This window comes from Bubalus kerabau, chromosome X, assembly GCF_029407905.1.
Source record: "Bubalus kerabau isolate K-KA32 ecotype Philippines breed swamp buffalo chromosome X, PCC_UOA_SB_1v2, whole genome shotgun sequence".
Taxonomy (NCBI): Eukaryota; Metazoa; Chordata; class Mammalia; order Artiodactyla; family Bovidae; genus Bubalus; species Bubalus kerabau.
This window is the reverse complement of record NC_073647.1, coordinates 101,013,610-101,085,698: the sequence shown is the minus strand read 5'-3', so window position 1 is coordinate 101,085,698 and position 72,089 is coordinate 101,013,610. Positions and strand designations below refer to the sequence as shown.

At 38.6% G+C, this 72,089-nt stretch overlaps 4 long non-coding RNA genes across 5 annotated transcripts in view; 2 read left to right on the top strand and 2 right to left on the bottom strand.

The window, feature by feature from the left end:
• Positions 1–5,713: 5,713 nt before the first annotated feature.
• Positions 5,714–6,696, top strand: LOC129639887 (uncharacterized). Its single transcript, XR_008708646.1, has 3 exons — positions 5,714–5,763; positions 6,120–6,186; positions 6,462–6,696. It is a non-coding gene; the product is annotated as an uncharacterized LOC129639887 (long non-coding RNA).
• Positions 6,697–22,127: 15,431 nt separating this feature from the next.
• LOC129639381 (uncharacterized) lies at positions 22,128–42,568 on the top strand. Of its 2 annotated transcripts, XR_008708370.1 has the most exons (5): positions 22,128–24,973; positions 25,082–25,226; positions 26,797–26,896; positions 38,895–39,040; positions 41,846–42,567. It is a non-coding gene; the product is annotated as an uncharacterized LOC129639381 (long non-coding RNA). The 2 variants fall into 2 exon arrangements; XR_008708369.1 differs by having other exon boundaries at positions 22,131–25,226; positions 41,846–42,568.
• A 7,168-nt stretch (positions 42,569–49,736) lies between these two features.
• Positions 49,737–51,764, bottom strand: LOC129639062 (uncharacterized). Its single transcript, XR_008708148.1, has 3 exons — positions 51,241–51,764; positions 50,965–51,071; positions 49,737–50,455 (listed from the first exon to the last, which is right to left on the bottom strand). It is a non-coding gene; the product is annotated as an uncharacterized LOC129639062 (long non-coding RNA).
• A 15,632-nt stretch (positions 51,765–67,396) lies between these two features.
• Positions 67,397–72,089, bottom strand: part of LOC129639565 (uncharacterized) — a 7,820-nt gene continuing 3,127 nt past the window's right edge. The window contains exon 2 of the long non-coding RNA XR_008708476.1: positions 67,397–72,089. This exon is cut by the window's right edge and continues 1,448 nt beyond it. This is a non-coding gene — a long non-coding RNA (uncharacterized LOC129639565).

Sequence of the window (72,089 nt, the reverse complement as noted above, 5' to 3'; positions counted from 1 at the left end):
CTGTGAATTCTAGAAATCAAAGTGGTCTTCCCTGACCCCTGGCCTCCCCACGAGCTCCCCGACAGGCCTGGGAAGTGAGGATCACTTTTTTTTTTTTTTTTAAACAAAACAAGTGCTTGGGGAGTTATTTTTTTTAATAAAACAAGTTAGTCCAACAATTCCAAGGTACGGACTTAGCCAGTTTTGAACTGATGGATGACAAGGGCCCAGAGGTCAGTCTTTCCACAGAGGAATGGTCTCCCTGATGCCCTCCTTGGTCACGGTGAAGATTCTGAGTGCGTCCCCAGGGCACGCATCTCTCTCAGCAGCAGAAACACAGACGTCTAGCGGGAGCATCTCAGCTGCTCTTCACACCCGCTGCTTCGACCAATCAGAGGGCAGCCTCCAGGGTCCGTCACCCTTTCCCTCCCCCCTTCAACCTGGAACAGTCTCCTGGGGTGACCCGAAGCCTGGGGGCCAATTCAACCCCAGGCAGCCCCTTAGCTACTTCTCAGTGCTCCCCCTGACTGGAGAAGCTCAGCTCAGGGCTGCACAGGGCGCTCTTCTCACACACAAGGATGGCCGTTCAGGTCGTGGTCCCCGGGGTCCCGTCTCACCCACGGTGTTCATTCATTGGCTCGGCCGGATGTCTGCTGAGCAATTACTACAGGCCGAGCACTGGTCAGGGTGGAGGACAGCAAACCCACTCATCCTCAGGCAGCTCCCCGCCTGGGGAACAGACAAGGAGCAGGGCTGGGTGGAGATGACCATCGTGTGGGAGGCACTGCGGGGAGTTAGTTCCACGGCGTTTGCCTTCAAGAAGCTTAGAGTCAGGTGGCCAGGCTGACTCAGTGCCATAAGGCTGGAAGCAGGTCAGAGGGAGGCAAGAGCGAGCAGCTAAGAAGGGACATCCAAGAAGTGCTTAAGATAGGGGGATGAGACACAAGGCAGAGGCGTGGCAGACCCACAACAGGGATGGATCTGGGAGCTGGAGCTCAGGCGGGAGAGCAGAGGCCCTCCACTCTAGGCAGAGCCCTGGAACAACCACGTTTATGCTCTTTTTTAATTTTTTTAAGATTTTTAAAATTTTTTTGATGTGGACCACTTTCAAAGTCTTTTTTGAACTTGTTACATATAATATTGCCTCTGTTTTAGGTTTTGGGTTTTTTTGGCCCTGAGGCATGTGGGATCTTAGTTGCCTGACCCGGGATCAAACCTGCATCCCCTGCAGTGGAAGGCCAAGTCTTAACCGTGGGACCCCCAGGAAGTCCCCCCAGGTTTACATTTTAGAAAGTAACTGGCCAGAGCTGGGAGGACACTACCCTGGGGGAGTCTACCTTTGTTTAGTGAGCGATGCCTGACAACTGAACTCAAGCAACAGAGGTGAGGCAGGGCAAAGGGGCAAAGTGAATGGATTTAAGGAGGGTGAGGGGACAGGATGTGGTGACTAATGGATGCAGGCTGTGGGCCAGAAGGAAAACGACACCTGGCTTCTGGCTTGATCGGCCAGGAGGACAGCTGAGCAACTAAAGAAGGCAGGGAACATGGACAAGGGGCAGGATGCTGCGAATGATAAAGGGTTCCGTTTCGAACTTGTTGACACTGAGGCGTTTGTGGGACAAATAAGAGATGCTGGAAAGCTGACAGATGGTGTAATGGATTTGGAAGACATGGCAAACTGAAGGCATACAAGGACCTGAGATCATCCAGTTTGTAAATGATAGCAAAGTTAAACCCTGAGGAACACCATCAAGTAATCCAAAGGAAAAAGAGAGGAACCTGGGAAAAGTTGAACAGAATGATCAGAAATAGAAGAAAAATCAGGGGAGAAGGAGAGGACGTGCATTTTCCACATGTAACCAGAAAAGTCAATTCAAACTGATATAAGTAATAAAAATTATTTAAAGGTGCATGTAATTGGAAATCCAGGGCCAACAGTGGCTTCAGGTTCAGCTTGATCCAGCTGCTCAACAACATCAAGGATTCAGTTTCTTTGTGTCTCTTGGTTTTGCCTTAGGTAAGATGAGCTTTCTTCTAATGCCAGTTGCCAAAATGCAGGTTTCTTATCATCCCCTCAAAGTCAGGGGAAAGAAACCCAAACAGCAAGATATCTCCCAGAGAATCAAGGAACTTTTTTACCTGGAAAACTGCCAAAATTTTTCCCCAAGCTCATTGGCTTGAATTTGGTCATATCCCCACCCCTGAACCAATTTCTGTGGTTCTGACTAGCTTATACCCAAAAAGCACTTTCCCCAGGCTTAGAGCATAAGACAGACTTGGTTTTCCACAAAGCACTTAGAGGAGTAGATTCTTTAAATTTTTTTAAAAAAATTACTAAAAAATAGAAAGAATGCATGTTATGGGTAAGCATCACAGATGAGATCCTTTCAAGGAGGAAGTAATCAACAGCATCAAAAACAAAGAGATGGGGACTTCCCTGGCAGTCCAGTGGTTAAGACACCACATTTCCACTGCAGCAGCTACGGATTCGATCCTTGGTCAGGGAACTAAGATCCTGCACATGTGTGATATAGCCAGAAAATAGAAGGAGAAGAAAAAAAGAACAAAAAACAGACAGACTAAGTGTCATCTTTTTGTATGAGCTGGAATGGAAATAGCTGTGAGGGTAGGAGTCCATCTAGAAGTTTCCCTAGAAATTGTGGTCCCCAAAGGGAGTCAAGCCTAGGCATTGGACATTATGTGTGAGCACGAGTGTACATGTGTTGGGTGTGTGGGTGTACAGCGGATGGCATGGCCACAGTGGACCTTTGGGAAACTCACTCTGGCCTGAGGGAGGGGATACAGTGAAGGGGCAAGGAGCTGGCTCCAAGAGCAGGGGATGCTCTCTTAGGTACCTGGGAATGATCAGCCAGGTGGTGGTGACCGGGGATGGAGAAAAAGATAGAATGAGTGATGTTAAAGGACTGGGGAGTGTTTGAAAGTGAAGGGTGAGAAGGGGTGGTACTCTGGGTGTGAGGACAGGGCTGGACAGCCCCCACCGGCCACCATCGAGGATGAAGGCCCTGCCAGAACTCTCCTCCCCTCCCCAGCTGGTCCATCCACCGCTGAGATGCCAGTGAGGTCACACATGCTGCCACGGTCAGGATGACTAACTAGTCACTGCGGAAAGGAAATCGCGTATACACATGTGGGAAATGCCCCAGGCTCCAGCTGGCCCCACAGGTGGGGGCGGGAGGGCGAGCTCCAAGAGGAAGGGACCAAAGGGAAGAGATGCTCCCCCATCAAATTTTTCTACAAAAGTGCAAGTGGAAGAGGATTTTGCCCCAAGGAGCAGCTAAAGCAGAAGAACAGGATCTTCGGTCTCCATTTTGGAGGCAGCTCCCTCAGTGGCTGGTAATTTTTCTTCTGGAAGGTGAAGTGTTTGCAGTTCTTGTTCCAAGAACTTGAACCCCATGTCTTTGTTTTTTTGTTTGTTTGTTTGTTTTGCAGACTTTGGCTTTGGTTGAATGGGAGATGCTGGAAATCTTTCTGCAGGAGACTGGACCAAGTTGCACTCTTGGCCACACTTCCTTGGGCTGGGCTCCATTTGCGAGGGGAAGAGGAGAGGGCTGGGGGGGGGGTGGCGCTGACAGAGCGGAGAACACACAGGGGGATGACAAAGCAGGGATGGACGGCTCTTCGCAACAGCCCTGGGAAGGAAAGACAGGAAGGAGAGTCCTGGCAAAACAGCTAATCCTCCATCTCTGCTTCCTCGCTCAGCATCCACAGGCCTGGACTTCTCACCCTCTCACTCCAGGTGAGAAGGAGGCGGAGGAGCTTCATATTTCTCACTCTCCTCTTTCACTTTCATCAAGAGGCTCTTTAGTTCTTCTTCATTTTCTGCCATAAGGGTGGTGTCATCTGCATATCTGAGGTTATTGATATTTCTCTCAGCAATTTTAATTCCAGTTTGTGCTTGATCCAGCCCAGTGTTTCTGATAATGTACTCTGCATATAAGTTAAATAAGCAGGGTGACAATATACAGCCTTGACGTACTCCTTTTCCTATTTGAAACCAGTCTGTTGCTCCATGTCCAGTGCTAACTGTTGCTTCCTGACCTGCATATGGGTTTCTCAAGAGGCAGGTCAGGTGGTCTGCTATCCCCATCTCTTGAAGAATTTTCCACAGTTTATTGTGATCCACACAGTCAAAGGTTTTGGCATAGTCAATAAAGCAGAAATAGATGTTTTTCTGGAACTCTTTTGCTTTTTTGATGATCCAGTGGATGTTGGCAATTTGATCTCTGGTTCCTCTGCCTTTTCTAAAACCAGCTTGAACATCTGGAAGTTCATGGTTCACGTATTGCTGAAGCCTGGCTTGGAGATTTTTGAGCATTACTTTACTAGCGTGTGAGATGAGTGCAATTGTGTGGTAGTTTGAGCATTCTTTGGCATTGCCTTTCTTTGGGATTGGAATGAAAACTGATCTTTTCCAGTCCTGTGGCCACTGCTGAGTTTTCCAGATATGCTGGCATATTGAGTGTGGCACTTTCACAGCATCATCTTTCAGGATTTGGAATAGCTCAGCTGGAATTCCATCACCTCCACTAGCTTTGGTCATAGTGATGCTTTCTAAGGCCCACTTGACTTCACATTCCAGGATGTCTGGCTCTAGGTCAGTGATCACACCATCATGATTATCTGGGTCGTGAAGATCTTTTTTGTACAGTTCTTCTGTGTATTCTTGCCACCTCTTCTTAATATCTTCTGCTTCTGTTAGGTCCATACCATTTCTGTCCTTTATCAAGTCCATCTTTGCATGAAATGTTCCCTTGGTATCTCTAATTTTCTTGAAGAGATCTCTAGTCTTTCCCATTCTGTTGTTTTCCTCTGTTTCTTTGCATTGATCACTGAGGAAGCCTTTTCTATCTCTTCTTGCTATTCTTTGGAACTCTGCATTCAGATGCTTATATCTTTCTTTTTCTCCTTTGCTTTTCGCTTCTCTTCTTTTCACAGCTATTTATGAAATAGGAAAAGGAGTACATCAAGGCTGTATATTGTCACCCTGCTTATTTAACTTATATGCAGAGTATATCATGAGAAACGCTGGACTGGAAGAAACACAAGCTGGAATCAAGATTGCCAGAAGAAATATCAATGACCTCAGATATGCAGATGACACCACCCTTATGGCAGAAAGTGAAGAGGAACTAAAAAGCCTCTTGATGAAAGTGAAAGTGGAGAGTGAAAAAGTTGGCTTAAAGCTCAACATTCAGAAAACGAAGATCATGGCATCTGGTCCCATCACTTCATGGGAAATAGATGGGGAAACAGTGGAAACAGTGTCAGACTTTATTTTTCTGGTCTCCAAAATCACTGCAGATGGTGACTGCAGCCATGAAATTAAAAGATGCTTACCCCTTGGAAGGGAAGTTATGACCAACCTAGATAGCATATTCAAAAGCAGAGACATTACTTTGCCAACAAAGGTTCATCTAGTCAAGGCTGTGGTTTTTCCTGTGGTCATTTATGGATGTGAGAGTTGGACTGTGAAGAAGGCTGAGTGCGGAAGAATTGATGCTTTTGAACTGTGATGTTGAAGACTCTTGAGAGTCCCTTGGACTGCAAGGAGATCCAACCAGTCCATTCTGAAGATCAGCCCTGGGATTTCTTTGGAAGGAATGATGCTAAAGCTGAAACTCCAGTCCTTTGGCCACCTCATGTGAAGAGCTGACTCACTGGAAAAGACTCTGATGCTGGGAGGCACTGGGGGCAGGTGGAGAAGGGGACGACAGAGGTTGAGATGGCTGGATGGCATCACTGACTCGATGGACGTGAGTCTAGGTGAACTCCGGGAGTTGGTGATGGACAGGGGGGCCTGGTGTGCTGCGATTCATGGGGTCGCAGAGTCAGACACGACTGAGCGACCGAACTGAACTGAACTGAATTGATGCATATAATGCATATGACCTATATGAAACAATGTAATGAAAATCCACATATGAATTCATCTGGCTTAGGAAAGTTTATTACCAATGCTCTTGAAACTGACTGTGTATTTCCTCCTGGTCCTTTCAGTTTTCCCAGGAAACTTCTAGCTTTAATTTTAGGTTTTTCGTTCTGTTGTATAATTCTGTAGGCTTTCTGATTATCTATGTGTCCCTTAACAATATATTCTTATGTGTGTTTTGACTTTGAAGGCTATTGCATACAGTGCAGCTGTGAACATTCTTGAGTCTTCTAGTGCTCATATGCAAGTTTCTATAGGTAAGGTATGCACCTGATTATAATATATGTTCATCTTGGTTGTACTAGATAGTGCTAAACTGTTTTCAAAATAATTATACCAATTCACATCCCATATCAGCTCTCTATGAAAGTTCTTGTTTTTGTATCTTTGCCATGCTGGATAGGTTGTATTTCATGGTGACCGTAATTTGCATTGCTGTAGTTACTAATGAGATCAATTGTATTTTTGTTCCCTGTTTTTATTTTTTCTTCCTCTGTAAAATGTCTGTTTATGTCTTTCTCTCTGATTTAAGGGATTCTTTGTATACTGCCTGAAGAAGGAAAATGGCAACCCACTCCAGTATTCTTGCCTGGAGAATTCCATGGACCGAGGACCCTGGCTGCAATCCGTGTGGTCGCAAAGAGTCAGACACGATTGAGCTACTGACACTTTTGTATACTATGGATATATATGTTACAAATATCTAATTAAAGAATGAGAAAGAAGAGCCTATCTGATAAAGTGGTTATGGTTGTTGTTTAGTCACTAAGTCGTGTCTGACTCTTTGCAACCCCATGGACTGTAGTGCTCCAGGCTCCTCTGTCCATGAGATTTCCCAGCCAAGAAAACTAGAGTGGGTTGCCATTTGCTTCTCCAGGGCCTCTTCTGAGCCCAGTATCGAACCTGCATCTCTTTTTTTTTTTTTTTTTTTTTTTTGAACCTGCATCTCTTGCATTGGCAAATGGATTCTTTACCACTGAGCTACCAAGGAATTTTGGCCAAGTGGTCATTGGGCATAAATCGAAATGAAATGAGAAGTGAATCTTGTACATATTTAGGTGAAAGACCATTTTAGGTAAGGGAAACAGAATAAAGGCCTGAGGCAGGAACAGAAGCAAGTTCCTCAGAACTCAGCGAGTTCCAAGAACATGGGCATCAGGTGGATGGAGCTGGGGACACTGTAAGAGTCTTTGCAGAATGATATTGGGCTTTGTCGAGTTTGATAAAGAATTTGGATTTCATTCTAAGTAGGATGAGTAGTCACTGAGTGTATTGAGCAAGGAGTGAAATAATCCAAATGAAGTTCCCCCACCCCATGGGAAAGCATTCTATTTTAATTATAGCAGTGTGTACATGATTGAAGTTGTGAAAGGCCCATTCAGCTGAGTAGAGAATAGGCTGTGGAGGTACAAGGATGAAAGCTGGGAAATCAGCCAGCACATGTTGCAGTAGTACAGCTCTGATGACGGTGGCTTAAACGATGGAAGAAGTGGAAATGGGGAGAAATGATTGGATTTGAATTATTATTTCATAGTAATGCACCAGGATCTGCTGATGAATTAGATATGAAGTGAGAGAAGAAGTGAGGTAGCAAGGATGACACCAGAGTTTTTCCAGAGCAATAATGTAAATGGAGTTGAAAAATGGAAGCTTCAATTTGGGGACAGGTGTATCAAAGTTTGCTTTAAAAACATTAAGTCTTGGGGAGGGTGTTATTAGTTATACAAGCAAAAATGCTGAATAGTAAGTAAGATAGTTGAGTCTCGAATTCCCTGAGAAAGTTGAAGCAGGAGTTATACATTTGCAACTGTTCCATAAATACATGGCATAAAGATATGAGTAGATGCAGACACGTATAAAGAGAGTATAGCTGTGTAGGAGAAGTCTGCGGACTGAGTTTGGAACGCCACGATTTAGAAGTTAGGAAGATGTAAAGAACAAGCCAGAGAGACTAAAGGAGTGGCCACAAGAGGTATGTGGAAGCCAAGAGACTAGAGTGTTACAAGTAGAAGGAAATGATCAACTGTGTCGAGCACCACTGATGGTTTGATTAAGATAAGTAGTGAGCAGTGACCATCGTTTTTTGACTGGTGGAAATCACTGGTGTGCTTGCCAAGAGCAGTTCTATTGGAGTAGGGAGAAAAATCTGACTGGAATGGGTTCCAGGGAGGATGGGAGGAGAGAGAGTAATCTCACTTCAGTGGATGGATTGTGCATGAGAGGATTAGAGGATGCAGGCACAAGGGCAGACAGTTGCAGAGAAAAGTCCTTGAGTAGATGAAGAAAAATAAGATTTAGTGCTGAAGTGATAGGGGCACAGGCAGTCCATGCATTGCAACAGGAAGGAGGCAGAGTATCAGGCTACCACTAGTACGTGTTGATTACAAAGAAAACACTCTCTAGATGGATCTCCTCTTTCCCTAAGCCTCAAAAAATTAGCTTCTCTGCTTCTGTTTCCATCCTCAAAACGATGTCCATTAGGTGGAATGAGGGACAGCTATCAAGTCTTTCTCTCCACATTATTTCTAACACCTCCATGCCCATCCCTTAGCATCTGAGCCCATCTTCCCTCCTTCCAGCAAAACATTGAAAACTCCTGAAGATAGATGCCGGGGGGTGAGTTGAGGGTGGCTACTGGGCTCACACACCTAGTCTCTACTTAGGTTACCAAACCACCAGGTACTGTTGTTTTTCAGTGTACATAATGTTACATATTATACAGTTATTATGTATTTTTACTGAATTCTGGGTATTTTTACCATTATCTTTTTTCTCAGTCAACAGTCATATGAAATTATATAGATTTGTTCATTATATTAACAGCGATTTTTGTACATGAAGGTTAGGAATCACTTCTTTGAAAGACCACCTTATATGAAATTCAGCAAATCAGGAAAAAAATCACATTGCTGTTCCCATTCTCTTCTTTGTATTCTTCCTGGGATATTCCTTTTACAAGCTCTATGTTAAGCCAAAATAATAACTTCAGTAGCTCAAGAAACATTCCCTGGTGGCCCACTGTGCGGTAGGCGGTTTGGAAGACTTCAGGTCTGCGTTAACTGCAGGAGACCTGGCCCTTGTCCTCATGGGGCCTGGTGGAGGCGGTGGTTGTGTACTCGGAAGGAAGCAGATACAGCAATGGAGAAGAACTACAGAAAGACATAACCATATATTCTTTCATCCATTCAGCAGAGGTTTATTGAGGCAGTACCAGACACTGAGTGAATATACAAAGCTGACAAAGAGGCGATCTCTTCTTTGAAGATCACTGTAAAGAACAAGGGGACTTTCTCTTTAACCCTTTTCTTCTCTTAACATGATCTTCCCTTGGGGACTCTGATTTGTATCTACAACACTGTATGTGGTTACAATAATTGTATATCTAAATTTAAATATCTATCCAAATTTTAATCTAATGTTGTCCTCTGTGGAGCTCTGGACCTTAACTTAAAATTGCCATTTGTGGCAGAAATAAAGAACACCACTCCCTTCTATATTTTGCTCTATGATGAAACAAAGGCAATTTAAAAGTTTGGTGCAGATGTACCTGTGTTTTTACAGTTCACATGTTATATAATGTCAAAAGGACTTAAGGTTAACTGTATTTTTAATAACAGCTGATTGTTTTATTTAACTTGCTAAGAGAAAAGTCAGAGACCGGATGCTGGACAATGGAACTAATGAGGTCCAACTCATAGTGAAAAAGTAAAAGTGTTAGTCACTCAGTCATATCTGACTCTTAGTGACTCTATGGACTGTAGCACACCAGGCTCCTCCGTCCATGGGATTCTCCAGGCAAGAATACTGGAGTGGGTAGCCATTCCCTTCTCCAGAGGATCTTCCCAATCCAGGGATTGAGCCCAGGTCTCCCGCATTGCAAGCTGATTCTTTACCGTATGAACTATAGGCTTGATTTCGAGTGCAAACCTCATCGAGAAAAATATTCTGAAGTAGTGTTTTCCAAACTGTTAATTCCCTGAGATACTAACAGATCTTTCATCAAGTAAAAAGGCCAGATAGACTTGGAAAGCACGGTATATTAACATTTTTCTCTTAGAGATCCATAATCCAAACAATGTATTGAAGGTTCTCAGATACAGGACTAAGTAAGGTAAGGATATCACTTTAACTTTATTAACACAGCATTGCTTAAACATATATGCCCATAGAAGCCTGTGTTGTTTGTTTGTTTCCTTGGGTTTTGGAGGAAGAGGAATATACGTGATTAAGAACATGTTTTAATATCAGAAAATTCAAACAAACAAAGTTATAGTTTTCACTTCCTCTCTCAATTATTTCTAATCATGTTTCAAAAGTCAGAGCTAATGTTAGTGAGTGTCTGCTATACCAGGCACTTGACCACATACCTTACACATTATCCTATCTAGACTGATGACAGTATTGAGAGGTAAATTCCCTATTTAAAAGCTGAATAAACTGATACTTGGATAAATAAAATAATCTACCCCCCATATAATGTTTTTAAATGATAGGATTCATACACAGATACGGCCAACCCAAGGTCCATTTTTCCCACATGCCACACGTTCATGAACTGTAGATAGATGAATTATTACATCTCTTAAGATGTGTTTTGGGAAGAACAAACATGTCTTGTAGGGGGTGGAGTATAGAGTGGCAAGATTGTAACAATTTAGAGCTTCAGGAAGAGTGCTTCAAGAAAAGCCAGAGGAATCAGAGATCAAATTGCCAACATCTGTTGGATCAACAAAAATGCAAGAGAGTTCCAGAAAAACATCTACTTTTACTTTATTGACTACGCCAAAGCCTTTGACTGTATGGATCACAACAAACTGTGGAAAAGTCTTAAAGAGATGGGAATACCAGGCTAACTGACCTGCCTCCTGAGAAATCTGTATGCAGGTCAAGAAGCAGCAGTTAGAGCTGGACATGGAACAGCAGACTGGTTCCAGATTGGGAAAGGAGTACGTCAAGGCTGTATATTGTCACCCTGCTTATTTAACTTATATCCAGAGTACATCATGAGAAATGCTGGACTGGAAGAAACACAAGCTGGAATCAAGATTGCCGGGAGAAATACCAATAACCTCAGATACGCAGATGACACCACCCTTATGGCAGAAAACGAAGAAGAACTAAAGGAGCCTCTTAATGAAAGTGAAAGAGGAGAGTGGAAAAGTGGGCTTAAAACTCAACAGTAAGAAAACTAAAATCATGTCATCTGGTCCCATCACTTCATGGCAAATAGATGGGGGAGACAAGGGAAACAGTGACAGACTTTATATTTTTAGGCTCCAAAATCACTGCAGATGATGACCGCAGCCATGAAATTAAAAGGCACTTGCTCCTTGAAAGAAAAGCTATGACCAACCTAGACAGCATATTAAAAAGCATAAACATTACTTTACCAACAAAGGTCCGTCTAGTCAAATCTATGGTTTTTCTACTAGTCATGTATGGATGTGAGAGTTGGACTTTAAAGAAAGCTAAGTGCCAAAGAATTGATGCTTTTGAACTGTGGTGTTGGAGAAGACTCTTGAGAGTCCCTTGGACTGCAAGGAGATACAACCAGTCAATCCCAAAGGAAATCAGTCGTGAATAGTCATTGGAAGCACTGATGATAAAGCTGAAGCTCCAGTACTTTGGCCAGCTGATGCGAAGAACTGACTCATTGGGAAAGACCCTGATGCTGGGAAAGATTGAAGGCAGGAGCAGAAGGGGATGACAGAGGATGAAATGGTTGGATGGCATCACTGACTTGATGGACATGAGTTTGAGCAAGCTCCAGGCGTTGGTGATGGACAAGGAGGCCTAGTGTGCTGCAGTCCATGGGGTTGCAAAGAGTCAGACATGACTGAGCAACTGAGCTGAACTGAACTGAACTGAGTGCTTCAGGAAAGCATCTTTTAATAATACTGTACATTTTTTCAATTCTTGTTAATTCTCCTGGTGTGCAAAGTTCTCCTTTAACATATACTGTTTGATCTGCTCTGAGTCATTAGCCTACAGATTTAGAGAAATAAAGGCTATATGAAGGGGCAGCAGTGTGGTCTGGTGGAAAGACCGTAGTCTTTCCCTGACCATTTTTAATTCTGTCCTGTTCCATCAGGTTACTTTCTATTACTGTTATCCATTTCACTCATAGTGCACACTATTGTTTGGTATTATCTTGCTCTTTATTTGTTTACAGGTCCTCTCCATCTTCCCCTCAGAATACAAGCCCCACGAAAACAGATACTTTGTCTGATTATTCAGTGCTGCAGTTTCAGAACCTTAAATGATGCCTAGCACATAAAACCACTCAATAAATGTTTTATGAGTAAGTAAAAGAAAGACTAAAAGAAATTAACCCTTGATTAATATCTCTGCTCTGGCATTTATTATCTCTATAAACTTAGCCAATTACTTAGCCTCTGTAAACCTATTCCTCATCTTAAAAAATGGAAATGCTAGTGTTTATTTCAAATGGTTGAGCATCAAGTTAAATTATATAAGATAGATATGTAAATAATCTAGTTTAATGTTAGTTCACCTTTCAATTTTGCTTTTATTGCATGTCCCCCATTCTTTTTCACTGGGATTCATGAAAAGACTGGATCACAAACAGAAATGTGAACATTTCTATATTAATTCAAATTGCACTTCGTATAATCAACATGTTAGGAAATTGTCTTGGAATTTATTTTGTGTATAAGACTTGTTACACTAATCAAAGTGTAAAATATTTGCTTTGGTTTTCAGTAAAATTACATAGTTTCATAGTGTAATCAAATCCTGATAACACCAGAATTGAACTCAGCTATGGAAAGGAATGCATTTGAGTCAGTTCTAATGAGGTGGATGAAACTGGAGCCTGTTATACAGAGTGAAGTAAGTTATAAAGTGCAACACCAATACAGTGTATTAACACATATATATGGAATTTATAAAGACGGTAATGATGATCCTATATGCAAGGCAGCAAAGAGACACAGATATAAAGAACAGACTTTTGGACTATGTGGGAGAAGGTGAGGGTGGGATGATTTGAGAGAATAGCACTGAAGCGTGTATATTACCATGTGTAAAACAGATGACCAGTGCAAGTTTGATGCATGAAGCAGGGCACTCAAAGCTGGTGCTCTGGGACAACCCAGAGGGATGGGGTGGGGAAGGAGGTAGGAGGGGGTTCAGGATGGGGGACACATGTGCACCCGTGGCTGTTTCATGTCAATGTATGTCAAAAACCATCACAATATTGTAAAGTAATTATCCTCCAATTAAAATTAATTAATTTTTTTAAATGAAAAAAAGAGAAAGGCGGTTAATGCAAATTAAAAAGAAAACCATGCTGGAGTTGTTGGGGAGAGAAGAGGCTGGTAAGGGTGTTAAGTCTTATTTTCTGTTAATCACAATATTTTAGGATTGGAAGGAATCAAACCTTTGTGCTTTTTTCCAGCATCTCTCATGTGCTTTTTTCCAGCATCTCTCATCTAAACTTCTTTTTCAGAATCCCCCCAGATGACCATGAAGTCCTTGCCTGAAAACCCAGGGAGATTGTGTGAGAAAGAGTTTGAACTCAGAGTCCACATCATCCAAGTTCTATCACTCTAATATTGGGCATGCCATCTTCTCTACTCTTCTTCTTCCTAATTTATAAATGGAATTAATAATTCCCACTTACTGTGAGGCAACATGATACATATATAAAGCAGATACCCCACAAACGTTAATTCCTTCCCCTCAAAGAACTCATTCCTTCGCAAAGAAACCTTCATCTCCTTAAACACTTCTGGATCCTTTCTGTGTTTTGACTGGCATTTGCTTATCTGTCCCCTGCAGGATCTAGCACAGTATGGGGGGACTCCATAGAATAAATAGAATCCTTTTTCTTAATAACAATACCTGAGCTGAGAAATCACCAGGGCAAGTGCTTGCCGAGTCCAGGCAGGTCATTTAAGTGGGCAGAGTGATCTGATTTAAGAAAACTGACCAAAGGCCTACCACCAGTTTGCGGGCTATCTGTGCCCCGTCCAAAGCAACAGCTGCAGCGTGGCTTTAACAGATTGTTGCCACCCAGCTAATTCAGAAATGTTTTCATAACTCTGGGAAGAATCGTGTGAGCCAAAGAAAACACGTCTGTGAGCCAGAACAGGCGTTTGAAGACAGCCGACTGCAACCTCTGCTTAGATGATTGCAAAGCGTTATCAAGCCTCCCTTAGCCTTTTTTTTTTTTTTTTTTTTTTCCAGGCGGAACAGCACAGACACTTGATACCATTAAGCAGCCCATGCCTGGCATAGAGTCGGCAGGGGCTGGAGTCCGGCCTGCCCTCTGATCACCCCAGGGCCTCTGGGAACTAGCAGTGGCCCAGTTGTATATCTTGGTCCCCTTCAACCACTCCTCACGTGGCGGATTTTCTACTCATCTTCCTGTCAGCCCGTTTTTCTTCCTAACACATCACAATTCAGCAGTGGGAAGAATTCTAGAAATAGAAATTCTACAAATGGTCTAGAAATACAAATGTGGTCTGACCAGCACAAGATGCGGACTCTCTCCCCCCTTAATTTAGAAATGAGGTTCTTTATTTTGGGTCCTTAGATCTCATACTACTCCACGTATTGATTTCAGGGAACTTCAACTGATCGTGAACTCACTGAAATTGTGTACAAGATTTTGTGGGGTTTGCATGTGTATATGCATATCCTTTAACAGATTCTTAAAAGAATAAAATTCAAAATAATACTCAACATCTACTAAAGGTTGTGTTTTAATTAATGTAGTTTTTAGCAATAATTTTGGGACAATTTGGTCAGAATAGTAATAACTATTCTAATACTCCTATCAGAATATTGGCCAACACTGAACTTGTGTGCGTGTGTGCTAAGTTCACTTCAGTCATGTCTGACTCTTTGCAACCCTATGGACTGTACCCCACCAGGCTCTTCTGTCCATGGGATTCTCCAGGCAAGAATACTGGAGTGGGTTGCTGTACCCTCCTCCAGGGGATTTTCCAGACCCAGGGATTGCATCTCTTATGTTTCCTGTATTGGCATACGGGATCTTAACCACTAGCGCCACCTGGGAAGCCCCCAAAACTGAGCTTAGTCTCTACTAAGAGCCATTTGTCTTTTCTATGTGTTTTTGTTTGTTTGTTTGTTTTGTTTGTTTGTTTTTTTACTGCAAAGCTCCATAACCTTGCCTTGGATACTGGTGGTGTAATTAATTCTTTAATCCATGTCTGAGACCTAACCTTTTTACTTACTAGGTCTCATTGTATTAGACTGATAACCAAAACCTATAACGCTATAATGCTGTAATTTTAAGACATTAGAAATAATTTTCTGCTGGAATATTTAGTTTCTGTGTATTTACATGATCTTTGTTTCTTCTTTTTTTCTTCTCTGTAGGCCGAAAGTTTAAAAAGTTCAATAAAGTTAGAGTTATGAGAACACTAGATGCTGTTGCCCTCCCACAGCCGGTGGGTATTCCAAACGAAAGCCAAGCCCTAAGCCAGAGAATCACTTTTTCACCAAGTCAAGACTTGCAGTTGATCCCCCCACTGATCAACTTGCTCATGAGCATTGAACCAGATGTGGTCTATGCAGGACATGACGACACCAAACCTGATACCTCCAGCTCTCTGCTGACAAGTCTGAATCAGCTTGGCGAGAGACAACTTCTTTCAAGTGGTCAAGTGGTCTAAGTCACTGCCAGGTAATAATAATTTGTATATAATAGCATGTAACAAAAATTTTTGCTATGGCTTCATACTAGTGGGTGGCTAGATAAAACAGGCCATGCAATAAATTAAATGGAGTATAAACAGGGGGTTGTCGTGTGTGTTTCAGCAGTTCAAAATATTTATCTAGGCCCCTATATTATATACTGTTTGTCTAGGACCCTACTGTGTGCTATGGAAATAAAAAAGACATAGATAACATTTTGAGTCTTGTTGATGAATCAAGAAGTACATATATGAAGCAGTTAAGGAATAGCATAACTCTGTATTATCTACTAGATAGTATTATAGTTCACAGAAAGACAAATTGACCATCTTCTCAGAAACGTCTAGTTCATTCCAAATCCAAATTTAACCAACCTCATGTGGTTGAAAATAAGACTGAATGTATCTATTCATATAACAAGTCAAAATAGTATTCAGAGTGTAGCAGAGTAAAGTCAATTAAGAAATAAAATTGCTAAACCTAAAACAAATAATTTGGACACAGAGAAACCTCCAGTCACTATTTTTGTGAATTTATACTCAGACAGTGAGAATTTGAATTATGTCATCATGAAAGGATTTTCGTCACTTTATTAGTTACTTCTGCTCTCTCAGCACAGTTCCATAGGAGCCAAGAGACTGAAAGAATTACAGGGATGTAGTTCTCACCTGCTAAACCTTGGACTGCAAAGCTAAGAGAATAATACATGGGTAGTAATTACTTGTCAAATGGTGCTAGTGGTAAAGAACCTGCCTGCCAGTGCAGGAGATATAAGAGACACTGCTTTGATCCCTGGGTTGGGAAGATCCCCTGGAGGAGGGCATGGCAACCCACTCCAGTTTATTGCCTGGATAATCCCGTGGACAGAGGAGCTGGACAAGCTACGGTCCTTAGAGTCACAATGAGTCAGACATGACTGAAGCAATTTCACACGCATGTACAGTTACTTGTGGAGGCATTAATCCCATAATTAGAAATAAAACCTTTTTTAAAGTTATTTTCTCTTCACACTGATAGTAACCTTATACTCCTTTAGACTAGTTTATCGGATCAAGAATTAAACATATTATACATTTTAGTCTCCAAGTAAATTTAATAGCCTTTTTTTTAAAAAAGAATTCACTTCCCAATTTGCCTTAATACTATTTCTCAGTTATTCTACCTGAAAGGTTTGAAATATAATAGATGAATCGTTACTGAAAAGTCAAGTTTACATGAGACAGAAAGAAAAATAGATTCCTATTTGTTGACTCTTTAAAAAAATACATGTTGAGAAAGTTAATTAAGCTCGCTATTCTAGTGAAGATAAAGTAACATCAAAAATCAAAATGCCCAGGTTCTTATTAGTTTCACTCTTGTTGAAAGGCTTTTGACAGGTAATTTTTTTTAATTAGAAAAGTTCTGAATTTTTTTTTTAAAGTTTACTGTAAAGTGGTTATCAAACTTAATAGATTTTTATTAAAATATTACAATAACATTGGTGAACTTTTTCGGTTTTAAAATATTAGTGTTTATGTATTTAAACATTTATGTTTTTCTATTATTTGGAAAGGTTCTTTCTTTGATTTTTGTTGACACAGCTCCTATTTCTTTGGTTTTCATTTTGTAGATTCTCTACTGTTAAAAAAAGACTCTATTATCATTTGGCAAAGTTAGAAAATAACCAATTATAATTACAAAGATAATTTATTCATTTTGGGAAAAAACTAATTGAGTCTCCTAAGTTGAAATACAACTATCTGTCTAGACTTTTGATCCCCACACACCCTCCAAAAGAGTGAGAGAAAATTTTCACATTGCATTTGGTGACGACTTTTTTAATGTTGCAAAATGTTATTTGTGTATAAGTAAAGAAGAATGATGGCATCACCAGTATTACACATGTTGTTTTCATTAACTGTATAATAAGGGAAGCATTAAAATTATCAAAGTACTGAGTGGCCCATGGTCTTTCAAACCATATTTTCATGGTCTGAATGCTGAGAGTAACTTGAATGAATGATGAAAGCAGTCAGTGAAACAGAGTGACCATACTGACCTCTGTGGGAGGACTCAGAAGGACACGTGTATAACAATTTGCTCTCAAAACTACTCGCTGCTCAAAAACTTCCAGCTTTATTCACATCAGTCACTCAAGAAATGTCTATTGCACGTTTCCTTTGTGCAAGACGTAACCCTTACTCGGTGGTGGTAGAGGAGCCAGCAGGCTGGGCTCGTGATGGCACTGCATTGTCGTGCAGCACATCCTTGCACCTGGTCATCGGTTTTGTCCATAAGGGAAACTTCTTTTATCTATCCACTCACAGGGTTATTGGTCCGTGAAAGATGGACTTAGTTAAATGAAGCTTATTGATCGATTACTTATTTAAAGTGGGAAAAAAAAAAAAAAAAAGATATTGCTCGGAAAACAAGTAGGTAGATCAGGCAGTTCTTTCACAAACAGAAAGTGTATTTTGGGAGTCAGCTTAAGATAAGATTTCAGGCCTTCTGAGGCATCAGAGAAGAGAATCTGCCCCGAAGCTCTGGAGAAAGGAATCATGGCCCTAAACTAAACAGGGACAGCGCTTATTCACAATATCCTTCGTTGTCTGATTAGGCTCAGACAATAGTAGACCTGTAGGGATTTGAAGTGAAAACACCATATGTAATAAGTGTTTGTTCAAGACCTAAAATTCCTTGGGTATATATGTTTATCCAAACAAACCAATGCCCTTTAACTTTGCAAAGAAAAAAAAGATAATTTTAAACACTTCTCTGGGAGAGAAAAAGATCAGATGCAGGCTGATGATCATCACCAAGGTGTCAGCACGCATGAGAGCCACAGGGCGCGTGGCTGCAAGCCCCCGAGAGGACTTGAGCTGCCTGCTCAGGGACTCCCGTTGCATCTTTGTCTGTGCTCTCCTTTGTCTTCGACGGGTCACAGTGATCACAGCATACCTGACATCTTTACCATACTATTTCAGAAATACCTTTCTTTTTCTATTTAATGGAGACTCACAAAATATGCCTCATGACAGTACATTTACAAGTGATCTCTGAGGTTACATTGTCTGTGACATATTGTATCTATATATGAATGATTTTACATTGACACTTAGCTCCAACTTCAGTGGGTAATGTTTTCCTTTTTGAAACTTGAAGTAGCATAATATTTGCAAAATTTAAAAAATGAGCAAGATGTATTCCCTCTGTTAAGGAACATTCAAAACAGTGTAATGAAAGATATTCAAAAAAGTGAAAGTGTCGATCAGTCGTGTCTGACTCTTTGCGACCCCATGGGCTATAGCCCACAAGTCTCCTCTGTCCATGGAATTCTCCAGGCAAGAATATTGGGGTGGGTAGCAGTCCCTTATCCAAGGGATCTTCCTGACCCAGGGATTGAACCCAGGTTTCCTGCATTGCAGGAAGGTTCTTTACCATCTGAGCCACCAGGGAAGCCTCAAACAGCTGTACAATTGATCCTAGTACAGCGAGGGAGTTAGGGGCACTGACTGTCCAAGCAGCCAAGAATCCACATATAGGTAAGAGAAAGCATTCTGAATAGAAGGAATAGTGTGGCTAATACTGTAAAATGAGGAAATCAAGAGGTATGTTTGGTGAGTAATAAATTAGACCAGGTCTGCACCCACAGATTCAACCAACCATGGATCATATAGTACTATAGCACTGAAAAAAATCTTGGGTGAGTGGACCCATGTTCAAATCTGTGTTATTCAAAGATCAACTGTAGTAGTATGTGAAAGTGACATAAGGTACGGATTTTAAAAACTGGAGACAGAAGAACATTTTTGTCTTTAGGGACAAGAGAAGGATTCAGAGACAAGGTATCAGTTAAAGTACACCATGAAGGAGAAGTGAAACTAATAAATAGTGTTAAGAAGAGAAAGCATTCTGGATAGAAGAAATAGTGTGGCTGATGGTGTAAAATAAGGGAATCATGAGGTGTGTTTGGTGAATAATGGTAGACCAGCATAAGAATGGTTCTAGAAGAGTGAAGGTCCCTTAGTAACGTAAAAATGTTATCATACCTTCCCCCCACAGTATAGTAATTAAAATTGTTAATAGCTGCTGGTTGAGAGAATACAACTTGCATATGGTTTCTCAAACACCACTGGCGTTCTGGGGGTTTCATCATCCAAGAATTAAGAAACCACTGAGAAACTTATATTGGAGAGAATCGCAGAAAGTAAATTTAGAGGTGTACATTGTGGGCTGAGTCAGGGTAGACTTTGGATATTAAATGTTTAAGTACTCATTCCCAGTCCAACTTCATCCTTATTCTTTATTCTGTGTATTATAGCAGAATACATCGTAGCAGAATTGATGTGAGAGAAAGGTTCAGGAGAAATATTTCCTTTGCATAAATTTTGCCTTGATTCTTCTATTTATTTGCTGGAAAAAAATATTCAGGCCAATGCTTTGACATTTGTGAACATATTTTACTGTTCAGCCAGACTACTTGCATTCATCAGTATCAGAAGACTAGAACAGTCCTTTGCCTGTTTTGTTTTTTTGTTTTTTTTTGTTTTTTTTTGCCTTTGAAGCATGCCAAAATATCTTTTGAGTCAGTAATAGCCATTGCATGCATGACAAAATATTTTTGTCTCTCTCCCCAAATCAAATGAATAAATTAAACTACTTCTCCCCAAAAAAAAGTGATGGAAAAGAAATGAGATTAGCCCTCTTGGAGTAAAGTCAGGGTTTGATAGTATTTTCATGAAGACACTAAAAAATGATTTTCTAATATTCTATTTCACTGAAACTACTATTGTCAATGTCACCAAAATCTTTTGTCAAATCAAATGAGTACTTTCAGCCCTTACCATGTTTTGCGTACCTCTGAAGCCATGACGGAGGAGCCGTGTCTTGCTGAACTCTTCCTGTAGTGTTCATTCCCTTCCAGGCAGATATGTTTCTCTCGATTTACACATCTGTTTCCTTTGTGGACTTGTTCTCCCATGAATTTGGCATTTCCTGGTTCCATCTTCTAGTCCAGTAGTTTCTCAGTCTGCAGGGCTGGATTTGCTCACTTACGGCCTTGTCTTCAGCTCCCATTATATTCTCATGATTCCTACTTACGTGGTGACAACCTAGATTCTCTACAAAAGTATTGGACCATATATTTATTGTGCTTATTACACATTTCTACCTACATGAGCTTCCAAGCCAGCATGACCTTCTACTCCATAAGCCTAAGACCTTTCTCTGTATCTTGAAATGGCACTGCAGACAGAATCTTGGTTATAATCTTTTGCTCACTTTTCTCCTTCACCTCTGTCAACTCTGCTTATTATATGTATGATTCATTATACATGCTATTTACACTGCTACTACCTTGAGCTATTTTAAGTCCTTATCATTTTCCCCTAGGTTTCAGTCACAGCCCCCGGCTGACACTATTATCACAGTTTCACACTGCCCACAGATAGTCCTCAATTCTGCCACTAGGATCATCTTTTCAAAAGCAATTATCACCTGTTATATTATTCCCATCCCTTTCCAGAACAACGTCAAACTTCTTAGCCTTACTATTTCAGGTCCTTCCGGCTCCTGAATTTACATTCTCTCTCCCTCTCCCACTTCATGCACCTCTGAGGCTTGGTTCCCACAAAACTCTTTGCTCAATTTCCAGCCTTTCTTCATCCACTTTGTTTTCCCTACCTGGTGGCCCTTCGCTTCTCCCACATTTTCCCCCAGCTAGTCCCTAACTAGTCTTCAGGATGCTAATCAGCTTGCCCTAGGAAGATTTCCCCAAGCCTCCCCAGATTGAGTTGAAGGTCCCTTAGCTTTTTGAGGACTATGCTGCCTTAAATCTTTACACTCAAGGTCGCATTTGTGCCTAAGTTCATCAAACATATGGTAGTGATTACACTTGCTGTGCTGAAGCTTCTTTGTGCTTGTGTGGGAAGGTGCTGAGATAGGTGATGCTCTTCCCTTGTTATAGATTAACTGTTTCAGTACATGACAGTTTTTACAGGAGCACAACCGGTATATTGTATCAAATCTTTGGGATTAAGCCAGGAGAACCTAGAAGGTCATGTAGGCCAGGTGTTACCGTACACTTTCTTTTCAGTTTGTTTTAGGCATTAAGGCTTGGACAGTTTGTGACAGAAATTATCAGGTCAAGTCACTTAAAAGGAAAGAGCATTTTTCTTTACTACTTGTTGAACACAATTACAGGTCATCCACCACTTCTCTGTGTGAAGGTTTTCATTTTGATCCTCATCTCAAAAGTACTGAGTTTACCTGATCATTATCATCAATGGGAATTTGATCTCAGTGTTCCCGTCTTTGTTTCAGTATAAAGTAATGAATGATATTACAGTTAATGGCTTCAAAAAACTGCACTTCTGTACTAAGCATGTTAAAGTCAATTTAACATTGTACACTTATCTCAGATAAACTCACTTAAAGGGGGAGTTAATAGAGTTATTTTTCTGATTTTTTTTTTCATTCTGTTACATAGAAAGAATATACTTTCTGCTATAAATATTGGTAATTTTATATTTTATTTCACCAAGATTTGCCTTTTATATTATAACATACCCCAAATAAGCCAAGTCTATATGTGCCTCCCTTGAGGGAGTCTTGCTTTTCAGGAATTAGGAAACTTTATTATTTATCTCTTATCAAATGATCCTAAACTTAATGGAAGAAGTAATTACCCATTCTTTAAAGCCTATAAAGTATGTAGTTTACAAGTGGCATTTCTATACTAGATGTATTGAGTGACTCATAATTTAAAGAAAAAAAACAGGTAATATATAAACATGAACTTCAAGATGCATGTATGACATGAAAATAAAGAGAGAATTATGAAAATTGCGTGCCAAGTTTTTCTTGGCTAGTTATTTTTAGAGAGTCTTTCTGTACCTGAGTCAGTCAGGAAGTAAGCAATAAACACCAACTCTACAAAGTTTTAAAAACCAAAAACATCCTGCTATCAAAAACCAGACAAAAAAGAAAAACAGAATTTTCTGAAAAGACGTCAGGGCTTCACTGAATAGAAGGACAAGTCTGAAGAGGAGACAGAAACCAAGGCCTCTCTGGAGGGCCAAGACAAGCATCACAAATGACCCCATTGGATCCCACTGTCGTTAGGCACCACCACCATCATAAGTAAAGCCTACCCATATCTTGATCTTTGTTTTACTATTTTTGGCTTCAAAGTCCAGATAGTAGGTATTCTACGGATCAAACCTAGATCACAAACCCAGGGAACCAGAGGCCTTAGCCAGCTTCCTTGTGGGAACGTAGGGTACTTGCTTTTGTAGTTTGGTTGACCAAACTGCAAACGATGGGAAGCTATTCGCATAGAGGGAAAAAGAGACAGGGAGGGGGAGGGAAGTCCCGCTGCCTCTAAAGGGGCAAATACCTGCTGTGGTACCGCTGATTATGAATACGTGCTAAGGTTGTTTTCAGTCTCTCTGAGACTAAGAATTTCCAGGAAGAAAAGAGTAGTCTTCCTGCTATTCATACGAAGATGGGAATAGCAGGAAGTACATGAAGGAAAGATAGCCTTTTCTGTTTACTTTGAGATAATTAACCAAATCAGGAAATAAAGTTCTTTTACCCTTGAGATCTAAAGAATTAAGTTTGACTCTTGAAATAGGTCCTTTGTAAGTGGACTTCAGCAGAGTCTTAGAAGGAATAGATGTTATTTTAAAAGTTTTATAGAATGTGGTTGATGATCCTACCAAAATGTTTGTTTTCTTTATACCTTCAATGGAATATTTCACCCACTTTTACTGTTTCAAGTACTCAAGTACAAATAATTTAGAGTTGTATATCTTTTGCTCCATATGTCCCCATACCTCTAACTCCTATGCAAACGGATCTTCCATTGGTCCCTCAAACAGGCCCAAAGCTTACTTATTTTCTCTCTCGCCTGTTTTTTCTCCTTTATTTTGTCTCAGTAATGCTGTTATCATCATCATGCACCATTCAAGTAAAAACTGAAACATCTATTTGACTTCCTCTTTTTCCAATCTGTATATATTCAGTTGCCAATTTCTTTAATTTTACTCTTTAAAACTTTCTCCTATGTGCTCTATCTTCTCTACTCCTACCTGTTGACTTATTTCGAGCTTTTATCATCTCTCTCCTGGCCTTTGGCAATAGCTCCCAATTTCTCTCCCTAACTTCAGTCCTTTTCCCTTGAACACATCCTCCACATGGCTGCCAGTGAGCCCTGCATAGTGTAAATCAGGCTATATCACTCCCCTTGCTGCTTCATAGGCATGCAAGACCACCCATGATCCAACACCAGCCCACGCCTCCAAACACCTCTTTGCCTTACCCTCCTTTACGTTATCAGTGCTAAACTGGTTATCTTTCCCCAAGCAGGCAAAAAGAGAATTGGAAAGAGCTGGGAAAAAACACTGACTATATAAGTCACGATGCATTTGCCCTTTTCCTGCCATTCTTCCTCTGCCACCAAAACCAGAGAAAGATCTAAAAGGGAGAGGTTGTGAAGGTGTGAAAGACCAGGACACTCACACCACACACACACACACCCACACACACACCCATATACATACAGACTTTAAAGCTCTTAAGCCATAGGGGAGTTTAAAATGAAACTGGATTAAGTTTCAGAAGGCAAAAGTGATCAGAAACCTGTGGAATCCACTCAAACTTTAATTAAGAGTTGTTAAAGAAAAATTAGAGGTAGCAAAACTGAAAACAGGGGTTTCACAAAATAAACCAATTTATGTTTAAATCCCAAAGAGTTGAGATTCCTCAGCAGTCTGACTTTCTTCTGCTCAGGCATTATCTCTGTCTGGGGCAGTTTTCCTACTCTCTCTACTGCCTGGTGGATTCCTTCTTACCTTCTCTATCCTTTAAGATTCTTTTTAGGGCAAGGGTTTTGTCTTACTCATCTTTGTAACGCAGCATTTTAACACAGTGCCTGGTCCATAATTGACTCCCCATAAATAAATGTTGCATGAATGACTGATACATGTTTGATTTAATTAGCGAGTTCCCAGAAATGCTAAATCACAATGACTAATTTTAATGAATTCCAATCTCTTATCCTTTTTAATTTTTTCTGACTTTATTATTATTATTTCCTGATTTTTTTTGTATATAAATATTTTGACTGAAAACATTACCCTTGTTGTTGTTGTTCCGTTGCTAAGTCATGTCCAATCCGTTGCAACCCCATGGACTGTAGCACACCACGCTTCCCTGTCCTTCACTATCTCCCAGAGTTTTGCTCAAACTCGTGTCCGTTGAGTCAATGATGCCATCCAACCATCTCATCTTCTGTCACCCTCTTCTCCTCCTGCTCTCAATCTTTCCCAGCATCAGGGTCTGTTCCAGTGAGTCAGCTCTTTGTATCAGGTGGCCAAGGTATTGGAGCATACCCTACTTACATCTGTTTTCAAATGTTTATTTTTCAGGTTTTGACATAGTGATTTTTGACACAGGGATCATTCTATTTTTAAATTCGTTTTGTAGGTTTTCGGAACTTATATATTGATGACCAAATAACTCTCATCCAGTATTCTTGGATGAGTTTAATGGTATTTGGACTAGGATGGAGATCTTATAAGCGTGTCAGTGGACAGATGCTATATTTTGCGCCTGATCTAATACTAAATGAGTAAGTAGTAACTTGACTTTTGTTGTTGTTATTATCAAAAGTGTATATGTAGGATAATCTTGAAAACTACATTTCAGTAGATGATCATACACCCAGTGTCCTAAATAATAAAAATTTCCTGAAATGTTTCTTGGAACTACCTCAAAATATAACTTGAACTGACAATATTAGTAAAAATGTATTATTCGTGATTTGCTATTTAGAGCTTTCTCTTTTATTTCAATATATAGTAGTTGTCACAAATAAAAATTTCTTAAACTTCAGAAATGTATCAAGAAATACATTTGGTCTTCTTAAAGACCAAATAAATGTTTAGTTTATCAAGTTAAAATTTTTACATTGGCAGTAATGAAGATAATGAAGTAAACGAGGAATAATTTTGCTTAAAGGTATTGACTTACCTTCAAAAAGTAAAAATATTATTTGTCTTCCTAGAGGATAAATTAGACTGGTAATTTATTTAAAACATTGAAAGATAATAAAATTGAATCCAATTTGCTTGATTATATTGGAATTACTATACTTAACTTTCTACATATAACTTTAAACTGAATAAGAATCTTTTCATGAAAGTATTTGTACTGAACTAATTGAGTCTGTTGACTCAGAATTATGTAAAATGATAAGTTATACTAAACTTTACTAAACTTACTAAACTTTACTAAACTTACCAAACTTTACTAAACTTTAGAGATTGCAGGTAACTTTCATATGTTATTCTATTTTATCCCACAGTCCCTTGAAATTTGTAAGGAATCAGCACCCTTTATTTCACAGTTCAGAAAACTAAGGCAGAGGAGACTTCGTAATTTGCCAAAGAATCCAAGTGATGGTTGGGATTAATTTTATCTCTCCTGAGTCAAATCTAGTTTTGTCTTGTTTTTCCCACTATTCCTGATCACTTCTTTGACTAGTGCAGATACTACAAAACAGTACATAGCTGAGAAAATACCTTAAGTAAATGCCCTTGGTATTTCAGAATTCATGTTTGTCTTGTCAATTATTTAATGCCGCTAATGTTCTCTTTTCTATATCACCATATATTTCCTCTAAAATCATTCACAGTGTAGCCATTTTACACGAATATTCTAAACTGAATGCACCAAAGTATTCTACACTATTCAATTTCTGTGAATTCACTCTCCCATTGGATTGCACACGAAATTGTACATAGTTTATCCACAAGGAAAAAAAAATCAGTAAAGAAATATTTTCTGAGTGTTTCTCAGCACCACATTTTTAACTGCTACAACTTTGCTCTCCTTTCTTGGGTTAGGTTTTTAAAATGTGATAGTAAAAGTGAAGAGCAACATTAATCTTAGTTAATGTGTATTTAAAATAAACTTCCAACTTCAAAAATTTTTAACCTCAAAATCCATCAGTGTGAGTAAATTTAGAAGACGTTTAAAATTCCAAATATTGAGTTTGTTTATAAAAAGCCATGTTCAACAAATCAGGTAATAAATAAAACTCATAACCGTTCATAAATTACTTAAACTAGCTAAGACCGTGTGTGTTTATTTTTTTTTCCACTGTTGGTTTTTCTTTTGTGTGTTGTGTGTGGTGCAAGACAGCGGATGAAGGAGTCATCATTCTATTCATTATGCCTAACCATGTGGCAGATCCCACAGGAGTTTGTGAAGCTTCAAGTCAGCCAAGAAGAGTTCCAAGTGAGTATAAGTAACTGAATGCAAGAGATTTGCTTTTTTAATTTTTAATTCATTAAGGAAACCTCAAACAACAGTACTATTGTATGATTATAGATGAGTTATGAATCTTAATGAGTTGGAAACTGCAAAAGAGAAGCATCTATAGACTATAGTAAAGTTACCTCATATTTCTCAGATTTTATCTATCACCTAATACTAAAATAGCCCATCAAGTAAGCCAGTTTCTATTCTTTTTTTGGGTAAAACATGATTAAATAACTTTTTCATATTCATCCAATTAACTATTATAAACTAATTAATACTGCGTAAACACAGTCTATGCTTCCCTTCACCCCCACCCTACAAAGGATTTACTCTATAAAGCACACAGTTTTATTTGTAACTGTTCACGTTATGTCAGGATAGTTATATATGTCTAACAGTTACAACACATAACTGCAAGAATCAGTAGCATAATATAATAACAGTTTATGGACCACTCACAGTCAGTCCAGAGGGTTGGCCAAGAAAACCCAGGCTCCTTTCATCCAGAGGCTCTACCCTTTGTATCAGCTTGGAGTCTTCCATTTTATCTGACTAGAGGATGAGCACTGAGTAAGAGAAGGTTTGAAGACTAGATCTGGAACTATCTTCCACCCACGTTCTATGCTATGCTATGCTAAGTCACTTCAGTCGTGTCCGACTCTGTGCGACCCCGTAGACGGCAGCCCACCAGGCTCCCCCGTCCCTGGGATTCTCCAGGCAAGAACACTGGAGTGGGCTGCCATTTCCTTCTCCAATGCATGAAAGTGAAAAGTGAAAGTGAAGTCACTCAGTCGTGTCCGACTCTTAGCGACCCCATGGACTGCAGCCTACCAGGCTCCTCCGTCCATGGGATTTTCCAGGCAAGAGTACTGCACCCTAATTGTGGGAGAGCTCGGGAATGCCCCCTAGCTGTGTACCCAGAAGAAATCGCGCTGGTCACCACAAGAGTGGGCAGACGTCCATTCATTCATTCTCACACACAAAGAACATGTGCCCCTCTGCCTCCATGGATCTCCCAGGGTCTGTGTGGAACACTTTTTAAATTGCTTCCACCTTTTACCCTTTCCTGTGCCCTTCCCACACACAGGTAGACTCAACCTTGACTGTTTGAATTGGTTCCTCCTTCAGTCATTGTGATTTGAAAGGAAACCACAGAGAGCTAAGACCTGAGGTAGGAAGTGAGACAGGAGTCTTTCTCAGAAAAGATTTCTGCAAGGATTTCCTTCTAGAGGCATGGATCTTACATGGTAGGGCCGGGGGAGCATATCAAGAGGAAAGGCAGAAAAGCTGAACTCGTAAGAAGGCAGTTTACCTCATGAAGTCTGTGCTCAGACACAGATCGCTTTCATGCATTGGAGAAGGAAATGGCAACCCACTCCAGTGTTCTTGCCTGGAGAATTCCAGGGACGGGGGAGCCTGGTGGGCTGCTGTCTATGGGGTCGCACAGAGTCGGACACGACTGAAGCGACTTAGCAGCAGCAGCAGCAGCAGGGAACCATAGCCCTTTACCCGACCCTTGGGAAGTCTATCTGGAGCACAGACCTTCAAGCATAATTTGATTAAAAAAAGCACAAAGTAGACAAAGGAATTGATATGGGACTGGCCAACAATCAACTGAAAGAACTTTAATAATACAGCAGTCAACTCCTGTCAATTCTTTTCTTGGTCGTAATGAATTCAATAGTAGATGTATCATAGATGGTCCTAGGTCTCCCAAATTAGTTGATAGCGTTAACATAATACTGTATTTATGGGTAGGCTACATTATGCAGGGAACCAAACAAGCCCTAAACCTCAGTAGCTTTCAAAAATTTCAAGTACTTATTCTTCTTACTATATTTTCACTGCAGATCTACAGGGAGACTCATTGTTATCACTCAGGTGTTCAGGCAGATGGAGGCAGCATCTTGACACCTGCCTCCATAATCACTAGAGCAGTGCTAAGGGAAGACAGTTGTAAGGAAAGGAAGGGAGATACACATGACTTCCACTCACATACCATGGAAGGCAAGGTTTTCAGCCATTTTCAACTTTAAGAAAAGGGAAAATCATGTACTTAGTGAATAGTACTACGTATAGAAACATATATAAATTATTTAGTATTATATGTAATAATTTGTGTAATAAAATCTACACAGATTTTAATGGGATTTTGAGGAGACACTTGGCACAGCTATTGAAATTCATCTTTAAATCTTAAAAAATAGGTAAGTATTACAAAAATATGGGGATGGGGAGAGAATTAGAAAGTTAGAATAATGAATAATGTGGAAAATACATACTCTGAATTCTTAGTCAAATCAGACTATATATACTAGAACTTTGTATCCTATAATGGAAACACTAGAAGTCTTTGAGTATGGAACAAATAAATATTGTTGAGAAAAGAAGCTTTATGTTTGAGGAAAACTTAGTTTGAATATTTAGCTAAAATTGTATCCTAAAATAAGTGGCTCATAGTTGTAAACACTTTAGCTTGTTAAAAATAAGCTAAAAGGAAAAAAAAATAAGCTAAAAGGAATAAAAATGAGAAATCTCAAAGAATACTTTTAAAAAATATATGCAATAGGAAAGTTGGCCAAAGAAAAGTTCAATGACTTGATAAGAATTTAAACCACCCATCTGCCATTAAAAATTAAAATACAGATACCCAGGAAAATATGGCAGGTTGAATACACACTTTAATCATTGTTCCTTTTAAACTACATAAAACTATTAGTCAAGGGATTTCTTTAAAAATAAAATAAAGTAAATAAAATGAAAGAAATATCAGTAGCAATAAAATCCCACAAGCCAGCAAGCAGAAACTAATTTAGTGTACCTGAGAAAGTGGAGGGCTTCCCGGGTGGTTCAGTGGTAAAGAACCTGCCTGCCAGTGCAGGAGACGCAGAAGATGCAAGGTTCTGTCTTTGGGTCAAGAAGATCCTCTGGAGGAGGAAATGGCAACCCGCTCCAGTATTCTTGCCTGGCAGAACCCATGGACAGAGGAGCCTGGCAGGCCACAGTTCACGTGGTCTCAAAGAGTCAGATGTGACTGAATGAGAAAGTGGTTTCTAAGCCAGAAGTAAGAAAAGTCAAAAAGCAAGTACCTTGATTTGTATCACTGAACCTCTAACATGTTTTGCAGTTAGTGACAACAGTGATCTTTTTTTTTTTTTAATGAGAGTGAAAGTAGAATTAAAAACACCAAGTTCTCTTGAAAATGTGTTTCTAAATATCCACCAATGGTGCAGTTGTTCTGCAACTAAGGCAGAGATTGTAGGTTTATTCCCTGAAGAGGATGTAACAGAAGGCAGTTGGGTTGGTGGACTGCAGGCACTGATGAGGGTGAAGGGGGATAGTGTGAACAGATTAAGATTATATACCAAATGCTGAGACAACACCCTCCAAAATCACCAGTCCTCTGGAACACTGTCATCCAGGTTTATATTCTCCAGATAGGAAAATGAAAGATTCTTGTATAAAGAATTTATTAAGCTAGAAAAAAAAGAACTAAATATGCTAATAGCAAGGCTTTCTCTTTGAAATAGCTCAACCAGAATGCCCTACACTAAAGCTTATAGTCAATAATAACTACTCATTCAAACAGAACTAGCAATCAGCTTTATAGTTTCCATGCTTGAATATAAATAAACAACCAGGGCATCTGAGGAAGGTCTTTGATATCAAACACAAAGACAAAATAGAAAAATAATTTAGAGGAAAGAGAGACCATGGAGAAATTTAAAAGCTATCCTTTGTTGTTGTTGAGTCACCCAGTCATGTCCGGCTCTTTGCGACCCCATGGACTGCAGCACGCCAGGCTTCCCTGTCCTTCACCATCTCCCAGAGCTTGTTCAAACTCATGTCCATTGAGTCAGTGATGCCATCCAACCATCTCATCCTCTGTCGTCCCCTTCTCCTCCTGCCTTCAATCTTTCCCAGCATCAGGGTCTTTTCCAGTGAGTCAGGTCTTCACATCAGGTGGCCAAAGTACTGGAGTTTCATCTTCAGCATCAGTCTTTCCAATGAATATTCGGGACTGATTTCCTTTAGGATGGACTGGTTGGATCTCCTTGCTGTCCAAGGGACTCTCAAGAGTCTTCTCCAACACCACAGTTCAGAAGCATCAATTCTTCAGCACTCAGCCTTTTCATGGTCCAACTCTCACATCCATACATGACTACTGGAAGTGAAAGTTGCTCAGTCGTGTCTGACTCTTTGTGACCCCATGGACTATACAGTCCATGGAATTCTCCAGGCCAGAAGACTGGAGTGGGTAGCCCTTCTCTTCTCCAGGGGATCTTCGCAACTCAGGGATCAAATCCAGGTCTCTGGCATTGCAGGCAGATTCTTTACCAGCTGAGCCACAATTACTACTGGAAAAACCATAGCTTTGACTAGACAAACCTTTGTCAGCAAAGTAATATCTCTGCTTTTTAATATGCTGTCTAGGATGGTCATATCTTTTCTTTCAAGGAGCAAGCGTCTTTTAATTTCATGGCTGCAGTCACCACCTGCAGTGATTTTGGAGCCCAAGAAGATAAAGTCTGCCACTGTTTCCATTGTTTCCCCATCTATTTGCTATGAAATGATGGGACCGGATGCCATGATCTTCGTTTTTTGAATGTTGAGTTTTAAGCCAACTTTTTCACTCTCCTCTTTCACCTTCATCAAGAGACTCTTTAGTTCCTCTTTGCTTTCTGCCATAAGGGTAGTGTCATCTGCATATCTAAGTGAATGAGTGAGTGAAAGTTGCTCAGTCATGTCTGATTCTTTGTGACCCCATGGTCTGTAGCCTGCCAGGCTCCACTGTCCATGGAATTCTCTAGGTAAGAATACTGGACTGGTTTGCCATTCCCTTCTCCAGGGGATCTTCCTAACCCAGGGATCGAACCCAGGTCTCCCACAGTGCAGGGGGATTCTTTACCATCTGAGCCACCAGGAAAGCCCTATCTCCATATCTGAGGTTATTTATATTTCTCCTGGCAATCTTGATTCTAGCTTGTGCTTTATCCAGCCCAGCATTTTGCATGATGTACTCTGCATGAAAGTTAAACAAGCAAGGTGACAGTATACAACCTTGACATACTCCTTTCCCAATTTGGAACCAGCCCATTATTCCATGTCTGGTTCTAACTGTTGCTTCTTGTCCTGCATACAGTTTTTGCAGGAAGGAAGGAAGTTGGCCTGGTATTCACATCCCTTTAAGAATTTTCCAGTTTATTTTGATCTACCCAGTCAAAGGCTTTAGCATAGTCAGTGAAGCAGAAGTAGAGGATTTTCTGGAATTGTCTTGCTTTTTCTAAGATCCAGCAGATTCTGGCAATTTGATCTGTTGTTCCTCTGCCTTTTCTAAATCCAGTTGAACATGTGGAAGTTCTCGGTTCATGTACTGTTGAAGCCTCACATGGAGAATTTTGAGTATTCCTTTGATAGTGTGTGAGATGAGTGCAATTGTGCAGTAGTTTGATTATTCTGTGGCATTGCCTTTCTTTGGGATTGGAATGAAAACTGACCTTTTCCAGTCTTGTGGCCACTGCTGAGCTTTCCAAATTTGCTGGCATATTGAGTGCAGCACTTTCACAGCATCATCTTTTAAGATTTGAAATAGCTCAGCTGGAATTCCATCACCTGCACTAGCTTTGTTTGTAGTGGTGCTTTCTAAGGCCCACTTGACTTCGCACTCCAGAATATATGGCTCTTGGTGAGTGATCACACCATTGTGATTATCTGGGTCATGAAGATCTTTTTTGTGTAGTTCTTCTGTGTCTTCTTGCCACCTCTTGTTAATATCTTCTGCTTCTGTAAGGTCTATACCATTTCTGTCCTTTATTGAGCCCATTTTTGCATGAAATATTCCCTTGGTATCTCTAATTTTCTTGAAGAGATCTCTAGTGTTTCCCATTCTATTGTTTTCCTCTGTTTGTTTGCAGCGTTTACTTAGGAAGACTTTCTTATCTCTCCTTGCTATTGTTTGGAATCTGCCTTCAGATGGATATATCTTTTCTTTTCTCCTTTGCCTTTCACTTCTCTTCTTTAGAAAGGTAAAAGAACATATTCTATTCATGAAACAATACTGAATATATGACAAAGGAATAACACAAAGAAAAGAATTCTTGGAAAAAAATACATACATATATATAAAATTTTAAAGTGCCTAGAGATTTTGAAAGTTGGAAAACCTCTCAAAAGCAGAGGAAAAAATATCACTGTTCAGAAGGAAGTGTGCTTGTGTGCATGCTCGGTCATTTAGTCACGTCCAACTCTTTGTGACCCTATTGATTGTAGCCCACCAGGCTCCTCAGTCCTTGGAATTCCCAGGTAAGAATACTGGAATGAGTTGCCATTTCCTTCTCCAGGGGATCTTCCAGCCCAGGGATTGAACTTGCATCTCCTACAGGCAGATTCTTTTCCACTGAGCCACTTTGGATGTCCTAAATAGATGTTGGCAAAATTTAAAACTTCGGTGCATCAAAGGACCCAACACAAAGAAAGGTTAATCCATTGATTTGGTCAAAATATTGAAAAAGATATCTGATAAAGTAAGAGTATTAATATCCAGATGACATAAAGAATCTCTGCAATCCAACAACAACAAAAAGTAAACCAATTTAAAAATAAAGGCCTTAATAGACATTTCTCAAAAGATTTACAAATAGCCATCAAGCACATGAAAAGATGCTCAGCATCACTAATCGTTAGAGAAGCACAAAACCACAGGTGGATACCACTTCACACCCATCGGTATGGTTACTTACTGTCAGTAAAACAAAAAAATTATACTTGGAAAGAAGTCCTAGTTAATTCTATATGACTTGACTGTGATAACATTTTACATAGCTAAAATAATAAACTCTAAATATTGATCTAAGAAATATTATGAAAATTTTATTAGGAAGATGAGGAAAAGGAAGTTCTTCACATGTGAGTATATGATTGTGGTATAGGGGTGATCAGAGAAGGCAATGGCACCCCACTCCAGTACTCTTGCCTGGAAAATCCCATGGACAGAGGAGACTGGTGGGCTGCAGTCCATGGGGTCGCCAAGAGTCGGACACGACTGAGCGACTTCACTTTCACTTTTCACTTTCATGCATTGGAGAAGGAAATGGCAACCCACTCCAGTGTTCTTGCCTGGAGAATCCCAGGGACGGGGGAGCCTGGTGGGTTTCCATCTATGGGGTGGCACAGAGTTGGACATGACTGAAGCGACTTAGCAGCAGCATAGGGGTGATGATCTGGAATATGGAAATAGAGCTTTAGCCCTATTTTCCTTACTGTTAAGAATTCAAATAACAGCAATATAAGGATGTCACTTAAGAAGGAAAGACCAAAATAAATAGTTGAAAAAATTGAAAGCATTGGCTTTCTGAGCATGGGAAAATTGGGGTTGCCTAGGTAGGACTCTTTGCCTTAATAAAGTTACAGCACTGACTAAATATTTTAAAACTGGGCTTTAAACCACAAACTTAGAAAATATATCTTAGTGCAAAAAAAAATGAGTACAAAACAGAAAAAAAAATTTAAATAAAACCAAATCACTAATAAGCATTCGCAAAGAGTCGGACACTATGATGAATGTCATTTCTGATATTTAAAGGATATATTCTTATAAGTGGAACTATTAGAGTAAAAGATATTAACTTTCTTAACACTCAAAATAAATATTTCTAAATTATCAACACTTCTTACTATTTATGTTGGGTGGTTGGTTCTGAGCAATTTTCATTTAGGGTAATTTTTTTTTTAGAGAGAAAAATAAAATATCATCTCATTTTCATTTCTCCAGTTGTTAGTGAGGTTGAATAATTGTTTTTTTTTACATTTTATTTATTTCTTTTATATATATATATAAATAAAATTAAAAAAAAATTTTTAAATAAATAAATAAAATGTAAAAAAAAAAATAAAATAAAATAAAAAATTATTCAACCTCACTAACAACTGGAGAAATGAAAATGAGATGATATTTTATTTTTCTCTCTAAAAAAAAAGATTACCCTACATGAAAATTGCTCAGAACCAACCACCCAACATAAATAGTAAGAAGTGTTGATAATTTAGAAATATATATTTTGAGTGTTAAGAAAGTTAATATCTTTTACTCTAATAGTTCCACTTATAAGAATATATCCTTTAAATATCAGAAATGACATTCATCATAGTGTCCGACTCTTTGCGACCCCATGGACTGCAGCATGCTAGGCTTCTCTGTCCATCACCAACTCCCGGAGCTTACTCAAACTCATGTCCATTGAGTTGGTGATGCCATCCAACCATCTTATCCTCTGTTGTCCCCGTCTCCTCCTGCCCTCAATCATTCTCAGCATCAGGGTCTTTTCCAATGAGTCAGTTCTTCCCATCAGGTGGCCAAAGTATTGGAGTTTCAGCTTCAGCATCAGTCCTTCCAATGAATATTCCGGACTGATTTCCTTTAGGAAGGACTGGTTGGTTCTCCTTGCAGTCCAAGGGACTCTCAAGAGTCTTCTCCAACACCACAGTTCAAAAGCATTAATTCTTCAGCACTCAGCTTTCTTTATAGTCCAACTCTCACATCCATACATGACTACTGGAAAAACCATAGCTTTGACTAGATGGACCTTTGTTGGCAAAATAATGTCTCTGCTTTTTAATATGCTGTCTAGGTTGGTCATAGCTTTTCTTCCAAGGGGCAAGTGTCTTTTAATTTCGTGGTTGCAGTCGCCATCTGCAGTGATTTTGGAGCCCCCCAAAATAAAGTCTGTCACTGTTTTCACTGTTTCCCCATCTATTTGCCATGAAGTGATGGGACTGGATGCCATGATCTTAGTTTTCTGAATGTTGAGCTTTAAGCCAATTTTTTCACTCCCCTCTTTCACTTTCATCAGAAGGCTCTTTAGTTCTTCTTTGCTTTCTGCCATAACAGTGGTTTCATCAGCATATCTGAGGTTATTGATATTTCTCCCGGAAATCTTGATTCCAACTTGTGCTTCCTCCAGCCCAGCGTTTCTCATGATGTACTCTGCATATAAGTTAAATAAGCAGGATGACAATATACAGCCTTGACGTACTCCTTTTCATGGAACCAGTCTGTTGTTCCATGTCCCGTTCTAACTGTTGCTTCCTGACCTGCATACAGGTTTCTCAAGAGGCAGGTCAGGTGGTCTTGTATTCCCATCTCTTCAAGAATTTTCCAGTTTCTTGTGGTCCACATAGTCAAAGGCTTTGGCATAGTCCATAAAGCAGAAGTAGATGTTTTTCTGGAACTCTCTTGCTTTTTCCATGATCCAGCTGAGGTTGGCAATTTGATCTCTGGTTTCTCTGCATTTTCTAAATCCAGCCTGCACATCTGGAAGTTCACATTTCGCGTACTGTTGAAGCCTGTCTTAGAGAATTTTGAGCATTACTTTACTAGCATGTGAGATGAGTGCAAGTATTGTTTATATTAGTAAAATATTGCATGATGTTGCATGATGCAAGTGTTGAATGATAAAATAATTAAATAACTTGCATTTACTACACATTTCTGTGATATTAAATTTTACGTGAGAATTAAAACATTCATATATGAACAATTTTGAATGATTTGATTATGTAAATATTCTCAATATAATATTATTAAATATCCCAAACTATTGGATTGTAGGAGCTCAGGTGACTTATAATTTTCTTGGTATTTTCGGTATTTTTCAAAATTTTTCTAATTGATACACACTATTTTTAAATAACTAAATCAAAAATAAGTATTTTTTAAAGTATTCTCATCTAAAATAGCAAGCATATTGCTAACTGCCCTTGACTCACTCTCTCCCACTTGCCACTAATATATTTACAAGAAATGCTGAAAACCCACATATGGAATCAATAAGAATCTCAGAGAAAATTCTCCAGTCATGTAATGCTGAGTAATAATTAAGAAAACAATGAATTAATATAAAGAGCTCAAATAAAATAGAAATAACTTCTTTACAGCTGGTTCATCATAGATCTGAAATCTAAGGAAGAGAGTAGAAAGGAGAATAATTTTCAGAGATATCCCAGGAGCATAGGATGAGAGCCTAGTGATTAGATGATCATATCCTGGGAGCATGTTGTTAGTGGTTGATACTAATAGTGTGAGGCAGGATGAGATTAGGCCTGATTTTCCTGAAGTAAGGATAATTGCTTCAAGTCTGGTCCTCAACAGGTAGATGGACAGTGTCGAAGGCTTTGGGTTGCTAGTTTTCCAGCTCAATGAGAAAACAATACTTCAGTAATCAGAAGAAAAAATAATTTTATAGTCATGGTGAAGAGTGAGGGAGATGTGAAAATTGGTTGGGATTGTTAAAAAGAGTTATGGATGTTTAAAATAGGTGCTATATGAAGTAAAGGGAATAGGTTATGATACTATATGTTATAACACTATATGTTATGATACACATACAGTTAAGTTTACTAGGTAAGTTAAAGAACATCTCAGCTTATTTTAGAGCCATATTAATGGATCATGCATTTGACTTAGCATCTGCTCAAAAGAGCATCTGACATTATTGTACATTCCTGTCTCAAATATTTAGTTTACAACTATACATATGCTGCATCTTTTTTGTTTTTTGTCTCCTGACTATTGATACAAGAGAAAGTCATTGATGTCAAGACAGGCTTCAACATGATATACATAGAGTTAAGATTTCAGTTGGCGCAAAAGTGTCCTATTGCCCAAATTACATAAGTCCCTTTTATACTGAGGATCTGAGCTCTTGAAGACTCTAAACCAGAGTTAACTCTTAGTTTCTATTGGCTTATTATCTCTGGCCTTCTTTTTCCAAGGGAAGTAGAAGTCAAGGTCTGTTGGGATACAGGGAATAAAGAAAGAGGTTTTTTAAAAGCTTTATTTATCTACCTTTGCTGGAGACATAGAGTTGACTTTACTCAAATGAAGTACACTTCTCTCTAGAAATATTGCTAAAGGTGAAGATCATAAATATCTAGATGCATAAATCCATAGATTATGTGATTTTTCTTTCAGTAATCTGGATATAGTTGTGGAAACTTCACTTATGGTTGAAGATTTGTTTGTGGGACAGCTGCGACCCAAGTAAGAGGAAATAAGGGAGCTGGGAGTTCTGGTAATACAGTTGCTAAAGAAACCAACCAGGACATCTCAGACAGGTCACAACAGAAGAACCAGAAAGACTTAGGAGAAAGGCTGTAGGTTTATTGACTACGTAGTGGAAACAAGAGAATGGGCTACAGTAAGACGTTGTGCCTAAGATTTGGATGTATGAATTAAAGGTTTCTGAGGTAGAAGTGTGAATTACCAGTTAACATCATAATGGAAACGACAGGCATTTATCAATAAAATCAGCAACAAAATTTAAGTATTTACCATTACTGTTATTATTTAATATTGTTCTGGAAGACTTAACCAATGTATTGAACCATGAAGGAGAAATGACAGCTACAACTGTTGGAAAGGAAAAAATAAGGGTATTATCTGAGTGTGGTATTGTCGTATACCAAAAAAAAAAAAGGATAATCCAACACAAACTGTTAGATTTAACAATATTAATAAATGAATACATAAATAAAATAGAGTATAGCCAAGTGGCTGAATATAAGAGAAAATTCAAACATCAATGACTTTCTCTTGTATCAATAGTCAGGAGACAAAAAACAAAAAAGATGCAGCATATGTGTAGTTGTAAACTTAAACTAAATATTTGAGGCAGGAATGTACAATAATGTCAGATGCTCTTTTGAGCAGATGCTAAGTCAAATGCATAATCCATTAATATGGCTCTAAAATAAGCTGAGATGTTCTTTAACTTACCTAGTTGTTGTTACCATATTCTTCAAAAGAACTAGAAGTTTTACATGTCCTAAAACTGTTAGTAGCACTCTTTTCTATTTAGATATTTGTTTCTAGAGTTGCGTATCAAAAGAGATCACTGTACAGTTCAGAAAGTTATATTATAAAGTGCTAGTGTCATCTTTTTAAACATAACTGCCATTTATAATTATCTTCTTACAGTTCCTTTAGAAGGACTAAGAAGTCAAAACCAGTTTGAAGAGATGAGATCAAGTTACATTAGAGAGCTCATCAAGGCAATTGGTTTGAGGCAAAAAGGAGTTGTCCCTAGCTCACAGCTTACAAAACTTCTTGATAACTTGCATGAGGTAAGTATTTTGGTTTTTAGAATATCAGTGATTATTCTCTGAATTCTATCTATTACTTTAGTGTGAAGTACAAGTTTTACTTCATGTGTGTTCGTCAAATTTATGTTTATACTTACACTTTAAAACAGTACTTGCATCATACTGCTCACAATTTATATTGTGCTTTTTTCATTTTCAGTATAGATCACTGAAATATCCTTTTACTAGTATTTGTGAAATTTGAGAGTAATGTAATGGTTGATAGGAATTGTGATACATATTCTTGAAAATGCTCCAAAATGTTCTTGTCTTAAGTTAGAAAATATTTTATGTAAACTGGAAAAGCAAAGATATGGATGTGGAGAAAAAGACTCTCATACCATTTTGGGTGGAGTTATAAGTCAGCAACAATGCTAATGGACAATCTAGCAGTGTGTGGCAATAGTTAAAGGTTGCATTCTTTTCATATTCCCACTTTTTAGGGTTTATCTTAAATAATTAGGCAAGTATTTAAGATATGTATGCCTCACTGCTTATACATGAAGGAAAAAAAAAAAAAAAAACCCTTAGAAATGCCTAACACCAAACTGGATAAATATATAGGGTTCTGGAAATTACAATTACAATACAATTCTGGAAATTAATCCAGCATTTGCATACAAACTCTTATCATTACTGTGTTCAGAAACACTAAAATAATAGAGGCATAAAAATCTCTCTGCTCATTAGATCAAATATGAGGCCTCACTGCTGAATGTGAACAGCCAAGAATTATTAGCCATTTAGATAAAGTCTCTCAAATGTAAGGCAGAGAACAAAATAAACAGAAAAAAAAATGTAACTTGAAGGAAAAAGCTCCAGTGCAGATAACAGAAGAAAGCATCAAAAATTAAACTACTCACAGAAATAAGAATGATGGTGCATCCATGAAAAAAGACTAGAAAACATTTTAAAAAGAACACTTAGTGAGAAAATACTTTTGGATAATTAAAGGAGGGCATAAATTAAAAATTCAATATAAATAGAAAGCTCAGAAAATATAAATCTCAGGAAAACTCAGATAAAAGTAACAAAAAAGAAAAAGATATGAAAATTTAGAGAGAGAGCAAATTTAGGGGATGAATCCACAGGGCTTCATTTTCCAGTTCGTAGTTATCTCCAAAAGAGAGGGTGGAGAAAATCAAGGAGAGGAAATTGCATAAGTAGTCTTAAAAGAAACGTTGCTAGAACTGAAGGATATGAATTTTCTGAGCATAAGGGCCCAGTGTACAGACTCAACCCAATTGAACCAAGGCACATTATTGTAAAATTTCAGCATACCCAGAATAAAGAGGGTATCCTAAAATATACCAGTGAAAAAAGAAGCAAGTCACATCAAATCATCAGGATTCGGAATGTTGTAGAACTTCTCAACAAAAATACTGGAACCCAGAAAATAATGGAGAATTTTGAAGGAAAGAAAAATCTTCAAAGAATTTTGTACCAGCCAAACCATCAAACAAATATGATGGCATCATGAAAGTATTTTCAGACTTTCAAGGTCTCCTAGACCTTACCTCAAATACAGCCTTTCTCAAGGGCATCTGCAGGATTTCTTACAACAGAACCCTGGCGTAAGCCAAAGGAGTATGAGATTCAACCCAGGAGAGACGCAAAGGGGTGTCCCAGCACAGTAACTAATGCACAGGGTTTCAGGGTACTAGCACCAAGAAAAAAAAAAAAGTTAGATTTGAGATACTACTAATCGTATGAACATACTGAAGTAAGTTTTTACAATTCTGTCAGAGAATTTGACTATGGCTTTGTGATAAATATAGAAAAAAACAAACAAAAAAAGCAGAGAAACATGAGGTGATTAGCACTAGCAAAATTAAAGTAACTCATATAGGAAAGGAAATGTAATCCAGCAAGAAACAATAAAAATTTTTATAATATAAATGCTAGATATTGATTTAGTCCAACATTGAGATATATCTATATAGAGAATAGGAAGAAGAGAAAGTATGTGTAGTTGAGGAGATGGGTGTAAAATACAAGAAAGCTAAATCCTTATTTAATAGGATCTTAATAATGTAAACTTTGGGAAATATAATTTATTAGAAATACAGAGGTAAATATCAAATGACCCAAACTAAAGGAATTCAAAGTGGTTGCATCTGTGTTTTTGCTCCTGTAGGTCTTGCAGTACTATCTGACTTTCAAAAATATGTGCAAAATATTATTTTGACAGAATTAAAATTAAATTAAAATGATGCTTTCCTCGCAGCACAGTGGTTAAGACTCTGTGCTGCCAGTGCAGGGGGTGTGGGATTGATCCCTGGTTGGGGAACTAAGATCCCGCATGCAGTATGGTGTGGCCAAAAAAAAGTTAGATTAAAATGAATCAGGTTGGGTTGTTTGTACTGACATAGAAGAGTTTGCCTATTGTTATGTGGGAAAAGCTGGATTAAGAAATAGACTATAAAGTAATTTCATTTATGGAAATACATATGCATATATATTATTATTATTATGCATATATATATTATGCATATACTTGAGTATGTGTAAACAGAAAAACTTGAAATATACCAAATGTTCACACTGCTTATCCAATAGGATTACAGAATACTTTCATTTCTTTAAATCTTTCTATATATTAGTATGTTTCATCATATGTATGTAATATTTTATATATTATTCTGGAAATGGAGGGAGTTTTTTCATTTTGGTAAAAAACAACATCTGAAGCATTTCTATTATTAGAAAAATAAGCTTTGATGTTTACATAGTTTAGAAATTTATTATTTTCCTTACATGTTTCTTATCCATTTGTTAAACCAACAGCTTGTCAAACAACTTCATCTGTACTGCTTGAATACATTTATCCAGTCCCGGGCACTGAGTGTTGCATTTCCAGAAATGATGTCTGAGGTTATTGCTGCACAATTACCCAAGATCTTGGCAGGGATGGTGAAACCTCTTCTCTTTCATAAAAAGTGAATGCCATTTTTATCTTTAAAAAATTAAATTTTGTGCTATGTCTGTTTTTTGGGGGGGTCATGATTATGAGGTCACGAGTTTTTACTGTTTTTCTCAAAGCCTTACATTTATAACGTGTCATACTGTGTAAATTTCAAAGAAAAGTTGTGAGTTTAATTGTTTTCCTTTATAAAGCATAATTCAGATTTTTAGTGTTTTTGTGAACCCATATTTTCCTTAAGAGTTTGCAAGGTTGAAACACTACTAAAGTGATTGTTAATGTTAATCTTATCCGTATCATTTCATATCATTCAGGTGACATTTTTATCTTTCACATATAACAAAGCTACTTTAGAGAAAAGAAGAATCTTACACGTAAAAACAAAAAGCTGTTCTATGTTCTTTCTATATAGCTCCTTTTGTCTCCCTGATTATATTTACAAAAATGAAACAAATTGGTATGCAAAATTGTAGCTATATGAGTGTATATACTTTTTTGTGAGAAGGTAATTTATAACCTTAACCATATTTTCCAAAGGGTTTTTAATGCAAAAAATATATAGAAAAAGAGTTTAAAATTCTTGAAATAGATTGATGCTCCTCAAACTAAGAAAACCAGCTTATATGTTAAGACTGTTTCCCAGATCTGAAACACAGATCTCTAAAGAGGTTATTAAGGAAGGAGAGCCATAGTGGGTTATGACAAGTATATCACGAGTTTTGCAGTTTTCTACTAGCCTTTTGCGGGGGGAATTGTCCTTTAACAAGGCATTCTGAATTGAAATAGGAAGCCAGAAAGTCTGTGGTCTAACTCTACCCGCTACATCTAGGGCATGTGGACAGTCACTTATCCTTACCAAGTCTCTATTATATTTCCTCATCTTTAATAATAACTTTCCTGTAATAATAACTTTCCTGTAGAATGTTCCTTTTGGTCAGAGCTTGTTACTCACTTTTCACATCAAAGAAGAAAGGGATGGAGGGTAGGTGGGGGGAAAAAAAAAGAAGGGAGGGGGGAAAAAAGAGATAAGTATTACTCTCTCTACTGAGTGGGCATAGTGGACAAATCACAGTTAAAATGTTTTCAGTGTCTCTGATCCAGTCTAAGAGATATTTTAGGAAACATTAAATACTGGCTTAAAATAATATAACCAATAACTAGAAAACACACAATTCACACTGTTATATGAGCTGAAAATATCCCTTTGGAGACACACGAGTTTTTTTCTGAGGTATCACTGGACACCTAGATGTCACTATTTTAAACAGGTCTATGTTAAAAAAAAAAAAAAAATAGGTGTCACTGTTTTTTTATTTTTTGTTTTTTTAAACAGACCTATTTAAAAAAAAAATACACACACACACACACATATAAAACAGGAAGAAACACTGGTAAAAACAAAAACCAATCATTTTTTCTTCTAAATAAAATAATTTGTACCAATTTTAGGCATATATATAATTTTTAACAGTTCAGAGAAACTAGTAGACCTAATTCTTTTTTGAAATTTCTTTAAAATTGGACATTCCCTTATAAATAAAGCATACTACTTTATGCAGATTAATAGTTATTAATGAGGAAAAAAAAACAACTTTGAAAACAATATAGGAAACATTTACTAAAGCATCTGATTTCTTAATGCATTTTTAAATTACCCATTCCCTTAAACTGATAGATACTTAAAGTTTACCAAGGGGCAATAACATAGAATCATCAATTAATGAATAATAATACAACCCCCAAAACAAGATAAAGTGATTTCATCTGACCAAAAAAACCTGGCAGATCATAATGTTACCATAACTGTTTCTTGCCAATAACTTCTTCCATTTTCAGAATGAATTAGATATAGAGCAACTGTAAACAGTGAATCTTCATAAGGCATTTGAAATAGGGATTAAAACAATTTCTAACCAGGACCCATGGCTTGAGTTCTTTAGGTCCATGTCCCAAACAGGTAATAAACAAATTTCATAATGCTTGGTTATAACGTTCAATAAGAGTTTAAATCAAGAATTTCAAATAGTCTTAACATTAGTAAAAAAAAGGTCTCTTCCTTAGTGTGTCTGTCTACATGTCTTTTTCAGTGAATACAAGTGTGTTCCGATACAATGCTGAGTGCTATCTAGTCTTTCAAAGTCTTAAACACACAGACTCATTCTCTCTCCATTCTCCAGGCCAAAGTTATTTTCCTAAAATGGATCTAATTTTGCCATTTCCTCACTGGAAAATATTCATTGACTTCCAGTCACCCACTGCAGTGTTTCTCAAATATATATATATATATATATATATATATATATATATATAGCTGCACATTACAGTCTGAAAGAGTTAATCGCTCAACTGTCTGACTCTTTGTGACCCCTGGACTGTAGCCCACCAGGCTCCTCTGTCCATGGAATTCTCCAGGCACGAATACCAAAGTGGGTAGCCATTCCCTTCTCCAGGGGATCTTTCCACCCCAGGGATCAAACCAGGTCTCCCACAATGCAGGCAGATTCTTTACTGTCTGATCTACCAGGGAAGCTCACTACAATCTCTAGGAGAGCTTGTTACAAATATCCTTTCCTGGGCTCCATCTTCAAAAATTGTATTTTAATTGGTCCACTCTTCTTATCAATGCAGTGACATAGGAGTCACTCTGAAATGATGTTCAAACATCGGTTCCTGTAACTTGACTCTCTTTATCCTCCCCTGTCATACATTCACCTTTTATTCCAACCACATAAATCTTTAGGGTCAGTCTTCTGCCTTTATTTCCCCCTTTTGATACCAGTCCTGTCTCAGCTCAAGGCTCAGCAAAACATCACTTCTGTCGTATCTTCCCTGCATCTTCCAGAGAGTGACTTTTTTTCTCCTAAGGTTCCGCAGATTTTGTGCAGATCTGGATTACAATAGTGCATTATTCTATATTCTTACTCTACTACTAGTCTGAGAGCCACTTTGATATAGGACAGTCATGTTCCTTGTCGGGGAACTGAATGACATGCTCTCTGGGTTTGGTATTACAATGAATCCCATGTGGGTTTGTTGCATCAGGATGTGTTTCCGTGTGCATGACTTGATCACTTTCTCTTCCCATGGCCCCTAACTTCATCTCTTTAAATATTCCACCTTTTCTTTTCCTGCTTTGTGAGTTTTCTCCTTGTACTGACTATAACATAGAAAATATAAGTACATTTTTCATTTAGTAAGAACACACTTTATGCTCCCTGTTCTAAATTTTAAAACAGAATGGAGTACTATTTCCCCCCCTAAGAAAAATTCCACAAATATAATTGTTTCTTAAGAAAATATAAGTAGCTCTAAATTGTATTCTAAATACAATTGAGGTTTGTATTAAAAACCTCAGTATACAAAATTTTCTCATCTCTGATTTCATTCAATAAATATTTATTGAGTGCCTGTTATAGCACAAGAAAATGAAGGTGTCTAAATCCTAGGATTTAATATTTCAAGCTAAGGTTTAAAAAAGTTCAAGCTTTTGAAAAAGAACATGACATAACCAAATGGAAGATATGTAGCCTCTAAATCTTTTCCTCTACAAATTTCTGCTTATTAATGTCTCTGTTCTGATGTAGTCACATAACTTTTATCTTAATTTTATAGGTCATGTGCTTTCTGGAGGCTCTAAAGTGAAATTAAATCACACGAAGAAGGTTATATATCAGACAGTACTTGAAGGACACTGAAATAGATTATTGAGTTAGTAAAAATATTTCCCTGAAAAAGGTTTGAGAAGCCCTTTGGGTCTGAAGCAATTATACCTCCAGGGTCAGTTGTTATATAACAATTGCATTTTTATTTTTAAAATGGCACTTTTAAATTAGGCAGTACTATCATTTTTCATATTTCACATTAAAATAATTAGTTTCTGTGCAGGTAATATGCACATATGGTAGGTAGTATGTTTTCTCCAATAGCCATACCCTGTCAGCCTGTAAATTCTAAACAGCTACAGTGGATAGCGAGTACTGTGTAGAGAGCTGATCTAGACCCGCTCTCCCTTTCTCTGCTGTTTAATACCTGGCTGAGCAAGTCTGATTAAAATTGCCTGTGCCAATTGTTTTGTGATTAATAGAAATGAAAATGAAAAGAAATACACAAGTGTTCAGAAATAGTAACTGCTATTTTTATGTTTTCTTTAAGCCATAGTTCTAGTTAGGATTTTATCAGATTAATCTGGTATATTCTATAGTGAAACCAAGGAATCTAGAAAATGAAGTTGCTTTATTGCTACCTCTGTGTGCATATGAGTATTCAAAATATTTGATTTGCAATTAGAGTTCAAAGTATTCAGTTAATTTCTTCCTCTGAAAAAAATATAGTCTTTTGAGTTTGTGGCCTGCTTTATCCAAAATCTAAAGAGCCGGTTCCATTCATTATAATACAAAGAATAGAGGTACTGATATTGACCTTTTTAAAAAAGTATTTCTTTAAAATATAGAGAGGTTGACTAAAACACAGCCATTCCAAAAATCTATGCTATATAGTTCATGCTCAGATTATTTTTACTGTGGTAATAATTCTGCATAAAAGAATAATGGGTCTGGAAATCCTAATGAAGTCATCAGCTCCCTAAAAATCATTCCTGTCCTTAAGGCTATGTTATAAAATTCCCAGAAGAGATCTTCATGTCTGCTTTGATCTTGCATTGTTTTGGTAAGAAAGCTATTAAATTTCTAGAGTTTTTACTGTGAATACCTGAGCAATTTCTCTCATGTACACGTACTCTTTACATACCAGATTTCAGAACAGAATATCAATTCTTTTAAATATTCATATAATCTCCAGACAATGGTGTATAAGTACTCAAAAGAACATATTTTTTCAATTTTAAAGCTATTTTATTTTTATACTTGAGAATTCACCCACCATGTCTCCATTGATAAAGTTAATGGATAAGCAGACAACCCAAGAAAGGGTAACTACCAGTTGGATATGGGGAATTTTTGCAGCTCTTAAATTTTGCAGGAAATACATAGCTAGAAAATCTCACAGGTTTGCCAAGTCCTAAATTGCTTATCCACACTAGACTAAGCCATGTTATGATTTTGATGAAGATAATATTGCTTGATTTCTGTGGTTTCACTATGTTTTCCCTACTCAAAGTTTAGTGAAAAAGACAGTCTCTATCTCTCAACCTTGCATCCATTATCTATTTAATATATCATTATTCCACACTCTCTGGTCCTTATCAAATTATCAAATTTCACAAGTTGAACAAAAAGCAGTAGAATAAATGACTGCTTGCTTCATATTATAGAATCCAATCCAACCTGGATTAATCTATGACCATATGAATCCAGAATGTGAACTGGGCCTAGATAACTGCATTCAGGTTGGCTCACATTCCCATTTAAACTCAGGAAAAGTCCTTACAGACCATCAGTTACTTGGGGCCAATAAAACCTGTACGTCCAGAGTTAGGCATGAAACAGTATGGCCTTAAAAACGTGAAAGAAAAGAGGCTAAGTGTAGGTTTCTTTAATAATTTGTCCTCTCTACCATTAGACAAGATTTGAGAATTTAGGGAAGGGAGCATTGGTGATAAGTTAAAGGGCAGTAGTTCATAGTTGTTGTTCAGCCGCTAAGTCATGTCTGACGCCGTGACTCCATGCTGTCCTCCACTGTCTCCAGAGTTTGCTCAAATTCATGTCCATTGAGTCAGCAGTGCTATCTAACCATCTCATCCTCTGCTGTCCTCTTTTCCTTTTGCCTTCAATCTTTCCCAGCATCAGGGTCTTTTCCAGTGAGTCGGCTCTTTGCATCAGCTGCCCAAAATATTGAAGCTTCAGCCTCAGTCCTTCCAATGACTATTCAGGGTTGATTTCCTTTAGGATTGAGTGACTTGTTCTCCTCGAAGTTCATAGTGGCAGTGATTTAACATGTACGTTACCTAACTATCATATCGCCGAAGCAAAGACCATCTCAAAGGGCTCTGCTCCTCTTCTTGGAGTTGATCGCGTTCCAAGGCAGTGCTCCGGGCACTTGCCTGGAGGCTGCGCCCCGGCTTGTCCACAGCCCTGTGCAGCTGTGGAGCTTGGAAGAGTGTTACAGGACTGCTGGATTAGCCCCAAAAAGTCAACCTCATTTTCAATTTACTGGCTCTTGTTGCTTTATGTCATGCTGACCTTACATGAGTTTGTTTGCTTTCTTTCTACTCGGGGAGAGATGGGAAGGCATTACTTTAAGCTTTTGAAAGCTAAAGCTGGTTGAAAGCTTTAACTGACAAAAGACTTACAGAGAAATGTGAATTAAGCAGCTAAGAAAGCTTACCCTCTCCATTGCTTTAAAGAAAATTAAATTATTAACTGCAGTGCGACATCAGTATCATGGTCAACATTTAGATATATATGAGCAAACGATTTAAATGATATTATAATCTTTTGAAATTGCTCTTAATACATCAAATCCTAATATATCCAATTTAGCAAGCATAACTTTTTCTAAATGAAACCTACTTAAAATGTTTTCCTCTTGTCAATTACATATAAAGCTTAACACCTCTTTCTATGAAATCTACTTACCTGTGACAGGTTTTTGTTGTTGTTATGAATTATTTATAGAAAGCAGTTGTTTAAAACTTTGCCATTAAACTTTTATGAACCCCCACCCTCAGAAAGCTAGATTTTTAAGTATCTCCCCACCAAACTGTATTCCTATTAAGAAATAATTGTTTTGTTTTCTTCACATTTTTTATTCAAAGACATATCAATTAGAGTTGCTGAGTAGCATAACAATCATGTCCACACTGATTTAATGGGTTTTGTGCAACTTTCACTGGGTAAATGAGAAAATGTTTTAAAAATAAGTAATAGAAAAATAATCAATGGGCATCTATCATTGCTTTCTCTAAGAGCTTTAAAATTCATGAGAAACATCAGAAGTTTTATGTAAGTTAATATAATCATACCATATTCTCATCAAAACAGAGATATGCAGCTCTGCTTATTCTCTATAGACTAAGAATAGTATCCAACATTTACTTAAAGTGGTGAGTCCTGTATTTGGTGTAACCGAGGGTAGAAAGAGATTTTTCAAGTGGCAGTCTTTAGAACTCATCATTGTAACCAATTTAGTTTCTTCTTATGAACTGAGTACAATGTGCATTTTCACTTTTTCTGATACATGTACATCCACAAGAAAAGTCAGGACATAGAGTTTTTTTTTTAAGTTTTTCATGTTGAAATTTGGGATAAAAACAAGAAAAATATAAAAATTCTTCTTATTTTGCAAGGAGTAAATACAACTTACAGAAGTGAAATGGAGAAGTACTCTAAACAGTAGCTTTTCCCCTTTATTATTGAGTGAACAATTATGCTGATGATACAAAACATGATTATCTACAATGATAACAATGGTAAATGTTAGAAAAATAATCACATACTCTCCAATCATATAAAATATAAATATGCCGAGAAGCTTACTTTTTGCTTTTTAATAAAGATGCCCATTTTCTAACTTGAGGATAAATAGTTTAGAAAAAAATCACTGATCTTTAAGTTTCTGTTTAGCTACCAGTTAGGTGTCAACACGTAAAAAGCAGGGAGAGAAAAAGGAGAGGGGAGAAAGAGACAGGGAGAGAGACAAGAAAGGGGGAAAGAAAGAGAAAGGGAGCAGGAAAGGAAGAATGAAGGAGGGACTACAAGAAGGAAAGAAGGAAGGAAGGGGGAGGAAGGAAAAAGTTAGGAACAAATTATCCATTTCAACTCTGAAACTAAAATTTTATTAATAGTTTACATTAATATGAAGTAACTGACTCTCGGTTATCTATGTTAATATAAAGAAAAAAAAAGCTCTGAAATACAAAAACAAAAAAATTGTGGGTTTTTTTTTTTTTCTGCAAAGTTGAAAAGTCTTACTTTAGGAGTCAGTTTTTAAATTTATCTTATTTAGGAATCATTTTGTTCTTCACCAACCAGTTACAAACATTACTGTGTTGCATGTCAGTTATTCTACCAGAATGTGGAGAAAAGTAATGAATAAAATACATTAGACAGCACTCCTACCTTCTCTGAGTTTACAGTTGGATGGGGACTAGACTCAGGTAAATAGATAGTTACGATGCTGTGTATTGAACGTCATGGTAGAGAAAGTACAAGGAGCCATCGGAGCACATGAGGGGCACCTAGGCTGAATTTAAGAGTGGACAAAGGCATCTTGATAAAAGGTTTCTCAGTCGTGATCTAAAAGTGGTTTAACAATTAGTTGAGCATGCAGAATTAACAAATGCCCAAGGCAGGAAGGGAAGAGTATTCCAGCCAGGAGGTAACGGCACAGGCACAGACCTAATGGTGAGAGGACGGGTGGGGGCTGATGATGAGACGGAAGAAAACCAGGTCCAGGAAATTAATGGTCTTGTAACCACGTTCAATCGTGCAGTCTTGATGCCTGTTTAAACAGGAGAGCAGCAGAATTCAGATTGGTGTATAAGAGAGCTCACCCTCACTGCCATCTGGAGAACAGAACTGGAGATAGAGAGAACATTTGTTAGGAAGTTGCAGTATTCTAGTGGAAAATAGTGGCCATAAACATAAGAGTTGGAGGTGATCATTTCCTCCTCCCTAGTTTTCCAGAGATTAAAAAAAAAAAAAAGAATTGACAGAGTTTATGGAAATAGGTAAAACATGCCATATACATTGTCAAACATAGGTCAGATGCCTGTTCTGTCACTGTTGAAATTTCAAATTTTTCATTAAAAAAGATGATAAAAAAAACTAAGAAATTTAGTATACCAAATTCTAGAATCTTATCAAACAATCTCTACCCCTCCACCAATATCCTCACTTTTACACATCTATTAAATCTCAAGATCCTGGATTTTGCACAAAGGTAAGACTAGAACAGCTTAAGAATCAGCAAATGGGAAAAGAAAAGGAAACTAAGCTGTATTCAGCTAAAAAAAAAATAAAGACATCTTTTGTATAGATCCTTCTTCAGATGCTGTTATTCAGTATAATTGCAAAATAGTACGTACAAAAATGCTTAGTTCTCTGCAAGGAGTCTTGACGTCTTGAGGATGTCTTATTCATGAAGACGTCTTCGTGATGCCTTCACAGGGGGCGTGGAGTCGAGGAAGGAGGGCTGGTGAGTGAGAGAGTGGGGAACGAACTTGGCACATGGAAATAGCCTATCTATGGCTTTTCGTTTCACAGAGCCTTATTTTGAATTATCTCCCCCAGTTTCCATCCAGTGCTGTTCTTCCTTTTCCCTTCCACTAACCCATGACAACTGGGAAAAGGAAGACACTTACGTGGGTGCAGTGGTGATGGGAAGGGGTCTTCTTTCTCCTGGACCTCAGTGGCCTCGCCCGTCCCTCACCATGCCTGGTCATCAGAACCCACTGCTGTCACCTCTTGTTTAAGACGCCGGCTCATAATCGCATCTGTTCTCTTTTGTCCAGGATGCAGGGGGCTGTGACCTCTTTGTGACTTGTCTGATTTTGTCTGATTGTCTGACTTGTCTGATTTTGAAGGAATCTTCCATTCCTTCCTGGCTCAGCACATCCTTCTGAGGCCCAGCTGCTTTCCCCATCTGGCTTCTGTGTGTGGTCACCTTTTCTGCAAAGCCCCCACCCAGCCGGCACCATGTTGAATCCATGCTTTCCTGAGATGTTTGCAGACTTTGTATCCTTGCACTAAAGCCATGGTTTTCTTGGATTTCCCCTGACTAGTCTGGGTATTCTCTTGCTCATCCCACTTCCTTCAAAACTGGGACGCTATCATCTGATCTTCTTACTCTTCCAGTTCCCTCTTCTGAATCACAGACGCCTCTCACTTTCTCTTCCTGTCTGTTGGAGGCTTCCCCTGGGTCTTAGACTGAGTCTGCTTCATCTATTCCTGGGAATCCTTTCTGTTTGAGTCCACCGCTTGAGGATGTCTTTGAGATTTAGAGAATCATTTTATTTTTTTCTTGGAAAGCCCCATCCTCCAGACTTGTCTTGCTCTAGATGTCAAGGACTAATTGTGAAATCAGAAGGTAAATGTCAACTTCCTTTAAGCATTTCTGCTGTAACAGTTCTAATTCTTCTTGGAGCAACATAGCTGCTTCCAACTCACTAGGACCAGGTGTCAAAGAGAAAAACACAAAAATTAATATATCTCAATAAATATATTCTTTGGATGTGCTTTTGGAATCATATGAATTTTTCTGTCAAGAGGGTGAGACTCTCTCTTCCCCTGTACACTCCTGATTCTGTGTGTATGTGTGTGTGCTCAGTCATGTCCAACTCTTTGTGAATCCATGGACTCTAGTCCTCCAGGCTCCTCTGTCCATGGAATTACTGGTTGGGAACAAATGCATACCTATAAAAATTATAGCATAGTGGGATTTTAGTGGCATCATCACATACTAATTTTTAATCTAATGCTTTGTACTCACCTGAAAGATTTAGTAGACTTCTTGACACGTAGTTGATTTTTACATTTTGTTATGTCAAAGTTGATGAAGAATCCTCTCTATTCCTTGTTAGTTAAACTAGTGCAATATTTGGCAAGAGATACAAGGAATCATCATTTTCCTCTCTCAAGATCCATACCTCTTTAGGTTTCCATTGCTACTATCCTATTTTCAGTAGATTGTAGTGCTAATACAGAAGATTTATACCTTGAAAGATATTTTAGCCCCGATATACTTCTTGAGTCCAGTTCCACACTCCTAGCTCCTCATTTTTAAGTGGAGAGACAATATTTGAAATTCATCTGAGGTTCTTACAGTGAGGATTAGATTCTCCTTTTGTGTTTGCCTGGCACTGGTTCCCTGGTGATGGTCGGGTGACAAATGCAAAACTAAGAATCAGGTGATAGTGAGTGCCTGACAATCGCGTCACACACTTCTTTTCAATCTAATGTTCAGAACTCCACTTTGTTTCTACACTAGAGGTAGACTTCAGAGAAAATATTTTGTGATTTACGTGAAAAAACTGAGTCAGTCTGTTCCACTTGACAGGGCTCTGACATTAAATTGGTTGGTAGTTTGAAAGTGAACGAAATATATTTTTCAAACAACAATTTACCACTAATTAATTAGCCTGTGTGATATCAAAATAAGCACTTCTATATGTCTTACCTCAATACAGTTATATACAAGATGCATAAAATCATCAGTCACTTTAAATTTATGATCAACATTTCAGGTTGTATGGTAGTGAATGTGGTGAGATTATATAGGTTATATATTATATCGGTAATATACTTGACTGTGTGTATGTTTTAATGAAGCAAGGACTGACTCTCAAGACAATTACATTGAACCCAGCTAATTGTTCATGAAGACAAAATGCACTCAACTGTTTTCTAATAAGATTCAATAATGCAGTGTATCACACTGGTGAAGTAAAAGGTTTAATATTTATTATACAAAATATTATTGATTTTCATATGAAATTTAATGCATTTAACATTAAAGTGAAAATAATGTAATCTAATTGTTAACAAAGTACTTCAGACAATTACTGTGAATTTGGTTTCATTACTATGAATATAATTTAATACTGGACATATGCAAATATGCTCCTTTGGTAAATAAGTTCCTGTTGAAGTCATACATAGTTGTGTAAAAACATTCCCTTGATAGCTCCTTGTAAGATCAAAAATCATCCCTGCTGCTGCTGTTGCTAAGTCGCTTCAATCGTGTCCAACTCTGTGCGACCCCATAGACAGGAGCCCACCAGACTTCTCTGTCCCTGGGATTCTCCAGGCAAGAACACTGGAGTGGGTTGCCATTTCCTTCTCCAAACATCCCTGCTGCGGCTGCTGCTAAGTCGCGTCAGTCGTGTCCGACTCTGTGTGACCCCATAGACGGCAGCCCACCGGGCTCCCCTTTCCCTGGGATTCTCCAGGCAAGAACACTGGAGTGGGTTGCCATTTCCTTCTCCAGTGCATGAAAGTGAAAAGTGAAAGTGAAGTCGCTCAGTCGTGTCCGACTCTTAGGGACCCCATGGACCGCAGCCCACCAGGCTCCTCTGTCCACGGGATTTTCCAGGCAAGAGTACGGTGTGAGTATATATTCATTCTTAATTCATAGACTCCCACTGCTTCTACTTCTTTTAATCTGTGTTGATATCAATTCCTATTTATTTAGATCAGGAATCAATATGCATTTGATAAATATTACCAGTCCTTTTAGCTGCTACTTGAGTAGATGCTATGCACAGGCCTTGTATTGGGAAGGAGTTTTACATATATTATCTCTAGTTCTTACAGTAATCTTTGCAAGTTAAATATTGAGTTCCATTTTACAGTAGAGAAGACAGAGGTTCAGAGTAGTTCATTAAATTTGAAAAACAATTTCTTGCACTAGTGCTCTTCAAAAAAAGAGAAAAAAAAGGACATTCTGTCACTTTTTTTCCAAATTACATTAGTTTTCCTGGCATACATATCAAGTCTTTGGTAGTAGTTTTTATTTAAGAAATGAAGAAACAAAATCATCCTTATTAATAGATGTGCTGTATGTTTAAGTCTCATGAAGGTGAATTGGCTTTGGAATTCTTACTAGAAGTATAAAAAGCTTCTGAAATGGGGAGTCACTTTTCTGGGGAGTCCAGAATATAAATAACATCAATTTCCCAACATTATAGCCTCTGTTCAGGAATTCATCAAATATCAAAAGAAACTCAACTCCTCCCCTATTAAATCTATTACTAAATATTTAAGTCAGATTTAATTACTGGAAATTATATAGAGAGAAAGACAGAGATTTGTGCAAGCAGTTAATTGACATGGTCTGTGTAGTTGTAAAAACAGGTCTTTTATTGATAGAGAAATAACTTTGGATTGAACAGTCCACTGATAGCTTCTAGGTCTTAAAAATTACTAGAATACAGTGCCTTTTAAAATATATACATATTAAAGTATATTTTAAAATCCTACTCAAAGTGAAATTAGGGAGTATAATATACATCCTTAAAAGTCAAAGTTTCTTGATTTGTAGCCTCAGGGTGGCTCCAAGTGCCTTGGCAACGAGTGCTTTTTAATGGTTGGAATTTTGAGGATATATTCTCAATATTTCCATTATTATATTTACTAAGTGGCTTTGATAAATTGATGCCTTAGTGCCTGTCCTACTTCAAATATCTTGCTCTATGTTTTAATCCTTGTGTACCAGAAGGTTAAGATAAATAACCATATAATCTTTATTTAAAGGTAAGACAGATATAGACACAAAGTATTTTTGTTAAAAATTACTTAAGGTTGGACCATGTTCTAGATAGAGAGAAACAATTGTGGTAAATATAAAATTATTCATAGAATTCATAATTAAATTTTGAAATTCTTCCTGAATTTATTGAGTTTTAGCAGAACTGCACCATGAAATTGTTTCCTTTAAGTAAGATTTAAATCAGACCAATGTGGATGATATGAAATAGAAGAAATGTTTTTATTTGTCAGACTTATTTTGTTCTTCACAAATTTTACACATTTCCTAATGGTGACAGTGATTTAAAGATGTACTCTTCTTGCTGAAACATTATAGAGTCATAAATAATTTATCAAAGGAAAGAATAATTTTAGGAATTTGGATCAATGTCCAAAAAGAATTAGATTTTTTTTGTGAAATTTTAATAGTTTACAAGCCATTATTACAGTTATTCAAGTTCCTAAATGACATGTAAATTATTGAAATCATGTGTGGTAAGAAATTCATATTATCTAAATTCCCACAAAATGTGAGAAAATATAGAAAAGGGGGAAAATCTACAAATTATGCAACAAAATTTAAGCTGAGGGGAGAACTACTATATTCACGTTAATTGAGCCAGGGACTCTACAGTTAGCTTGGTCAAATTTTGGAATTTTGGTTGAAGTATGTTGTTCATTTATTAAAGGATAATTATCACTAAGAATTTCTAAAATAATAATAATAATGATGATGACCTGGTTGAAAAAAGGTAAGCATGGAGTGAACCAGAACATGCATGCTTGTCTATCTCGTAAGTAGAGGTCTAAGGACCAGTTTCGAATAGTTCTTAAAGTTACCCAAATACATGTAGAAAAAGCCAACAGCAATATTGCACTTAGTTTTAAAAGATTCGTCACTTCCCTAAAAGGTAATGCTTTGTGATCATAGTATCTGTCTTCAATTCTTTGAAGCTCAATGTCTTCACCTACCTAGCAGAGAATATTTCAACACAGAGCTTTGCTTTTAAATGAGATGTCTACAAAATTCCTTTGCACACTGTAAAACACTATACAGATATATTTTTTCTAAGAAATAGATAAGCACATGCTAAAAATCCTTAATAGTTACAACATATATTTTATGATGTAGGTAGTTAACAGTAAATCAACCTTTGGTGGCCAAATAAATATGATTTTTAATAACCAAACCAATACATTCACTGATAGAGCTCCTTATTTGTTGAAAAGCCATAAAAGTGAAAATCCTCACCCTGCAAATGAGAATGCTGGTTGGGCACAGAAGCACGTGAGAGAAGGCAGTGTGTGTGGAAGCCCGCCTGGGGGCTGGGCTCCCCAGTCTGTGCACCTTCAGGCTGCTAAGGTCAGGCTTGAGTTTGTGGACCTGCTCAGTCTGCTCGACCACGACCTGTCATAGGTGATTGCTAAGAGGGTTTTTTCTTAAAAAGAAAAAAAAAAAAAAAGAATATTGTCAAAAATGGTTGTTTGCACATCCCGTGAATTTTTCTTCCTTCCAAATAGAGACTCATGTTCATGACTACTATTTAAAAGGACTTCATTTAAAGCGCATTTTATGAAAATAAAATAATTCCATGTTTAATGTTCATGTATACTTAATATCTTCTCTACAAGTAGCTCAGTTAATAGAGTGTTTTTTTAATAACAAATATGTTTTTGCAGTGAGGAAACCGGCCCAAGTAGAGGTGATGTGGGGACAGGAAGAGGTAATTGTTTGTTTCTAAATTATCTGAGTTGGCCATCTAAGACTCTTGTCTGGTGGTTCATTTTACCTTTGCTGTGGAGATACAAAATAAATTTCTTCCAAAAACTAAGAAAATACTCAATTCAGAGGCTATTTATCTTTACATCATTTTCATATTTTTAATAACTTTCTTGCACAGAATTAAGTTGCATATATCATGTGGAGCTATAACTCTTTAACTTATTGCAATGTCAAGTTATCTATACTGAAGTAGGGCTTACGTTGAAAGTATTCTGGAATGCAGAATGTCTCAACTCCACATGCATGCATGAGTGCAAGCTCGCATACACAGCAATCTAGAGAAAGATGTAGCTAGGTTCCTTTTACAAGAGAGAACAAGGGTCATCAGTGCAGGCTAAAATACAGGGGGAAATAGTTTGGAAGCTTAAAAGACTTGTGTTCTATGCTGTACTCTGACGCTTCTTACTGCGTCAGTGTGAATTACCTAACCTGTCTGAACCTCATTTTCCCTATCTGAAAAATGAGGACATATGATATACAGGTATCTCAAAAGCTTTGAAACTTACAGTTCTATTCACTGCATTGTAGACTCTTTAACTTTGCCTTTTCTTTACATTGAAATCTAGACAAAAGTAGTTCAATCTAACTTTTAACAGATTTTTAATTTATATCTTGGCTTTGTTTAACTTCATGCAATTTGAACTTGAGTGTTTCCATTTAACTTCTGAAAAAATGAAAGGAAAACTTACTCTTTATTTCCTACACATCTATCAATAATCTGAAAATTATGGTACTTACAGAAATTTCCCCAAAGTGATTTTTACCCTCTCAGTTATAAAATTGGATAGCTATAGTATATAACACTAATGAAATTTAAAATATTGACTTGTGATATTTTCAAACCTAATGTATTTTTCCTGCATTAAAACCTACTTTTCTGTACTTTATTGTCAGTAAATTCTAATTCTCTGATATAGTGATTTGTGTCTGATACGCAAAAACAATATTCCTTTCGTCTTTCCATCTCCTCTCTACACATTCCCTTTAATAACACCTTGGTCCTGAAGAACAAATTACGTTTTCCTCTACACTTTCTTGAAGCTGATTTTAATGTTATAATTCAAAATGTTAATTTGCATTTTACTTCTTCCCTGTTATATTCATATAATCCTATTGTTATAACTGCTTAAAATAATAAGCGAATAGCTTCAAACCATACCCCGAGGATAAATGGTTTAGATGGGAATATGGATGTCATTTTATTAAGTCCAAGTTAATTGTGAAATAATTTCAACTGAAAATTAACAGTGTGCATGATAAAGGTAAAAATTAGTTATTTAAAAATCATCTTCAAAATGTGTATTTCAAATTAATAATGTCTTCTGTATTAATTTGAACGTCATTATGTTTTAATTGTTCTCTGAATCAGTATATTTTTCTATATGGAATTTTTGAATGACATGAAAAGAAAATGTACCTCTAGAGATGCATAAGTTAATTCATCTTGTAATAAATAGAAATTTATCATTTAAAACATTGCTGTTAAAATGCATTATTAGTGCTGATATATTTTATTCACTTCTGCATATCAAATTCATTATTTTAACCATGTTCCAAACATGACAATCTAAGTATCTAAATTGATCCTCTTACCCAGATATATGTTGTACTTGAATTATCTTTTTGCTTATATATGTAATATGTTTCTTCCCTTTTTTTTTTCTCATTATACTATTTAAGGTGATTTAAAGCAGAAGTATGTTCAGAGAGTCATAGGATATTAGAGTTACACTGGCCTTTACAAATCCTCTGGTTCATGAGTTCTGTATCTGTGGTTCAAGGAGTGGCTTTGAGCAGCTTAAACCCAACACAGTCTGTATATAATTTTAGTGTCCGTATGTACGTGTGTCTTCCATTGCTTTCATTTTTAACTCAGCAACAGCAACAAAAATTTGTAAGGAAACAAATCAATTCAACCACTTCATTTTGCAAATAAAGAATCTGAAGCTCAAATGAGTTTACAAGTCATCCAAGGTCATGGAGGTTGTGACTGTAAAAGTTGGAGTGAGGTACCAATGTGTAGGCTGAACACTGAATGTTATTGCTCAGGTAGAACTCCTGACAGAAGTGGGTTTTCAGCTGATATAGAGGCTGGAAAATTGCGGGTTCCCTTTAATTTTGTTCACATAGATTTGAGTTACTGAATTTAGCCTCCCATTTCAGTTAGCATCACAATATTATTTTGATACAACTATAAGATTATTATTTGCTATCCATATTTTATGGATTAATACGTATAGCAATAAAATATGGATTTATTGAAAAATTGAAATGAATTTCTCATATTTCTGCACATAAATGTTGTTTTGGGACACATTAAACTTCTATCATTCTTTTTTCTCAACCAAAAGCAATGATAAAATGATAGAAGTAGGCATTTCTGCTCCACTGATGATTATCTTTGACCTATTCATCAATAAATGTGTGAAATCTTTTACTTTCTTATTTTCTCAGGCTAAAAGAGAGACAAAAGCAAGGATCACAATAAAGTTTAATGAAGAGTTTATTAGTTCTAGAAATTTGTAACTTATCTACATCTCATCACTAATTTTCACAAAATTCAGTAGAGTGATTTCATATATGAAATGAAGCAATAAATGATCTCTCTCTATATTTTATGTTTTCAAGTATTTAAAATCACAGTTTTGTAAACCTGGAAGAGGAATGAAACTGCATTATCTTCCAAAAGTAACCAAGATAAAAAAAAAAAGAAAGAAAGAAAGAAAAGGAAAAAAAGAAGATGCAGGTTGTCAACTAAATGCTTGATCTAATGACCTTTAAAAGAGAATCCTATTTTAATGAATGAAGGTCTATTAATAAATTGGCTTAAAATGATTGGGGGGGGAATGAAATAGAAAACATTTCTTCAGACTATCTAAGAACCTGAAAAATGACAAGATGGAATGTCCCCCACAGTTCCCAAGAAATTCACCAACATACATCAAGGTTGTATCATGTGCCATTCAAGATCTTAAAGGGTTATCTAAGTAGAAGACAAAGTCCATCCACATTTAATTCATGATCTTATTAGAGCTGAGGAATACTGCGCACATGATAAAAACTCAAGGAAATTTATGCCATTTTATAACTAAATCTTAAATCATAGGTTTCAATTCTAGTGTTATAATTCAGGGAAGGGAGAGAGGCTAATGTAGCCCAAAGGAACGTAGTCTGGAGCTGGGTCTGTTGGGCTTGGAAAGGTTGACAAAAAGGGAAATAGCAAATCAAAGTGGTAGCATGAAATGCTTCAAAGATGCAAACTTTTGACAAAGTCTTTGGAGAACAAGGGCAATGAAAAAGCCAATGAAAACAGTAGTGCTTGAGTATCTGAGAACTTCATATTATGAAAACAACAGTTCAGTGAAAGAAGGGGCCTAAGACAAGTATCTTAAGAAAACTACCATGGTTTGACAGTGTCATTAAAAAAAGATGTTAAATAAATAAGAAAAACAGGAAAGATTATTGAAAGAGAAAACTTAGAACTTGAAAAAGAATTAAACTGTACTATCACATGAAAAATGTCACAGCAAATAAATCTTGTCCCCACAGTCATCTGCAAGGGCCTTTCATTTAGGAAGTATTTAATAGCTAATTATTTCTCAAAGCTCTGTAGCTGCTATTATGACTTATTTTTACTTATAAAATTTCTCAGATGTTGAAATAAAAAATTTCAACATCTGAGAAATGCAAACCCAACTATGTCAACAGAGCAGCCACTCACTTTACAAGCAACCCAAAGAGAGACAGAAAAAGAGCCTGAACAGATGCTGGAGGTGGGGGGGGGGGCAGGTAGGTGAGTTGGTCCCATAGCAGACTGTGGTCCCTTATGGGGTCAGAGTCCTTTCATTGCCAGAAGAAGCAATTGAAAGAAAATGTAACAAATCAGCTTCTCAATTACATTAACAAAGGTTTTAGCTTCCTATGTACAGTACTTTTAACACTCCTCTGTGTTCTAGCTGTGAAGGTCAATGACCATTCCCATGAATCTCTGTGTGTTTATATCAAAAGTACAATGTGATCTTTGGCAAAGGAAGTGGCTCTGGGTTAGCCGGGCTTTATAGGTAGTTACTGTAAATACAATTGAAAGCTAGCTAATTTTACACTATTGCTAAAGAATGAACACATTTATTAATGGCATCCAAAGACTCAGAAGTGATCCCAGAGAGTTGTGAAAGCAGAGATGTCTTTTGCATCCACACTGCTACTGTGTCTCTGCCATTTCCCTTAAGGCACCTTCCACGTGTCTGCAGGGGCTTTGGGAACTCAGTCAATCCCAGGCACACGAGCCTCCCCCAGCCCAGGTATTTGCTGCACACTATACCTGTCCACACTCACTCCCTGCAAATCCTCTCTCAGAGAACTGCTTCATAGGAAGCAACTGATCAATTAATAGTCTAAGAAGTGAATAAATGAAAAAAAATACACCTTCCTGTCATATCCATTTCATAAAGGAAAACATGTCTTATCCATAGGAAATAGTGTGATTTCTGTACTAGGCATAGGCCTCTTGAGGAAAGGTTTCCTGGATAGTGAGGTCTTGGAATTTAGTTTAATAAAAAGGTAATTTTGAAAAGATTACATTTTTTGTTGATGAGGGCTCCTATGGCTAGAAATAGTCCAGAGTAATGAAGGTCTAACATCTCTCCAGTTACTGCTATGAGAGAAGATGCATATACTTTCCAATGAGACTAAAATTGTTACACAAGTGGGCCCTGATAATGCTTCCCCATAAATGTGTACTTATTTCTTAGGGTCTGTTGGAGACCTTGAGAAGTAAATAAAGCAGTAAATGTGTTTAGAGTCCATAATTCATGTTTATTGTTGTAAGTGTCTGAACATCTGACAAATAATAGGGCTTCAGGGCAGGAAAGGACTGGGGCCGTTCCTCTTTGCCCTTTGAGTAAAAATCTTAAAACTTTCAGAAGTTTCAAAGGAAACGGAAGTGAAACATTTTTTTTTTCACCTTGGCAGATTTGTGGGTGTTATGAGTTGGGTTTTGAAGGGAACAAGTTCAGAGTGAATCAGAACTCAGCTCAGAGCTCCATGGGTCCAGCCAGCACCTATCATTTATGCCATTCCTTGAACTTGCAATGTGCTGCTTTTTTTTTTTTTTTTTCATTCTTAAAAGGCCAAAAAGAGATGCTTCAACTAGAAATATACTTTTTAAGAGTACATTAATTCAGGTAATATATTTAAAAAAATCTACAACATAAAAGAAAGTTTTAACATATATCAAGTGTCCATGTAAGTAGGCAAGTTGTACCACTAAGACATACTAAATTAGGTATAATTCTTAAAACAGGTGAAGAGAAATAAGAACAATGATATCAATGGTAACAATCTCCCATGAGTGTCCTCCTCTGCTTTGTTATTTGTCTTTTAAGTCTTTTTTATCCTTGAAGGATTGAATCCAAATCTTTCCTAGGATGATTTCCCTAATCCTTTTAGTAAGGAACAATGTTTCCTTCCTAGGAAGACCTTGCTTAGCGTGGCAGCCACAGGAAGTTGACACAGAAGACCAAGAAACACTAGCGAGGCTTTGCTGAGAGACAGAGGGCGAACATTCACCAGTCAGGTTTGCCTCTCAACATCACTGACTCTTTTGTTAAAAAATCCCATGAAATATCTATTGTGCTCTATGGAAAGGTTTTAGTAAATAAGAGTCTTAGTTTGTTTAAAAATTTTATAAAGAAATTAAAAAAAATTAAAATCCAAATATTTTAAGCTGTTCCTTCCTACCTCATACTATTTTTTCTACTTATCTGTTAATATTATATTTCCTATAGGACTATCTTTCATTTTAAATAAGACTCAGGTATCTTTTGAGATTTAAAGCACCAGGAATAAAAACAAAATAGGTATTAAATCTTTTAATGGAATATGAAAAATAACATATATATATATGTATAACTGAATCACTTTACAGTATAGCAGAAATTATAAATCAACTATGCTTCAATAAACTTTTTTAAAAAATAAAAACCAAAACACATAATGAAATAGAAGTAGTAATTCAGCTTCTCCCCTTAAATAATGCCTATGGATTCTTATACCATTAGAATCCAATTTAGCATGCCTTCTTCACTTCTTCAAGCAGCAGCTGACATATTAATAATTGCTGATATTTGGATTGACTTCTACCATTTGAAAAACTTACACAATCACTGTCTCATGTGTTGTCTGGAAAAGCATCCCTGATGGAAAGCAAGAATTTATTATCACTACATTTTTGAAGTACAGAAAATGAAACTCAGAAAGCTGATCCACCTCCTCCAATGATAACGACCCGAGCGTGAGAAGGAAATGCGGCTTTCGTCCCTCTCCCGGTCCATCCCTCTCCCCTCGTTCAGCTCCATCTTTGCTTACGGTTAGACTAGCCTCTTCTTTGTGGGAACAGGTCAGTTTGGAGAATGATCACAATTCTCTATTCTTAACATTCATAGAGACGCTGGCTGCCAGTCAGGCTGCCCGTGTGATTTAATTTTTAAATGTAAACCATTTTCTAGAATTTTTTTAAAACCATGTGAAAAGCTTTGAACAAGCATGCCTAGTAGTGTTGTTTTCCTCCACCATTAAATGAAGGTTTTGAAAGTCTGGTATTTAAAACTATATTTATCCTATTCATCTATGTTATCCCACCCAGCAGTGCTAGCAACATGGAAGATTTTTATTTAGTATTTTTGATTCTCATCTGAGAATGCATACCTATTAAATTTGCATCTTGTAATGCATTTCTAAGCCAAATCACTCGATACAACCAAGAAACCCAGCACGCATTAGGCCAGTTCTGGTATCGTGATTAAGAGGAAAATTATCATCAATATTGGTGGAAATTATGCCTTAACTCGGGCTAAAAGAAGCAACAAGAATCTGTAATTTCCCACGAGAGGCACTAGTTATGAAGAAAAAATAAAGACTTTTAAACTTATACTTTCTTGTTATTGTCGTTGTTTAGCTGTAAGTTGTGTCCGACTTTTCTGTGACCCCCCGGACTATAGCCCACCAGGCTCCTCTGTCCATGGGATTCTCCAGGCAAGAATAATGGAGTGGGCTGTCATTTCCTTCTCCGTGGGGTCTTCCAGACACAGGATGGAACCCAGACCTCCTGCATTGCAGGCGGATTCTTTAAGGTCTGAGCCACCAGGCAAATAACCCTTTCTTGTTACCGCAGTTTCTTAAATTCACTCCACATCTGTAAAATTTACATAATACTTTTCTTTCTAGGATTGATATAAGAACTAATAACAATAGAAACTGTTTATTAAGGGGGCTTCCCTGGTGGCTCAGATGGTAAAGAATCCACCTGCAGTGCAGGAAACCTGGGTTCGATCCCTGGGTTTGGAAAATCCCCTGGAGAAGGGACTGGCTATCCACTCCAGTATTCTTGCCTTGAGAATTCCATGGACAGAGAAGCCTAAGGACCACTTCTTGTACTACTAATAATCTATGAGATATTTTATTAGTGTTCCTGTGTTATAAGTTAGAATATTAGGGTTTAGAAAATCAGGATTCAAATCCAGAAAGTTGGAGTTTAACCACAAGTCTCTCTGCCCTCTGTGAGGTGATTATACTGACAGAATAAAACCATCAATACAGGTGACACCACAAGAGGAAAAAAAGTCAAGTAGAAGAATTCTATGAAAATGTAAAGTCCTTATCCAGAGAACAGAAAGTTCTTTTTTTCCCCTTTTTTTTTTTTACTGAGCCCTTTGCCTATCATTGCATGGAAAAGGAAATGAGCAGCTTACAGGATTTCTTGTCATGAGTCTAAAGGGCCCCAGATCTACACGCCTGAAATGAAATGACTAAAGGAGACAGGCTAGCCTAGAGCCCCGGACAGTCAGCGTCCAAGCGGTGAGGCCCTTCCTTCTCTTTGCAGTGGCTGTGCTCCACGCTTACTCAGAAAGAAGCAAACCCACACCAGGAGGATTTTTTTTTAATTTTTGAAGAGTTAATTATAATAGATTTAATCTATGTTTTAAGAAGAATTTGCCAAATCCCACCTCAGCACAGGTATCTGGCGGCCCTCACCAGAACAAAGAAGCGGCAGAGAAAACTCCTCTCCCCCCACCGTCCCTGAAAGGATGCTCCTAACGAGAAAACAGAAGGTAGCAATATGGGTTAAAAGGTGGAGGCAACAATATTTCAGTGAAGTGTGCTTCACATTCACAAAGACTTGATGATATTGATTATGACTGGCCCTGATCCTGAGGATCTCAGGCTGAAAGATGCTGGACACTGGGTAAAAAATTCAAGCTGTTGTTGTTGTTTTTCTGAGATCCCAGTAAGCCTATTTTAGATGACTGTTTAAAATGTTCATGTTCTTGGCCGCCTCCTGGTCACACACAATCATCTTTATTTCACACACAAGCCAATATTTCCTCTGCCCACTCACTGTGCCAATGAGATAATGCAACTTTTCCTCAGCACCTTTAGATTCTGCTGAGCTCTCCTGTTTGTTCACAGCTATCTGCATTCAACTCTGCCAACTAGACTTTTTTTTTTTTTCCCCTAATGGAGCCTGTCTGTTTACTTGTAAGGCAAATGAGGAAGCTGTGTTGGCGCCAAGGGCTTCAGACGTTGGTAAGAGTTTCCTCATCCAAGAAGACCTATTCTTCAACTGGAAGAAAGGAACAGAAAGGTTGAAGCCTTCCCCTAAATGTACTTAACCCAACGATCGGGAACAGGTAGCCCACTAGCTGCTTTTAAGATTGTGTTGCTTGGTCCAACAAATCTTTCAATATTCTGAAATATTTGCCAACACTCTCAAAGCAAGGGATTACAGACAAATACCCAGATCTCAGCACCTCTCAAAAAATCAGAAAAGCCTACATTTTTGCATGGCAACATCCACTTATTTAATCCTCCAACAGTAAGTAAATGCCATGAGAGTACATCTATTCTAAAGAGAGGGAAACTGAGGCCGGGACCTGAGTGCAGACAGTCCGGCTCCTGAGCCCCTGAGTTCCACTGCCTTTGCACCCACGTCTCTCATGTCTCCTGCACTGACAGGCGGGCTCTTCACCACTGAGCCGCCAGGGGAACCCTACTGCCCTCCAGCCCTACCTGTTTGCAGGTGGGTAGGTAGACCTTCGGGAGTTTCCCAGGTAGCTCAGTGGTAAGGAATCTGCCTGCTGATGCAGGAGGTATAGGAGAGATGGGTCCAATCCCTGAGGCTAGAAGATCCCCTGGAGGAGGGAATGACAGCCTACTCCAGCATTCTTGCCTGAAAAATCCCATGGACAGAGGAGCCTGGTGGGCTACAGCCCATGGGGGCCCAGAGAGTCGGACACGACTGAGCAGCTAAGCACGTGGAGATTAATAGGTCTGTGCCTTTTAGGTACAGCATTCTCTAAATCATGAGTCTCACTTGGCTCACTTTGCACTTTTATGTTACCTGCCTGAACTCTAAGTTTGGCTGTAAGATCCCTGCTAACCCATGCTTTCGTGGCCATATCCCTGTCAGGAGATTCTGTCTTTCACCTTTTAAATTTTGCTGGGGAGTACTCTGGGAGGAGAAGTACACTAGTCTATAGAAGTTTCATAACAAACTATATGATAGATATTATCTCTGTTTTTTCTGATGGAGAAACTGAGGCTAACAGAGAAGAGCTGCACAGAATTAGACAACTAAGTTTACTGCTAAATGAGGACTCCAACCTGGTTTTCTGACCCCAAGCCCAGCCTTATCTCCATTTAAGTATAATCCCTATTGACCACTGAAGCTTGTGTCAAGACATTTGGTGACAGGAACCAAATGACTGCAAGAATCAACACATATACTAAAATACAATTTATACTTAGAAATTAACAAGCAAACATGCTATGTAAAGCTAAGGAGGACTTCAGTCTTCCTTGACAGTGAGAGAGCTGAGGCTTTGCGCAACTGCAGAGAGAAACATTGGGTTGGGAGCCGGGAGGCAGGGCAGCAGACCCCTCTATTCACTCACCCGGTCACTTCGAGACAGGCCTGGGACCGGGGGCCCTTTGCTGCCATGCTTCGATGCTTGCATCTGAGCACACCACTCCTTGAGCGCCAGCGTACAAAGACGCTGTGTGGAACTGTAACTGTGTGCATGCCCAGTTGGGGCAAATTTTAGACCCAAAAGATACAAAGAAACCAAAACACCCAGCTGCCACTTTTGAGGAGCCTGGGGTCAAAAACAGGGTGTTGGGCGCAAAAGCAGGATACTGACACGCCCCCTGCACACACACCATCTAAGGGGTGGGCAAAAACAAGCCACACCACTGGCCCAACCCCTGGGCCATCCTACCTTCGCTCTACTTTCACCTGCAGGAAGGGGGCACCTAGGGAACCTGGTGTTTGTTCTGGCTCCACCCTGCTTGTCGGGGCAGGGGCCCCAACCAGCCCAGCATGAGTTTCTTGTCTGGCCTCTGGCCAATTTCTATTGACTGGGGGAGGCCAAGAACTCTAACTGGTAACAGCATGAAAGTGAAGTGAGGTGAAGTGAAGTGAAAGTTGCTCAGTCGTGTCCAACTCGTTGTGACCCCTTGGACTATACAGTCCGTGGAATTCTCCAGGCCAGAACACTGGACTAGGTAGCCTTTCCCTTCTCCAGGGGATCTTCCCAACCCAGGGATCAAACCCAGGTCTCCGCACTGCAGGCAGATTCTTTACCAGCTGAAAAGGTCTCTTGTTTATTCCATGCCTCCCTGTGTACTCAGCATTTTATAACAGTCTTCAGACATAAGTGGCAGCAGCATCCTCTGTCCAGAGACATACAGCTCTTGTCACTCTGCAACCCCTAAGTTTTCTCTTCATTCTCCCTTCTCCCTCTTTTCCCAAGTCTACCTTTTCTGACTTGAACGTTTTCCCTGGCCTTTCTGTCGTAAGTCTGTTCTGTCCATCTGCAGTAGAGCATCCCTCTGGAAAGTACTTAGAGGTGAATACAGAGAAAACATTTATAATAGAGAAAGAACTCTATCTAGGTGAAAAGTGTTCCTATGGGCCATTTGCTGTAATACATAACTTTTAAAGCAGATTCATCATATTCTTATGGAATCACAAATAAAACTCATCATTATTAACAAAATACTAATTTTAAAGGTTAGTTTGCAAATCTATATGACATAATTGGATTGGTGATTTTAGTTACTCAGCATGTAAATGGGGAGAGAAGCATAACACAGTGATGGTCTGAAATGGGTACATTCATCAACCATACATATGCATGGTAAGTCATATCTCACAAACGTTGAGCCTTTTATATCAAGGTTCCTGGTTCCTTCAAAACTGCAGGTGAAATTAGCAGTACTCAGCCACCATGTATGTTAAGCACAGAATTTCTTCATGATTGATATTCTTCAGTTCTGCAAATGGTTTAGTAGAATGAGGAGGAAGAAGGTATTCGATTTGGTTGACTGTAGCTGAAACTCAACTACACTGCTTAACCAATATGGTTTTTTCCCTCACAAAACAGCACAATTTGCAGTTATATTCCACAATAACATAAATGACCCAGGCTCTTTCTTGCTTTCACCTTTAGGGCCACAAATTGTTGCTTCACCTCCAGGCCCTCATCCAATTTCCAGGCAGGAAGAATAAGAAGAGAAATCACAATGAAAAAGGGTGTAGCACTTAATCAAATCAAATCAAATCAAATCAAACTGAAACCTGCATAGAAACTTCCCATTTATAACTTTTATTTACATATTAGTGGCAGAAACTGTATCAGATAGTCTCCTTGCTGTGCTGTGCTTAGTCATTCAGTCGTGTCTGACTCTTCGCGACCCCATGGACTCCTGCCAGGCTCCTCTGTCCATGGGATTCTCCAGGCAAGAATCCTGGAGTGGGTTGCCATGCCCTCCTTCAGGGGATCTTCCTGACCCAGGGATCAAACCCAGGTGTCCTGCATTGCAGACGGATTCTTTACCATCTGAGCCACCAGGGAAGCCCAAGAATACTGGAGTGGGTAGCTGATCCCTTCTCCAGGGGATCTTCTCAAGCCATGAATTGAACCAGGGTCTCCTGCATTGCAGGCAGATTCTTTACCAGCTGAGCTACCAGGGAAGCCCACTGTCTCCTTAAAGGAAATTTAAGTTCCATAAGCATGGAGGAAGATCAGATTTGGGTAGGCCGCTTACACAGTGCTCCTTCCCTGGGCTCAGAGAACGTGGTTTCCTGGGGCTCACAGTCTGCTGCTGCTGCTGCTGCTGCTAAGTCGCTTCAGTCATGTCCGACTCTGTGCGACCCCATAGACGGCAGCCCACTAGGCTCCTCTGTCCCTGGGATTCTCCAGGCAAGAATACTGGAGTGGGTTGCCATTTCCTTCTCCAATGCATGAAAGTGAAAAGTGAAAGTGAAGTCGCTCAGTCATGTCCGACTCTTTGCGACCCCATGGACTGCAGCCTACCAGGCTCCTCCGTCCATGGGATTTTCCAGGCAAGGATACTGGAGTGGGGTGCCATTACCTTCTCCGCGGGCTCACAGTCTAGTGACTCACAAGTAGCTAACAGAGAGATACAACCCAGATGGTATACTCTGTGATGAAAACGTGATTCAGGTCACCTGATTCAGAACCCGCTTGCCAATGCAGGAGACCCAAGAGACAAGGGTTCAATCCCTGGATCAGGAAGATCCCCAGGAGAGGGCATAGAAACACACTCCAGCATTCCTGCCTGGAGAATCCCTTGGACAGAGGATCATGCTGGGCTACAGTCCAATGGGTTGCAAAGAGTTGGACACAGCTGAAGTGACTTAGCATGCACGCACAGAAGCTATATATACTCAGCTGGAGGACACGGCTTTTGTTTTCCTATGAGGATTACAGGTTCTAGTGACTAACTCCCCAAGCTAAGTAGCCAATCATGCCTGCTGCTGCTGCTGCTGCTGCTAAGTCGCGTCAGTTGTGTCCGACTCTGTGCGACCCCATAGACGGAAGCCCACCAGGCTCCCCTGTCCCTGGGATTCTCCAGGCAGGAACACTGGAGTGGGTTGCCATTTCCTTCTGCAATGCATGAAAGTGAAAAGTGAAAGTGAAGTCGCTCAGTCGTGTCCGACTCTTAGCGACCCCATGGACTGCAGCCTACCAGGCTCCTCCGTCCATGGGATTTTCCAGGCAAGAGTACTGGAGTGGGGTGCCATTGCCTTCTCCAAGCCAATCATGCCTACTTCCAGTTATTCCCTTGGTTGCCCTTTGACCTCCTGGAAAGCTACTAGGGAAGCCCCTGGGTTTATTGCCCTGTGTTCCTCTTCCTGGTATCACTGCTTCCAAGGTCTGTAGGTGAGCAGAAAATGAATGTATTTGTTAGCATACAAATGCAACAGAGGCTTTGAACCAAAGAGAAGTTTCTCTTTCGTGTAACAAGCAGGTGGTCTAGGAGGATGGCGGTTCTGCTCCATGAAGTCATGAGGGGGCTCTGACTTTTATCTTGTTTCTCCAGCCACACTTCCTGGGTGGCACAAAAGCACTCATCTTTCAAGAAGCAGGATGCAGGAACAGAGTGAAGAAGAGATTGTCTCCTATCTTTAAGAGCCAAGAAGGAAGATGTAATTATTTATTCTCTTATTGCTCTGTTGGAACTTAATCGCACAGCCACTTATAACACCAAAGAAGGCTGGAAAATGTAATTTTCTTTTGAGCTACCATGTCACAAGCTAAAAAATGGGGTTCCTATTACTGTGAGAGAAAGGAGGACTTTGAGAGTGCTGGGAACTGACGGTGTTCACCATACTCAGCTACAAAGCCCAGGAACTCAGGATTCCCAGTGCTTTGGTCCCATAAGTATTGTTTCGATGATCTACATGGTCCTATAATTATTGGTTCAATGATCTACATGGTTCCATAATTATTGTTTCAGTGATCTATGAAAGTGAAAGTGAAGTTGCTCAGTCGTGTCCGACCCTTTGTGACCCCATGGACTGTAGCCTATGAGGATCCTCCGTCCATGGGATTTTCCAGGCACGAGTACTGGAGTGGGTTGCCATTGCCTTCTTCAGTCAATGATCTATATGGTCCCATAATTATTGTTTCCATGCTACATAGACTGTGCCAAAATTTGGTGACTTAAAAGAATTCATTATTTGTTCTGCTTTTATGTGTCAGAACTTGAACAAGTGTGTTGTTGTGTTCACAGGAGTTGTCTGGGCCACACAGAGCTGGCTTTGGGGCTGGAGCACGCGGCAATGCTACTCCTTACATCCTATTCCTGTGGCTTCAAATAATTGCTTGTATTAGTCTCAGCTTCTTCACAGCGCAGTGAGGGGCTAGCATCCCCAAGCTGGCCCAGAACTGGCACAGCACTTGTACCACGTTCTACTCGTCACAGCCAGCCTAGATTCAGGAGGAGAGTGACCTGCTCCAACTCTGGAAGGGTGGAGAGGACATGGGCAGTGAAGACTGTCTGCCACTTCTGGAAGACTATTACTACAGTCACCAAGCACAGTTTGGAATTTTGATTCTTCCTGCCTGTCCTTCCCCCCTCCCTCCTTGCGATTTTAACAGGCAGAAGGTAGAGGCCAGATGGTCCTTAAGCAATTCCCCACTATTTCCATGAATCAAGTTTTATTATCACTAAGAAAAGCAACTCTTTTAAAGCATCCATTATAAGAGGTATTGGTTTATTTAAGGCAATGTTTCTCGCCTAAAAAGACCTGATAACTATATATCTCTGTTTAACATATATTGGGGAAAGATGGCTAACATATCAAAGCCAAACTTCATAAACATTGCTATGACAAAATTAAAAATAAAATCCTCCGCCACCTTCAGCAGTTTCACTTACTCTACAACCCCTGAGTTTTGTGCTTCACACCACTCAACACCCCCTGGGGATAGGGAAGACGGGTCTGCCCCAGGAGTCCCGAGATACCCACCATCAGGGAGAGAGTGTGAAGGCCCTCTGCTCTGCAAGGACCAGAAAATTCCTTCTGGCATAAGGATCTCATTAGTTCCCAAAGCAGAAGAAAGGCCACCTCCTCAGGTTCTAGGTCATAACTTGGCCCCAGGCAACAGGCTGACACTGGGGTCTAAACCCCTTGCAGCTGCCTCTGGCCCCCTTTAGGACCATCCCCCTCGATGTGTGCTGTGGTCCCAGCATTTCCTCATCAAGCAGCTGCAGCATTTGGCTGGCATGGGCTTTCGAGCTTAGTCAACAGAGCCTCATTCCTTGGGTCAAGGTGTCCCCACTCAAACTCCACTCCCACCTTCAGGGTCAATCCCT